The 72,089-nt window shown below is 40.2% G+C and overlaps 2 protein-coding genes across 3 annotated transcripts; one reads left to right on the top strand and one right to left on the bottom strand.

The window, feature by feature from the left end:
* Window positions 1-17,886: 17,886 nt before the first annotated feature.
* Window positions 17,887-19,588, top strand: LOC149841425 (uncharacterized). Its single transcript, XM_090003828.1, has one exon. The coding sequence runs from the start codon at window positions 18,017-18,019 to the stop codon at window positions 19,262-19,264; it is 1,248 nt and encodes a 415-aa protein (XP_089859954.1). The 5' UTR covers window positions 17,887-18,016; the 3' UTR covers window positions 19,265-19,588.
* An 8,035-nt stretch (window positions 19,589-27,623) lies between these two features.
* On the bottom strand, window positions 27,624-64,483 carry EMB2758 (Tetratricopeptide repeat (TPR)-like superfamily protein). Of its 2 annotated transcripts, XM_090003826.1 has the most exons (6): window positions 61,282-64,483; window positions 45,686-45,895; window positions 39,404-39,846; window positions 39,212-39,309; window positions 39,051-39,105; window positions 27,624-27,649 (listed from the first exon to the last, which is right to left on the bottom strand). In XM_090003826.1, the coding sequence occupies exon 1, from the start codon at window positions 64,409-64,411 to the stop codon at window positions 61,970-61,972; it is 2,442 nt and encodes an 813-aa protein (XP_089859952.1). In that variant the 5' UTR covers window positions 64,412-64,483; the 3' UTR covers window positions 27,624-27,649; window positions 39,051-39,105; window positions 39,212-39,309; window positions 39,404-39,846; window positions 45,686-45,895; window positions 61,282-61,969. The 2 variants fall into 2 exon arrangements, with proteins under 2 accessions (XP_089859952.1, XP_089859951.1); XM_090003825.1 differs by lacking the exons at window positions 27,624-27,649; window positions 39,051-39,105; window positions 39,212-39,309; window positions 39,404-39,846 and having other exon boundaries at window positions 45,078-45,895.
* Window positions 64,484-72,089: the final 7,606 nt, after the last annotated feature.

The raw sequence follows: 72,089 nt of genomic DNA, 5'->3' as shown, positions 1-72,089 counted from the left end.
CCTGGACGATTTCAAGATGATTTTGGGTATGGAGTTTCTGCGAAGCCAGAATGTTATGATGTTGCCAAAATTCAACACGCTGACGATCATGGAGTCAGACCTGTCCCACACAGTGCAGTGCCTTACGCAGAAAGGCAAGTCTTTAGTGTTGTCGGCAATGCAACTAAAGAAGGGTGTCAAGCATGGGGAGCAGACATTCTTAGTGGCAGTGCGCGCAGAAGAAGGGAAGGTGGAAGCAGCAGTGCCACCGACCCTAGCCCTACTATTGGAGGAGTTTCGGGGGGTGATGCCCCCGAAATTGCCAAAGCGTCTTCCGTCAAGACGCGAGGTCGACCACAAGATTGAGTTGACCCCGGGAGCGAAACCTCCTGCAATGGTTCCATACCGTATGGGGCCAGCTGAGCTGAAGGAACTGCGCAGGCAGTTAGACGAGATGTTGGACGCAGGCATTGTTCGTCCATCAAAAGCCCCATTTGGTGCCCCGGTCCTTTTCCAGATGAAACAAGATGACTCTAAACGGTTATGTGTGGATTACCGTGCCTTGAATAAGATCACGGTGAAGAACAAATACCCATTGCCATTGATAGCGGACTTGTTCGATCAACTAGGCAGTGCCCGTATCTTTTCCAAGCTAAATCTGCGATCGGGTTACTGGCAAGTGAGGATTGCCGAAGGTGATGAGCCGAAAACAACTTGCGTCACCCGTTATGGTGCTTACGAATTTCTAGTAATGCCATTCGGGTTGACAAATGCTCCAGCCACGTTCACGACTTTAATGAACCAGATCTTCTACCCTTACTTAGACAAGTTTGTGGTAGTCTACTTGGATGATATCGTGATCTACAGCAACAACATGGAGGAACATGCCGAGCACTTGCGAACAATGTTTCAGGTGCTGAAGGAGAATGACCTCTGTGTCAAACGAGAGAAGTGTCTCTTAGGGCAGAAGGAGATCAGCTTCCTTGGCCACGTTGTGGGGCGTGGTGTGCTGCGTATGGATGGGCAGAAGATAAGGGCCATCTAGGAATGGGTTCCGCCAAGCAAAGTGCCAGAATTGCGGTTATTCCTTGGTTTGGTAAACTATTATCGGCGTTTCATTGAAGGTTATTCCCTCATTGTTGCGCCCCTCACAGATTTGTTAAAGAAGAATCGGGTATGGCTCTGGACAAGAGCGTGCCAAGATGCCTTCGATGGCTTGAAGAAAGCCTTAGTGAGGGAGCTAGTGCTGCGACTGCCTGATCATTCGAGACCCTTTGAAGTTCACACTGATGCCTCAGACTTTGCCATTGACGGAGTTATTATGCAAGATGGTTATCCGATCGCATATGAGAGTCACAAGCTGAAGGATGCAGAGAGGCGTTACACAGTGCACGAACGTGAGATGACCGCCATTGTGTATTGCCTCAAGAGCTGGCGGCACTACCTTTTGGGTGCCGAGTTCGTCGTCAAGACGGACAATGTGGCCACGAGCTATTTTCAAACGCAAAAGAAGTTAACGCCCAAGCAAGCTCGATGGCAGATGTTTTTGGCTGAGTTCGACTTTGCCTTAGAGTACAAGGTTGGAAAGACCAATGTTGTGGCGGATGCCCTGAGCCGTAGGGCTGAATTGGCTGCTGCGCGCGCAGAGCCTTCTGAAGTGCATTTGGAGGGCGCATTGCTGAGCCGCATCCGCGAGGGTACACAGCAGGATCCGACCGCACAACACCTTGTTTCTCTGGCGCAGGCAGGGAAGACTCAGCGATTTTGGCTATAGGATGACCTCCTCGTAACAAAAGGGGGACGCATCTTTGTACCACGGTGGGGAAGCCTTCGCCGAGAGCTACTCAAGGAGTGCCATGATACACTATGGGCCGACCATCCTGGTCAGGAGCGGACCTTAGCACTCCTTGAGCTCGGCTACTATTGGCCGCAGATGAGAGACGACGTTGAGGGGTATGTGCGGACATGCCTCATCTGCCAAGCAAGATAATGGGACAAACCAGAAGGCTACCGGTCTCCTTGAGCCTCTACCAATTCCAGAACGTCCTTGGGATAGCATCTCCATGAACTTTATTGTTAGTCTGCCGAAGGTAGAGGGCATCAGTTCTATTTTGGTTGTGGTGGATCATTTCTCAAAGTATGCCACATTCATCCCAGCTTCCAAGAAGTGCCCTGCAAAGAAGACTGCATAGTTGTTCGTAAAGCATGTGGTGAAGCACTGGGGCATACCAAAGAGCATTGTGAGTGATCGCGATGCTCGCTTCACGGGCAAGTTCTGGCGTGAAGTATTTCGGCTACTTGGCTCTGAGTTGCTGTTTTCAACTAGCTTCCATCCGCAGACAGATGGGTAGACAGAGCGTATCAACGGAATACTGGAGCAGTACCTGAGGCATTTTGTTAGTGCCAATCAGAAAAATTGGGTGAAGCTCCTTGATGTGGCACAATTTTGTTATAATCTGCAGAAGAGCGAGTCTTCAGGCCACAGTCCGTTCGAGATAGCCACGGGGCAGCAGCCACTGACCCCGCACACTCTTGTTACACAAGAAAAGGGAAGGCCATCATTCACCTATCAGTTTGTTCGCGACTGGCACGAGCAAAATGAATTGGCGAAGGCATTCTTACACAAAGCGGCAAAGAGAATGAAGAAGTGGGCGGACAAGCACCGTCGGCCCGCAGGGTTCCAAGTTGGGGACCAAGTGTTGGTGAAGTTATATTCTGGTCGCACAGGCATCTTCCGCGGGCGGCACCGCGGACTACTCAGAAAGTATGAGGGACCCTTCACCATCACGAAGAAGGTGGGCAAGCTGACATACAAGCTGGAGTTGCCCCCAGACTTCAAGTTGCACTCAGTGTTCCACGTGTGCAACCTCAAGCAGTTCCATCCAGATGATGGAGACCCGGAACGCAGTGTGCCACAACGCGCTCTCATCATGCAGAGGGCCCCGGCAGCACAGCGGGCCGAGAAGCACCTTAGTTAGATCCTTCGCCACAAGGTCAACTACTTGGGACAAGCGAAGAAATACTTGGTGCAGTGGGAGGAAACAACGGAACCAACGTGGGAGCCTGCATTTCGAATGAACAACCGCTACCCGGTTGAAGTCAGGGCTTACCACAAAACAGATGGCGTCGAGGACGACACATGATTTGAAGGGGGGCATGTTCCCTTGCGACTTACAGTGTATAGTTGCGCTTAGAGTCTGTTTTGCTTTTGTTGAGTCTGATGTAAGCTGACCGGTTCAGGTGAATCAATACCCCGAAGGGGCAGCCCGTATACTTGAACTGTAATAGCCTGCAGGCAAAATTGTGAATGAAGTAAATGCGTTGAGCTTTCTTTTGTTCACCCTCATTGTGATTGCTTCTTGTGATTGCAATTTCTCTCCCTCTATTCTCTCTTGCTCTCTTGCACTCTGATTACAAGCTTTCACGACCGGCAAGCGAGCTGACGAGTAGGCTTGCGGCGGTAAGGAAGGATCGTCGCGCCGCGCTGGCCCATTGAAGGAAATAGGCCCGTGACACTGCATTAGCTTGTGTTAAAGCCATATTTCTTACACCCTGTTGAGTTCAGTGGACATTATTCTGGAGTCGGATGAATTAGGAGGTGATGTTGGACACAAAGTGGGCTTGAATTTTGGGTGCCTAAAAAGAGTTCATGGTGTTACTGAAGCCAAGATGCCGTCTACATGGTTGCCTAAAAAGAGTTGCACAGTTTGGATGACCTTGATTTCATGTGCAAGTTAGTGAATCCATTTAGAGTGTTGCCTCTGAAAAGTCGACTAGGATGGTGTGCGAGATAAATGTCGGTGTTTTCACATGGTTAGTTCATGAACTATCATTAGGTGCGTCTGCAAGCACCCTCTTGAGAATCATTCTTCCCATTTTCTGAGAAAATGTTTCTCAGCACAACCAATTTTAGCCTACTATGGATGAGGCGTCAGATGCACAAAATTGTCTACCTTTAGAAACTTTTTCAAAATGACAGGTTATTGCTGGGTTTAGATGTCTTTTTCAGAAAAATGTAAAAACTTTCTTGGAATGCCCTCTTCATGCACACGAGTGTAAATTGGGAAGCGTCCATAAACTTGAGAGGAAATTTGTTGTCCATAAATTAATAAAACTCCTCAAAGTGGGGGGGTGGAGAGAGAGAGAGTTTAGTCTCTAAGCCCTCCATTGGGAGGGTGATTTTGGCTAGTTAATTAATTTCCAGTTTCAGAGAGAGAGAGAGAGAGAGAGAGAGAGAGAGAGAGAGAGAGAGATTTGATCTCACAAACCAAAATCGTATGAATTTCCTTAAAGTGTTTTTCTTTTTAAATCCAACCACTTGACCATACTGATGCCTTGTGCATGCTCGATTTTTCAAGTATCGGCTCTTGAATCATCCGTTTATGATTTGATACATGAGCAGGTTTTCTAATCACTTGAAAATTAATGGTTTAGCATTGTAATTATTCAAGCTTCAAAAAGTGCATTTATTACTAAAAAATAAACAATCTAAATGTTGATTCTCGTTAAATCGATTATCTACAGTCATATTTGTGGAAAAAGTTGCCGAAAATGTCTAGTTTGTACAAATTCACATAAATCGTAGTTTGTATTTATCATTTGACGAGCTGAAAAATGAATGTTTGCTATTTTTGCAAATAAAAAAAATAAATCACATAATTTCTGATTTTGACTCACATGTACCTTTACAAACATGAGAAAGTTTTGCCCTTGGAAAGACAATCACGTTTCTCAACTTTTCAAGTGATCCATTTTCAAAGCTTGTGAGGTGCTCCAAGCCACTCTTTGTTGTTGTATACTTGCATCAGCGGATCCTTCATTCCCAATGGGACTGGGGAAATCCCCTACTCATTGTGCTCCCTCTTGATGTATCTCTTCCAGCACGCCATGGTGCATGAATCATCATAGCATGTGCTTTTATTTATGGCGCTGGGCTTTGTGAACTAGCAACCATGGTCCATGATTTTGGGCAGATCCTGCCTGGGGGTGCCCTTCATGGCACAAAGTTTGCCCTTTTCGGGGTCAAGCATGCCCTGAGATTTTTGGGATTTGAGAGATTCCCAACACGGGTGGGGTTATTTTTTTGTGCTTCAATCATCAAAACTAGGGGTGGTCCTTTCACTCATTCCAATGCTGGTGTATAAAATAAGGCATCCAAATCTAACAAGGCCACCATCTCTCTCTCTCTCTCCCTCCTGTGTTCGTCCATCAGTGCCTGGGGAATAGGGATTGGGTATTGGCATGATTCTGACACATACCTGATCCTATAGGGTCAGGGTTTGGTTACAAAGAAGGGAGTATGATTAACTATCCGAGTGGGTCCCATGAAGTCCGATCATTAAATGGGTCGATCATGGGTTATGAAATTTTATATCAAACCCAAGTCCGACCAGAGTTGCCATTAACATCTGCAAAATTTCAATGTAAAAAAAATTAAAAAATATTATTTTATCGGGTATGGACTGGGTCGGGTTTATGTAATTCTTATCAGATTTGGGTATGATTTTTTCTTATGAAAAATGTGGTTGAACTCGAATCCGGATTCAATACCCACATCACTCAGTCCAATCTGGGTTTGGTCTCACCCATTTTAACGGGAATCTGACCTGTTGACACCCTTATTGAGGAAGCCCTATAATATCCTATCCGTCTTCCACTACTCAGTTTTCTATTAATTTATGTGATGAATTTATACTGAAAGCCTTTAAGCCTAGTATCTCAACATGACCCTTCTTAAGTCATTTATTCATGTTTTAAAGCACATGGGGGAAAAGCATCCCTCTTGGATAAGCATGATTTAGTTTGGTTTAATCCACTAAATGTTAAACAATGGTGTGGGCAACTCCAAGACTGCTTTTAAAGCAAATTATAATATATTGAGAGGGGATCCAGAGAGAGGCTAAGTGCCATGGCTATTTGACACAGCCAATCGCATGACAGCATTTCATGTGAGGCCTGCACTCCCCAGCTGTGGGGCCCATGCAATGTTATCATGTGATTGGCTAGTGTCACATAGCCATGGCACTTAGCCGCTCCTTTGATCTCAACTCATATTATATTATCTCCCCTTCCCAGCACTTTCCCTTAGCCCTAAGTAACCTTGATCGTGGTGATCGTGTATAATGATGTATGAGTTGCCCAACCAGACCGTTTCATATCAATCAATATGAAGTTTGGCATATCATGCAAATCCATTTGCTAGGAATTTGTTCGTCCTAACCCTCCATAAAGTGTGTGGATAGTAGTGATTTTGAGTATTTCAAGTCATGTTTGATAAATCAGACCTCATAGATGTGTTCAGCATGGTCAATTTGCTAGGAATCAATGGTTGGATCATGCTTTTTTGATGAATAAATATGAACTTATGAGCTTTAAACTTTGTAAAAAAACATAGCCGTTGAGTTTTGAATCCTTGTAAAAACCAGTTTGCATGTTATATTCAGATGTTTCAAAAGCAGTTTTTTTACTAAACAAACCATGTAGATCATATCTGTAAGATCGAATTCTAAAAAAGTTATCAAAAAATGAAAATTTGAGTCTGTCCACTGCCGTTAAGAGAAACCATACTCTCTCTCTCTTGTATATATATATATATATATATATATATATATATATATATATATATATATATATATATATATATATATATATATATATATATACCCTGAGAACGACTTTCCATCTTTAATTGCTTCCAAAAAGCAACTAAAGGAGGTGATGGTTTTCCATTAATAATGCATTACTAAAAACTAAATGAGGTTGGCGTGAATAGCGGTGGGGTTGATTCCAAAGTTAAAAATTAATTGTAGTTGTCTTAATTATATATATGTATTATGGATGATGATCACATAGATGCATGACCATAATTATGTGAGCGAATCCGAGGGAGATGCTTCCATTTTCTCATCCAACGATGCATTCATGTCCATTATTCATTCATCTCTATCATCCATTCATGCATTCATGCACATGCATCCATGTATGAATAAGAAAGTGAGAGACAAGAGGGGGGGCGTTTTATTTTTTTTTGAAATGTAAAAATAAAGGTGAATTGATGGACATGGATGCATGCTATGCATCCATATTCATCATCCATTATGGTTATGTATGAAGGAGAGAGAGAGAGAGCAATTCCTTTTTTCAAATCACGTGCCTCCTCCTCGCTCATTTATTACTTTGGAAATCATTAATAATGGAAAGTTGGAAACCCATCAAAATTTTCAAGTTTTATCTAAACCATTGGATTAGAAATAATCCAATGGTCTAGAGAGAGAAAGAGAGAGAGATGATGGGGGCAACATCTGAACCATTCGATGGTCTGTTTTTCCATGCTTTATGTGTTATTTCCTTTTCATTTCTTATATTGGATAAGCTAGGACCCATGCATTACTTCTGGTGGGCCCTAGCTGTTTCTTTGTAATGCCATTGGCTGGATCTCCAAAAGCAGGAGTACGTAGCATGTGACAATATACCAAAAAGTTGAGCGTTTTAATCACCTCCAAAAGACAGCCCCCTTCATTCATCATCCTCTCATGATATGCCGGTTGGTTCTAACCTCTCTCATTATATTCCAAATTTACAAGTCATTAGGGCATTAAATTTCAGTACCAAGGGAAAACTACAAAACAAGCTCCACTTTCCAGCCTAACACAACGGATACTACCAATTTATCGTGAAATTAAAAGTTGATTGCTAATTTCAATGGATATGACAAAACAGTACTTGCTTGTGGGACTAAGGACAAGGGCCAGATCAGAGACAGTAGGCTACATTCCAATCAGAAGACATTCAAATTAAAAAAAAAAAAATCAAACCAAACTTTCATTTTCAAACAGTGAGCTTGGAATTCTGTGAAAATTTTTGAACTGTGCTCTTTCAGTGCAGTAAATTTGTTCATCTGCGATTCTTGTTGTTGAAGTTAGATCTAGCGCTTGGAGTGTCATCAATGAGAAGTTCGTTCAGTTTCTGACAAGGTCGATACCAACATTTGAAAGAAAGGAGTAAATTGTCTTGTACTAAAAAACTGACACAAACATTTAAATAATAATGAATTTCAAAGGAGTGGTGTAAGTTTTTTTTTCGATGCCCCCGGAAACCGGTGTAAACCGGTGGCGCACCCCTTGCCCCCAGGCAGTCACCTGGCTTCGGCCATTACTCTAGAGGGAAGCCCCTGCCAGAGTCGAACCCTGACTGCCCGTCTCACAGCCGAGGCCCGCTCCAACTATGTTAACCCTTTGGGAGCTAGGAATGGTTTAAGTAGATAGTTTGTGTCAAGACTGGTAGAAGCCTCAAAATCACATTTCTCTGCAAACAAAGCATACAGACCATGCCCATTGTGCAATTTTATATACTTGAACAATGGTATGGGCTGTAAGTACATTATGTATTATATAATATTCCATAAAGATACAAATCCTTACATACAACCATTTCCAAACATTGGCCATATTTTCCATAGTTACTACATACACAAAGGTAGGAGAAACGACATGAAACATGCTCCCCTGTAGTGAGAAGCATTCATGTAATGGGAAGCACAATTTTCACTTGCTTTCCAAATGGATTCCCCCTCGTTTCCTAAACGTTTTCGTCTCGCTTCCTCTCATTTTCCCTTTGCTTTTGACATGTTTCTCTCTTTATTTCATATGTTTTTCATATGAAAATATAATTTTCTCTATAGCAAGCTTGCACATTAATTTTATATTGCTTCCTGCTAGTCTTCGTATCATTTCCTAAACGTATTCGTCTCGCTTCCTCTCATTTTCCCTTTGCTTTTGACATGTTTCTCTCTTTACTTCATATGTTTTTCATATGAAAATATAATTGTCTCTATAACAAGCTTGCATATTAATTTTTTATTGCTTCCTTCTAGTCTTCATATGATTTCCTGCTCGTTTTCAATCTGTTAGCCATTCACTTTCACTTCTATCTTATATCGTTTTCGTATATCTTTGCTTCTTCACTTCCACAATCGCATCTCCCTTCTTACTTGATACTACTTTTAGGGCACCTTTGGAAGCAAGAAGAACTTTCATAAGAAAAAAAAATTGCCTATCAAAAGTTTGGGTATAATAAATTTTTTAAATTAATTGTTTTCACTTGTTTGTGTAGCATGATAAAAATAAAAGAAAAATGAAAAAAGAAGAGGAATTGTGGTGGTGGTGGTAGTGGTTCTTCTTCATCGTCTTCCCTCTTTTGGGCGTCGGCCTCATCCACGGCATCATCTGCATGGCAGCGACACCGGCTAGCTCTTTCAGAAGATCACCATATCCTATGCCCGCTGAGGACATGCCGTCTTTGGTGCCAACCTCCTTGGCCACGGATCGCTGCTACCTCAACTACCTTCCCAAAATCACCTCTTCCTCCCTCCCTCTTATTTCAGTCTGTTCGTGACTCCCCCACCTACCTACACTTCCTCTTCGGCGAGTTCATGGGCATCGCCGCCACCATGCTCATGCACCTGCAGGACCTCAACAGCTGGTCCAACCTCATCTTCTCCGCCACGTCATGCCCGAAGACATGAAGCCCTCTAAGCTTCGCCTCCTTCTCTTCGCCTCCAACCCCCGGCGGTGGTGGTGGTTAGATGGAGAGAGAGATCCTACAAATTTTTCTTGCTCTTTTTTCTGGAGAAATGTTTTTTTATTAAAAACTATACATTTTAGAAAAACTCTCTTAAAAAAAATTCTCTTGTTTAAAACTGTGAGAAAAACCTTACTCTTTTTTTTTTTCCATCTTCACTTTTCCTTCATCTTTCTCACTTTCAAAAGTGCCCTTAAACACTTGTTTCCACTTCTCGTATATATTTGGTATCCTGGTAACACTTATAGGTAAAGCAAAAACTGCTGGTGGGAGGCCGTACAGTTTTTGCTTTACCTATAAGGGGTGGTGGTGTGTGTTCTCCCCCTAAGACGACCGTTAGCCACAATGCGTGTTCGGGGGTCCCAATGAGCGCCACGTATATAAGCTCGTGGGACTCATATTCCCGTGTGTGTCAGCATCATTTAGCATCTGAGTCTGGTGTGATTGCAAAGACTTAAGTACCCTTTCTTGCTATTCTCGCCATGAAACGACGGTTCGAGAAAATAACAAAAATGTCCTCCATTAAAAAAAAAGAAAATGACAGTTCGAGAAAAGGATAAAAATATCTTTCATCCAGAAAACCGAGGATGATGTTAACTCTTCAAAGTCCAAACATTCCATTTTCGCCCTAAGCAATAAACTTTTGCACCATCTGCTGTAACAGGAGCTCCTTTTGACGACACAAACTTTGCCACTGAAGTAGCAACCTTTGTCAACGTCTCAAGTTGAGGTTCCCGCCTTGGTTTTTAGCTTGTGTTATAATACATTGCCGCCTTCTCGTTCCTGCCTTGTGTTACAAAACATTCTCGGGTTTACGATCAACTGGTTCGATCATTGGTGGGCGTCATAGGGCATTTGTCGCCCATCTCTTTTTACAGTCTTCTCTTCTTTTTTGTTGTCGTTAGGGGTTATGTAAGAAAGCAATGACGTACAAATATTTCAACAAGTGCCATTAAGGCATCATGAGTACCTTTCCATGTCATCATGCTATCGTTAAAGAATGTATGTCATTGTGAGTGTCATTGAAGCATTGTTTTGTTATTGCAGGTAGATCTTGTCCTTTCGATGGTTGAAAACTTAACGATATTTGTAAGATGCTGGGACCTATTGACAAGAATGTTTATTTACAGATGCGAGGAAGGACCTTTATCCCATCCGATATCCTCCATTCACTCAGTATATGCAATGTATCACAAATCGCGGTTGTAGTAACTTACTACCGATTTGTGAGATATTGTTTTGTTTGTTAATATCGATTTGTAAGCTATTATGCTGAATTTCCGTATCAATTTGTAATATATTTTATGATATATATATATCGATTTGTAAGATATTATGTGTTTTGTAGTGTCGATTTATAAGCTATTATGCTGAATTGCTGCATCGATTTGTAATATATTATGCGATATGTATATCGATTTGTAAGATATTATATATTTTCTAGTATAGATTTGTAAGATATTTGTAGAAAGACTTTTAAAATGTGTGCATGCAGAAATACATTATTACGCGCTTTCGGTGACAATTTTCGTATTAAAATCATAGCTTATTTAGCGATTTCTATTGAAATCGCTTCACAACATCATAGATATAATTAAATCGCTATCTTCAACACACATATACAACAAATTGTTTCTTTTATTGGCATGGTAAGTAACAACTCAATGCATAGTATAAGCAAATAACAAATTGTTGTTGCTTTTATACTGTGATTCATTCAATCATTTCTTTGACTTGTTTAACCCTATCGGTATCCATTGTCATATGTATCTTGAATAAATCATAGTAAACGTATGCGCTTGCTAACGCAAATTGATATCTTGCTTATAACAATGGTGAGCTTATCATCTGGTTTTAATGAAGATGATCTATCTCAATCATTTGAAAGATATGGAGCAGTGAACATCTATACTAATGACGCACCTTAAGAAGTGAACATGTGCAATAATGATGCACATGATAACAAGGGTGCATGCATTGGATTCACTCTTGACTTGAATGTTCCAACAGAAGAAATGCAATTCGATAATAAGGTAGACAATCGTGATAGTATACTTGATAAATATGCAGGCACTAGGAATGTACATGATAGTACACCTAACTCTGTTCCCGTAGAAGGAATATAGTTTAATAATAAAGATGTTGCACATAAATTTTATAATGATTATGCCTTAAAATTTGGCTTCAGTGTTAGAAGGTATTCTTGGTCAAAAAATGCACAGGGTGTCGTAGTGAGAAAGACATATGTTTGTTCTAAGGAAGGTTGGAAGAAGTGAAGTGAAAATCCAACAAGGAGCATGCCAGAATCAAGATATGGATGTCCAGCGAGAATGGTGTTAAGAAGACTTCCAAATGAGAAATATGTAGTTCATACTTTAATCAGTGATCATAACCATGATTTATCTGCTTCATTTATGGCTCCTATGTTAAAGTCACATTGTAAAGTAATTGAAGCGCATGTTGCAATTGCTGAAATAGCTGATAATGCCAACATTGCACCAAGAAAGACATACAATTTATTCACGCATATAGATGGCGGTCGTGAGAATGTGCCATTCACACCTATGGATCAAAGAAACCACTTGTTCGTTGATTACTTACAGAAGAAATCAAGCATTGACCTTGGTTTCTTTAGTGCAATGCAACTGGATGCTGTGAATATATTTTGGGCAGATTCAAAGTCAAAAGTAGATTATGAATGCTTCAATGATGTGCTTATTTTTTATACGACAATAAAAATTTATACTGAATAGTGGCCATTTACGTAGTTTGTCAGAGTGAACCATCACTCACAGAGTTGTATATTAGGCTGCATTTTTTTGTACGACCAGACCAAGGAAAACTTTGAGTGGTTGTTTAGAGTATTTACATAAGCAATGAATGAGAAGCAACCTAAAGTTGTACTTACAGATGGTGATCACGCAATTGCGGCTGCAGTGTCTCATGTGTGGCCAGATGCACATCATCGTCTATGTTTGTGGCATATCTTTCAAAAATGCAGCAAAGAACATAGGACACATATTTAATCAGAAGACAAAGTTTGACAAAAATTTTACTAGGTATGTACTTGAGAGCGTAGACAAGATCACATTTATGTTTGATTGGGAGGAAATGATTCAGATATACGACCTTAAAGACTGTTTGTGGTTACAAAATTTATATGCAGAAAAAGAGAAGTAGGCATTGGCATATGGAAGACAATACTTTTGTATAGGTATGATAAGCACACAAAGAACGAAATCTATGCATGCCACACTGAAGAAAACTCTGTATTCATGTTTAATAATGTTTTGCTTCATGGAACAATATGAATTATTTATAGACGGTCTTAGACAGAATGAGCTTAAACAAGATGTGAAATGCTTCAATACACGCCCTGTAACTTTGGGCATGAAAATATTGATGCGACCTGCAGATCTGTATACACTAACTATATTTGAATGGATTAAGAAGAAAGTTATACAGGTCATGAATTGCAACATAGAAGGATGCATGCAAACCGGAAATATACACAAATACCATATTGTATGGGAGAGAGAAGAACATAAAAAAAAGTAAAAAGCACATGTCACGTACAATGTTGACAACGAAACAGTTGAATGTACATGCAAAAAATATGAATTCAAAGGTATTTTATGTTATCATGCATTAAAGGCACTTAATGAAGAAAAATACGAGAAATACCTGAGTCATATTTAATGCGAAGATGGAGGAGACAAACAAATATTGAACTGCAGGATACAGATAATGTCAGTCAATCTGGTGTTGATGAGAAGTGCCACACATCCTCCCGTTACCAACAACTGTGTAGGTCATTTATGTATGTTGTATATTTGGTAACGAAAAGTGAAGAAGCCTATGTATGCATAAGAAAAGCATCAAGGGAGTTACTTGAAAAAGTGCAGTTAATTCACCATTAGTCCGTTGCAGCTCATAAAGACTAGTCGAAGAAAATGACAGCCAACAACGAAGGTGAAAATCATGCTTCCCTTGGCATTTCTGAGAAGTTACGCCGAAGCATAAACATCATCTTCAACAAGTCAGGAGTGAACGTTGTAGATTATGATGAAAAGATTCACCTAGCGAAGGATATCAAAAGAAAACCTGTCTCTGATCGCAGTCGTTGGAGGACAAAGGGTGGACTAGAATTGGTTCGCAAGAAAAGGTCTAAAAAACAACCAACCTCTAAGCAAAAGCAGCCAAGCCCTTCGCATGAACATGTATGTAAGACATTATATTGCTTCCCATGTAAATTGCATTATGTGAAGCAATATATAACTTGTGTAATTTTCAACATGCGGCAATACCCTACGAACGTAATTTTCAACATGCAACAATACCCTACAGACAAAATTTTCAACATTGTAACCTTCAATCCTCCCGACCAATTATTCTAGAATGATAGCTTCAGTTTTACAAGTCTTTTGATATGTAATCAATGTTGGAAGGATGTTTGCATTTCTTGTTAAACTTAATGTAGTGTCTTATATTGTTCTGTTTCTTGACAGACTCAAATCAATTCGAAAGCGAGATATGGAACACAAGAATCGCATGTGAATTCTGTTTAAGTCTTACCATAAAGTTAATTTTCATGCATCTTTGCATGACCCAATTTCCATATCGTCAGATTTGTTAATAGTTTAACAAAATAGAAGGTGAATATGCTTATACACTGAATGATCTTATTAAGAAAGAGTTTTTCGATAAAGCCATTTTCATGAATCGTGAGCCATAAAAATAGAATTGTATCTTTCACATGTATTAAAAATAAAACTATGTTTAATAATGTATCTTTTATATGTATAAATCCTTGTAATATGTATCATTCACATGTATAAATCATAGTTAGTAAAAATCATGAAAATTGGGTATGAAAATCAGGAATTGTATGTGAACTTAGTGTTTATATAATCAATGAAAATCATTTTTTCATCTAGCCTTCACATATACAAATCGTTATATATAAATTGTATCATCCATATTGTATGAGAGGGCCTCCACAACATCCGGTATTGTCTGAGAAAAATTCATTCATATACAAAGCCACACGATGTACAAACTTAGTAATGAACAAATCATGAATAATTTGATACAAATTGATGTAACTTTATAAATACAAATCGATTTCGTTCACAAAGACTAACAAATATATATCATTGTCACGGTAACTTCATAAATACAACTCGATTTCTCAGCCCTGGGTAATTAACGAGAATGGCTTACAACCGATGTCATTTACAATCGATAACTTTAAAACTACAAATTGATGTCATTTACAACCACAATCATTTATCAAAAAACAATCTTTTTTACCTGACCACAATAGTTTGGCTTAGATAAAACACATGACCATCATCATCAACAAAACAGATATCATCACGAGTAGGTAATTAACGAGACATCTAATTGTATAAAAAAATAGATATATATTTGTTTGTCTATGTGAATGATATCGATATGTAATATAGCGATTTACTCATAACGTTTTGCAACTGTTAATTGGATTTGTACTTTACCAAGACTACACATCATGATGATGACTGTACACGGGTGTAAAACCAGACAAAATGTAAAACCCTAATATAGATCTATATATAAAATCCGACCTGACCCGTTGTCCAGGTCTTAAACCCTAATCTATTTAACCTCTCTTTCTCTTTCTTTTTTGCGGCAGTGCAACTTCTTCTTCTTCTTCTTTCTCCTTCGCCTTCTTCTTCTTCCTTGTATTTTTCTTTCTTCTTTGTTCTTCTGTGTTCCTTCTACTTGTGCTTGATAGACAGAGGGGTGATGTAGATGCCCATCTATTTGATCTATTTCTACTTTCAGACCCTATATTATTCGCAAACCATACTTCACAGTTGAAAAATTATCTACCTAATCTTCGATATACTTTATGACAAATACATAGGGTGAGAGATCTATCATGTAGCCTCTTAGCTCCTTCAAGGGAATGGTTCCTAACCTTTGAAGCTTATTGTCAAGAGTGCACCAATGCTAGAGTCTCTAAGAATCGGCCTCAGTCTGAGAAAAATGATGCAATGGGCTGCCATTACTAACGAGGTCGTTTGCTTGCAGAGGATGTATCCTCGGCATAGAAGGACGTGATGATGAACGATACAGATGTTTTGGTGATCTCTTCTGTAAAAATTTGAGTCTCTAAAAGATAGATATATGTTCGACGAAATTGTCCTCCCATAGATATTATAACTAAATACTAATATTTTTTCTATATGAATTTGATTGTAAATCATATAAATCATGTGGATTTATAGTTACAATTTTTTTGCTCTTTTCACTTGAATCTAACTGAATGTGATCTAGAACCTGCTCTTGAATCATCTAATTTTGATGCATAAAAGAGATTTTTTTAAGGCTTTAAAATCAATTACTCATAGTCTTCATAAATATTAAAGTATTAAAAAATCACAGATTTTCATTGAAAATGCATGATTCAATGGTTGATTCCTATTGAATTCACCATGCCAAGCACATCCACATGATTGGATTTGCAAAAAAAATGTTGCAAATGTGCATATTTCTAGGTTTCATATTCTAGCGACTCTCTCTCTCTCTCTCTCTCTCTCTCTATATATATATATATATATATATATATATAGTCACTGGAATATGAGAACTAGAAATATGGCCTTTTCATTACTTTCTTTTGCAAATTCAACCATGTGGATGTGCTTGGCATGGTCAATTTGCAAGGAATCAACTATTGACGGTGTATTTTCAATGAAAAAATGTGATTTTTGAATGTTTGAATATTTATGAAGATTATGAGCCATTCATTTTAAAGCCTTAAAAAATAAAAAATAGGATGATTCAAGAGCGGGTTCTTATAAAACCAAGCATGTAGATCACATCCATGTGGTTAGATTCAAGAGAAAAGAACAAAAAATTCATAAAAATCACGGTTCACACATTAGTTCTCATACTTTCAGTTCTCATGTTCTAGTGTGTATATATATATATATATGACCTGAGCTCAAAAGGTCTAGACTTCAAATTCTATCACTTGCAACTTTGGAATAATATATATATATATATATATATATATTTAAAACGAACCAGCTCATGCTCAGTTCATTTAATTCAAGTTTGTGATGAGCTCCAGCTCAAGCAGAGGTCAGTTCACCCCCAAGCAAGAGTCAAGCCTGAACACTTCAAGCTCAATTCATTCAGCTTCTTGCTTGTTTTTTTATAAAAAAAATCAGTTTATTTTGGCCCTAGCTTGTCATAAACTTGATGAAGATCAAGCTCGATTCATTTGGCTTGTTGGATGCAAATGGGTGGGATCCAAGATGAAGGTTTTGCAAATTTTGGCTGTTTCATGTATTTGGCTGTTCGGGATCCGATCTGTTTGGGTCCCCATTTACCAACCCTTGGTGGGCCCAGTAAAGTAACTTCACAACTGACTCCACGAATCACAATTTTATACTACAAACTCGGGGCCCACTAAAAAATACTAAGGGCAATTCCATAAATTCCTACGGAAGCAGCAGAGCAAAATCTCACCCAAGCATCCCCGGGCCCCCACACAATGGATCGGATACAGACCAAATCATGATATGTCCCAACCCTAATTTGAAACTCAATATCGGGCATCAGACCCGAACACAAGTTTGGTTTAGAACTAGATCCAATGTATCAAGCCTGAACAAAAGTTCGGTTTGGAATTAGATCCAATACGTATCAGGCCTGAACAAAAGTTCGGTTTGGAATTAGATCCAATACGTATCAGGCCTGAACAAAAGTTCGTTTTCAAAATAGATCTAATGTAGTGTAGTTGAATCCGGATAATAATATACCATACTGGATCTGATGCATCAAAGTTGTAAACCGAAAACGGGTCAATGGATGTGATGTCCGAATATGATCTCAAGATTCATTTGGGTAATATTTTGAAACAGAATAATTTTATCGTGAAATTTCTAGAATTCTGATGTATTGTCCAAAACATCAATATTATGAAAATATCACCTGTTCTTGAAAATATCACATTTTTATCCTGATATTAACATTATACAAGCGTTTCTTAACGTCTTTTAGGTTATCCAAAATTTTCTTTATATATTTATACAATAATTCTAATATATATATTTTAAATGTTGTCCAAAGATTTTTGCGAGAAAACAGCGTTTCTCCTTTCTCAATGTATCGTATGATTTTCCCTCACGGATATTTTTCCCATAAATAGATTCCTGACACTTGGATCCACAGTCTTAGGCTAATCTATCAAATTCGGGTCCTGAATCCTTCTGAATCCGATCCATTTGCAAGCGGCAGCCCTCCATAAATATCTGGCCTTCCTCACTGCTCTCAGAACTCTCTCTCTCTCTCTCTCTCTCAGAAGAAAGAAAGCAGCAAGAACAATTAGCAAAACCCCTTAACCCTAACTGTAAATTTCTGGCCGTTAAACCCTAAACCTTACGAAGTGCTTTTTTTTCCGGCGATGGTCGACGTGGATCGAAGGACGGCGCTCTCGCACTCGCACGTGGCGGGGCTCCGGCGGCTCTCGGCGAGGGCCAACGGCGCCGGCGGCCCGTCGACGCCCGGACGAACGGGGCTAGCGTCGTTCGCGGATCTGGCAGGGAAGGTGATCGGGCACCTGCGCGGGTCGGGCGGGTCGGGCGTGCCGGTGCAGCCCGGCCTCTCCGGCGACGAGTTCGCCCGGATCGAAGCCGATCTCGGGTTCACCTTCCCGCCGGACCTCCGCGCGCTGCTGCAGTGCGGCCTCCCGGTGGGCCCGGGCTTCCCGGACTGGCGCTCCGGCGGGGCCCACCAGCTCCGGATGGCCCTCAACCTCCCGGTCGCCGGAATCTCCTACCAGGTCGCCGCCGGCGCCTTCTGGCTCAAGTCGTGGGGTCCACGGCCGGTCGACCCCGATCTCGCCATCCGTACCGCCCGGCTAGCCCTCAAGAGGGCCCCCGTCCTCATCCCCCTCTTCGGCCACTGCTACATCCCCTCCGCCCCTTGCCTCGCCGGAAACCCCGTCTTCTTCGTCGACCAGGCCGTCGTCTCCTACTACGGCGTCGACCTCGCCGATTTCTTTGACCGCGAGGCCGTCCACCGCCGCCCCGACGAGCTCCTCCGGCGACATAAGTCCGCCGGCGGTGGGGCGGCAGCGCCGGAGGTGGATGGTTCCGGCGGCGCGCTGTCGCGGCGCAGCCTAGACGGGCGGTACTCCCGGCGGAGGTCGTGGAACCAGCCGGATTTCGGCCACGGGAGGGCGCCCAGGTGGATCGAGTTCTGGGGCGAGCTGGTGGACCCCCGGCGGAACTCCGCCCTCGGGTCGCCGGACCGGCTGTTCTCGTCAACGAAGGTGGACGGCGAGATCGCCCGGCGGCCAGGCGAGCGGCGGGTGCCCAGATGGGTCCGCGTGTACCTCAGGGAGCTTTCCGGCGTTCTCCGGGAAGGCGGGTGGGAGGAGGCGGACATCGACGAGGTGTTCCAGGAGGCGTCGTCTCCGGCGGTGGCGGAGAGGGTGTTCTTCGACAGCCAGACGGTTCTGGAGGGGCTCCTTCTCAAGGCGGACTACCTCTCCGACTCGTTGAGACGGGCCGGGTGGAGCTCTCAGGAGGTTTCCGACGCGTTGGGGTTCGACGTCCGGCTCTCCAAACCGAGGAAACCGGCGAAGAACCTCCCGCCGGAGTTCATCCAGAGAATCGGCAGATTGGCGGAGTGCATCGCATTGTCATGAAGGTGAACCGTATCGGAAAGATGGTGGTGAATCGGATTATTTATTGGCACCAGCATTGAAGGAAACGGGGAAGAAGAGATCAGATATGGAATTTGTTTTTCAATTACCTTGTTTGTGGTGTGGGTGTTGTGGAAAGTTCATCCGTTTCTTGGGGACTCTTCAGGCATCATGTACTGAGGGTGTTCCAGGTCCGAATGCAAAAGAAAGTCAAAAAAAGATTTGGAAAAGCGGTAAGAAAAGAAAGAGAAGATGAAAGAGATATTAAAATTGTGAAAAAATGTATATTTTGAACTTTTATATACGTAGAAAAGGTTTTCCTTGCAACTCACTCTGTTCAGGTTTTTGTTGTTTGGGTGGGTTCAGTATTTATATGATTGGGTAATTTTTTTTTTCTCTCTCCATGAGGATGGAAAAACCACCCGAGGATTAGAGACCTAGTGGCGTTGGGTATGGCTATTAGAGTGGTGTTGAGTTTAGGGGTGCCAATGGGTGGGTTTACCCCTATAGGGTCCGGCTATGGTGATAAATAAGAAGACCCAGGTCCTGACCGGAAGGTCCCATGCATTAATACATGGAGCAGGGTATAGTTTGTGAAATTTTATACCAGACTCGGGCCCGACCTGAGTTCCAATTGGGTATGGTTTCTCTTATGGTAAGTTTGATTAGACCCAGGTTCGTACCTGATACCGTACCAAAAAATTGAGGCCAAGTCTGATTTCACATAGGTCCTAACCAAACCCGACCCATTGACACCCCTAGTTGACTTGCCTTGTTACCTCAAGTTATCCCTCAATATACATACATTATGATCAATCATAACATGACATATGTTAAAACCAATAAATAATATTTAAAAATTTTATTTTTTATATTTATTAAAAAAATAGCTGATCTGGAGTGAAGTGTATCGATTTTCTGTCTATACAGGCCCATAAGCACCGATACTGATAACCTTGATTTTTGGCCAGTCGAAAGGTTCTTTTGTACATGTGTACTTGATTGATGGGCTCATGGAAAAGCTGAGGAAGGAAGTTAACTTAGTGTTGAAGGCTGACATGAAAGCACTAGAGGGGTGCGACAAAGATCCTACTGCCTTTTAGCCTGTCTCCCTGAGACTTTGCCGGTTAAAAAAGATGGGAAAGTTGCCTTTCACAAAAAAAAAAGATGGGAAAATTGGCAACTCCTTGCAAACTTGTTTTTTTCCTTGTGAGAATTGCTAATCATGCTTCTTCAAAGTCGTTTTACTTGGAATAGGATAAGCATACACCAAGTTGGTCACATTTCACATGATAATCAAGAGCAACCTTATTTTTCTAATTTTTTTTTTATTTAGTTGGCTTTTCATGCACAACCATACTTTTACATACGAAAATGTGGATGGTAGCTTTCCAATTGGAAAAAGTTAGGGGGTTATGGCATCTTCATAATTAATACGTGACCTTTTCTTTAATACTTGTGGAAAGCTGCAATCACTGTTACATGGCACCATCACAAAAATAAAACACAGTTAAAGGGGTCGGCAGTGATACTGATGTTGGCCTGTGAAAGATTCCTTTATGCCTAGGGGTGTCAATGGATTGGGTTTCACCCGGTACCAAACTCTACAGGGTCAAGGTTTGGTGATAAATAAGAAGGTTCTATTAGAATCCGAGTCAAACCCGCTGGTAGGGGCCACTTGTGAATGCAACCAAGTTGACTGGATGTTACAAGTTCGAAACTCATGAGTGGTGTTTCTTGCCGCAAGATCGAAGCTAGGTGTGCTCCCAGATGAGCAGGGGAAACCTCAAGGGTTTTACCAACCCGGACCAGCCAATGTGTGGTTCATGATTTTGGGGGGATGGGGGGTGTGGTTTGGTTTCCCTTGGATTATCCAAGATAAGAAAAAACAATTTGAAAGATTCAAAGCTCAATTCATGATCATCCTTAGGGATGAAATCGGATCGGATTCATTTCCAGATGAAGCATTACTGAACAGGACCTAGTGGGACAAATCAGATTTGGTTTAGATGGCAAAAAAACTATTATGGAATTTGGACCTGATTAGGCTAATTAAATAGCCAATGTATTTATATGCAATCAGATTTGGATATTTTTTCTGATACAGATTGGATTCAGATGAAAAAATCTGAACTGAATACAAATCTTTTTTATCAATTGGAAGGAGGCCCCATAATCGGTTCTAGTCATGGCTCAATTCATGATCATCCGAGGGGATGTATTGGGTCCAGTTTGGATTTCGTCATTACTCAGCACAATCTAGGGGGATAAATCCGATTCGGTTTGAGTGAAATAAGCTATTAACCAATCTGGATCTTATTAGCTTAAATATCTAACTCGAAATGCCATTTGCATGAAATTGGATCTGGATATTTCTGATATACAAATTTGGATTTGGGTGTAAAATTTTAAATATAATCCAGATCATATTAACCACAGGCATCCCTAATCGGTATCCAATTGACATGATCCCATTGATTCATATTTAAATCCCTACAGATTTTACCGTGCCATCAGGGTCTCATGTGAACCAGATCCGACCCGTACTTCTCCTCCCAACCACCCATTATCGGATCCACGCGACTCTGTCAGTGCACGAGCAGCTCGGGGATACCTATCCGTACTGCCTTCTCTTTTTGACACGTGTCTCAAAAATGCGAGAAGGAGGAGGCCTCCCAAAATCCAAACAACCGAACCGTTTTCTTTAATTCGGACCCGAACCGTCGTGGATCGCACCGCCCCTGACGTGGGATCTCACGAGACTGTCAAGCCACCGTGTCGCGCAACCGTAAATCCGATGTGGCGCCACGTCAACGACGTGATGGTGGGGGGATCACCTACGGTCCCGCGTCGCCCGTTCCCGTTCCCGAGGGAAAGCTTTTAACCGTTTCTCGCACGTGCGGATGGTTATTTTTTTGCGAGAGTAGTCGCACGTGCCGAGGCGATCCCCGTTCTGGCCGCGGGGTTATCACTCGCCTTCTCGCACGTGGGTTTTCTTCCTTTTGTTTCTGACCTTCGAAACCTTCAGCACGTGCAAGCGCTTGTACGGATTTGAATGAGGGAGAGGGCACCATCGTTGACTGATGATTTTGGCGCGGCTTGCCCAGAAACTACGGAGTTTACCACATAAGAAAATTACGAAATTGCCCTTGAAAGTTGGGTTTGGTTGGTCCTCCGGGCTTCATCTTTTGTAGGACCAAACCGGGTCTACCTTCCTCCTAACTTGATACGGGTCTTGGGTTTAAATCCTACCACATACAGGAACGTAAATGGTTCGGATTCCGATTGGTGTGGCCAATACCATGTTCAACTAATCGGATGTTGGCTATTTGGATTTGGATTTGGATTTAAATCGTGAAAAGCTAACACCAAATCTGATTTTTTTACCTGTAAACAAGTTTGAATCTCCTTTAAATTCCAATATTTGTCAGACTCAGTAGCAGAAAATCAAAATCATATCCTCAAAGTAACAAAAAGTATTTTTTTAAAATTTTAATTTTAAAAGATTAACCCTATTGTAGCATTATACATTTTAATTAACAACACCACTGTTGAGCTTGTTTTAGTCATTTACGATCAGCTGAATGCTGCTAACGTAATGTAAATATTTAAATTTAGTTGTCCCTCTTTGTTTATGATATATATATATATATATATATATATATATATATATATATATAGAGAGAGAGAGAGAGAGAGAGAGAGAGAGAAAACTGTAATATGTTTACCTGCAAAACATGTTTTCTGGTTTGAACTAGGCATTTTTGATGTTTTTTTGTAAATCTAACCCTGCAAATGCATTCGGCATGATCCATTTGCAATGAATCTACCTGAATCATGTATTTTTTATCAAGAAATGCAAATTTTTTATGCTATTTAAAAAATTCTAAGCTGTTGATTTTCAAGCTTTAAAAGAATCTTCTTGTGCATCTTCAAGAGTCTGTTTCTATAAAATCAATTATCTAGATCACATCAGGTGAAATTAAAAAAAAAAAATTTATGAAAATCTCACCAGTAAACATGTTTTACTAGTAAACGTGTTTTACTAGTAAACATATTCGAGTTACCCATATATATATATATATATATAATCACTAGAATGTGAGAACTAATGTGTGGACCACTATTTTCATGGATTTTTGTTCTTTTCAATAGAATCTAACCGTACGTATGTGATCTACATGTTTGGTTTTATAAGAACCTGGTCTTGAATAATCCGGTTTTGATGCATAAACCTAATTTTTTTTAGGTTTTAAAATCAATGTCTCATAATTTTCATAAATATTCAAGTATTCAAAAATCACATTTTTCAACAAAAATACATGATCCAATGGTTGATTCCTAGCAAATTCAACATGCCAAGCACATCCACATGGTTGAATTTGCAAAAAAAGTGTTAGTAATGCCCATGTTTTAAGTTCTCTTATTTCAATTCTCATATTTTAGATACTATATATATATATAAACAAATATATTTAATGGTATGAACCAAGATTTTTATAGGTGTTTTTACTTTTTTATTTTATTTTACCTTACGATGTAAACTAGATGCGTGGTTTTATAGAAACAAACTCTTGGATCATCCAATTACGATGTATAAAAAAGATCTTTTAAGGGTTGAAAATCAATGGCTTAGAATTTTTATAAGTATTCAAGCATAAAAAATCACATTTCTTGATCTGATTAAGATGATCGAACAATCGATTCTAGCAAATGGACCATGTTGAATGCATCCGCAAGGTTAGATTTGCAAAAAAAAAAACTATGAATATATATCTCGATTTATACCAACAAACATATTTGGTTGGTAAACATATTTCAGTTTCTTATATATATATATATATATATATATATATATATATAGAGAGAGAGAGAGAGAGAGAGAGAGAGAGAGAGAGTAGTGCATATGTGCTTGAACATGTTGACCGTCCATCAAAAACAAGTTTTTCTGCCAAATGAGCAATAACGACAACAAAAGTCCTTAGCGGTGACAAAAATCCCTGCTAAAGGTCAATAGCGGCGACTTTGTCACAGCTATTGCTCGTTCTTTTACGTTGGCCATCTATCGAGCGCACAATGGACAACCAACATGTTCAAGTACCTAATGTTTAAGCACCTGCCACACGTATATATATCAATCAAATATGTTTAGTGGTATGAACCAAGATTTTTATATTTTTTTTTTAAATTTTCACAGTACGAATGTGATCTAGACGCTTGGTTTTATAGAAACATACTTTTGGATCATCCAATTATGATGTACAATAAGAATCTTTTAAGGGTTGAAAATCAATGACTTAGAATTTTCATAAATATTCAAACATAAAAAATCATATTTCTTGATCCAATTACATTGATCCAACACTCGATTCCTAGCAAATGGACCACACCAAATGCATTTGCAGGGTTAGATTTACAAAAAAAAAAATTATGAAAATCTAGATTCATATCAGCAAACATATTTGATTGGCACACACACAGATATATATATATATATATATATATATATATATATATATATATATATATATATATATATATATATATATATATATATATAGAGAGAGAGAGAGAGAGAGAGAGAGAGAGAGAGATCATCGTCAAGTCTTACCCCCAACTATATTGGTTCAACCGCTAGTCCCTCCAAAACTCAGTAAAATGAATTACTGATTTTCATTTACTGCGAGTAGAAAACAAGTTCTTTAGAGCACTCCGGGAAACTTTTTACTGGGTTCATAAAGGGGTGTTCGTGCAAGCCAAGTTGACTCATCTACATTATTGTGCCATTGACTAATCAACACAACTAGTCAAGAAAAAAGGACGACCCACCTGCAATTTGCACTCAAAGTGGTCGGCATAGATTGGGAAATCAACACAGCCAAGACCTAATTAACTTGCTGTCACACTTGTCCAAAACTCCACATTGAATTGGGAATCAACAACAACCAAGGGTAAACCAAGTCATACGTCCAGTCCAGTTGTTTCCACTTACCAAGTATTCATTTGCATCATATATCCATTTATTCAAGTTCAGTACAACTAGGGCAGCTTTCCCTAAATACACCAATGTCATATTCCTACATTGGGGTACATACCCTAGCTTGGGGTGGTGGGGTCCACAGGTCAACACCCACACACACGGGGCCCACACCTTCCATGTCCTTAGTTCTCCTAACACTAGGCCCCAACTTCCTTAACGTGCATATTTCGCAACCAAAACCTTCACAAAACCCCATAAAATTATGATCTTTGTAGGTTTTGATCCCTTTTCATGGCAGTGAATTTCCTGGCTTGTTCTTATTAGGGTCTTGTCTTGGAGGAACCCCTCCCACTAGATGGAGCAAATTGGTGCTTGCTTGTCTTCTCACACATGAGCTCCCCCACACACAAACATGTAGAATTAATGCGCTTGTTGGCACTACACTACTGGCATTGTATGGATAGTGACCATATACCCTGATTGGTCATTTTCGATCAGACCCACCATGCATGTACCGTACATATTGAGCCTGCTGGTGCACTAGCATGGTTTGGATCCAGCTCAAGGTTGGCCACTAATGCATCGGCCAGAGCGACCTATCCTATTTAGACATGTCTCAGCTTTATTTTGTTGCATAATCCATCTGCAAATGGTTAGAGCATGCAATGTATGCTCCAAATAATCTTGTAGCCAACCAGTGAAGCATGTGTGAGAACGATTGTAAGTAATTGGATTTTTTTTTTGTTTTATTTTGCTTAATTGATTGTTAAGGGGTTAGTGTATATGTTATGCATTATCCCGATCATGATATTGCCAAAGTCGGGAACTGTACCCACCCTGCACCCGCTTGCACAAGCAAGGCGGTGCAATTAGACACCACTCAAGGAACATAGCACATCCCTTCAATAGCAAGTGCAGTTATCTGTGTCCAATAGTTCCCTTTTGAAGTTCCTTATATCAAAGCAAGTATTCAGTCAGCCTTACGGCAAGAAAGCAGGTATCAAACTCCTGATGCGTGTCTTTTAACTTGAACACCTTAAGCATGCCCACCTAGCCAAGTGTGCATAGCCCACGTTCCCACTCACAACTTGTTCAAAGAAAATGAAACCATGGGAACAGTGTCTCTTCACCCCCTCAAGTCTGTAGTGGAAGACAAGGCCTGAGTGAAGATGAGGAGACTATTGCCTCGAGACTCGGGGTGCACAAGCATGGCATAGCTTGGTATAGGAAATTCATCAGAAGATAGGCCAAGGTTGAATTGCCAAAGTGTTCTGCAGTGTTGATGGGGAGTGCAATGTTTTGGTTCTGCGAAAAGGGGGGGTGTTCTCTTGAAGGTTTTTCCAGTGAAGAATGCTTGTGGGGGTACCATGGCCTTGCATGAACGGTAATCTGTTGACCATGAGTTGGTCAGCGTCCGGGGAAGACCACATTTTTGCTATTTCAGTGTGATGGGGAAGATAATCAAAACTGCTTATTCGGACAAATGTAACCAATCTTCAAAAAGTGCTGGGAAATAGGATGATGGATGGACAAGCCAGTTTTACGTGAAAGAGTTGAAAGAGAACAAAAAAATCCTCTGAATATTCTGCAATTTTGGTTTCTGTGGTTTCTGTATTGACACATTCAGCTCTTTCCATAAAGGAAGGTTCAGATCTTTGCCTAGGATAAGTATTGTACAAAATATTACAGCCCCCCACAGGTTGTAGAAAAGCAAAACAAGCATCCACATGGGGTTGAGTTAAAAATGGATTTGCAGATTTTCTTCTTACTCCAGGATGCTCCAGTTTCGCACTAGCAAGCACAATAATGCATGAATCACGGCATGTAGAATAGCCGGTGGCTTAACAAACCGTCTGCTCTTCACTGGCAGCTTCTCTCATGATGTGCTCAACAACGGTTGGTCTTCATTTTTTCTCTGTTCCTGCAAACCTCGCTGTACTTTTACACAAAAGATGGCTGGCACAGTCGCAGATTGCATTTTGAATATGGTTGTAGTGGTTAAATTGGTGGATCACTATGACTAAGACCTTGGTAGATTTACCAAAGAAGAAAATTTTCTCGGCTCATGAGCCCTGAAAGTCCAGTTATGGTTTGAAAGTACAGACTTATTCTTGACTCAGGTTGCTAGTGACCTCATAGAGTCATCATATGTAGTTATGTTTCAATGATTGTATGTCAGGTCATTGAGGAACCAATGCAGCCACCACCACCACCACCATAAAAACAATGAAACTAGCTGAAACCACCATCAGTGAATGAAGGTTGGGAATAACAGAATATATATCCTATTTATGCAACCGTGATAGTGATATTTTGCTACCTTCTTGTCAGAAGCAAATTGTATAGTATCAGACGGCCGGACCCAAACAGGAAAATTTGGTGGCACCCGGTAACGCCTCCCTTCAACACTGCAAGGGAAAAGGCCTCCAAAAATAAGATATCAAGTGGAAGAAGCAGACTTGATTTTGTTACTTCTATTACTTACTCGATGATCCATGTGTTAAAATATATATATATATATATATATATATATATATATATATATATATATATATATATATATATATATATATATATATATATATATAGTTCTCATTCACTACCCGATAAGGGGTAGTTTTGTAATCTCGCCCAATAGGGGCATTTTAGACTTTTTCCTTTTCTTCTTTTTTCCTTTTTCTTTTTCTATTTTTTTCCTTTTTCTTTTTTGTTTTTTTATTTCTTTTTTGTGCATTTAATGCACAGCCATTGGGGGCCCCAACAAAGAGTCGTTGGGCCCCCAACGGTCACAATTGTGACCGTTGGGAGCCCAACGACTCCTTGTTGGGACTCCCAATGGTCCCTCTCTCTTGCTTTTCTCTATCTCTCCCTCACTCCTCTCTTGCCTATAAATAAGTGGGGTCTCCCCCTTTGTAATGTGTGGCTTCTTCAAGCCCTTTTGTGCATTTATAAGATTTTATGCTTTCTAGCCATTATTGGCTTTTGTGTACGTCCTCTTTTGGACTTGTTCTTTGATTTCTATGTGTGAATGTCCATTGTAGGACATACATTTCTTTTCCGCATATTTCATTACATGGTATCAGAGTCTTGGTTGTGCTCTTGATTCATATTGCTAGTTGTCTTGTTTTATCTCTCTTTGTTTGTCCTCCATTCTTGATTATATAATGGAAGGAGAACAAAAGATTGATCTCTCCTTCAAGCTCAATGGTACTAACTACATGATGTGGGCCGCCGTCATGGAGAACAACCTCAAAGGTAAAAAGCTTTGGGGATACGTTATGGGCACCATTAGGGAACCTCAACTTCAACTTACAAAAATTGATGGTGATCAAGAAAAAGCTCTAGAAGGAAATGCTCGCATGAAAGCTATTGAAGATCACCAATCCAAGGTAGAAGATTGGGAAAGTAAGCATGCAAAAATTCTTGCATGGTTCATGAACAACGTGGAGTTAAAGATTTGCGCCAACATTGCCAAATTCCGCCTAGCAAATGAAGCATGGTTCTTTATGAAAGGTATGTATACCCAAAAAGACCTTGCTCGTCAATTCTTCATCCAAGAAAAAATTCGTACCATTAAGCAAGGTGAAATGAGTGTAAGAGATTACTATAGCACTCTTGGCCCTTTGTGGGATGAGCTATCCCTTCTTGAACCCAAATGGGTATCAAGTGAAGATGTTGAAATGAGGAGAGAACAAATGGAGAAAGAACACTTTTTCCAATTTTTACATGGGCTTAGGCCCGAATATGAACAAGTTAGGTCCTCCCTTCTTCATAGATCCAAACCACTTCCATTGGAAGATGCCATAGCCGAAATATGCCAAGAAGAAACACGTCTTGGCATGATTAAAGGAGGAGATGAAGTTCTTGCCGTGTCTAAACCCGGCAATCATATGAAAGCATATAAGCCTCCACACTTTGGGAGGCAAAATAACTATAATGGCAATTATAGGAAAGCCATTTGCCATCATTGTCAAGAACCGGGTCATATAAGACCTAATTGTCCAAAGATAAATGAACCTCCAAAAGGTAAAGTTGCTATTATTGAAGAAATCCCACAAAAGAAGGAGGAGACAATGAAAGGGAAAGAGTCCTTCTCCCTTGCTCAACTATCCGAAGCACTACAAATTCTACTCAAGTCGCCATCAACTTCGGGAGCCGCCATTGCCTCTTCTTCTCCTCCATGTACGCCTTCTTGGATCCTTGACTCTGGAGCATCTTTTCATATGACCCCTATTGAAAATGGACTATCCAATGTATGTAGCAACTCAAAAAATTCCTTTGTTTCCACCGCCGATGGTACCTCTTTACAAGTTAAAAGTTTTGGAACCTTAGATTTTTCAAAAGATTTTTTTGTGCCAAATGTAAGAGTAGTACCTCAACTTAATTTAAATCTTTTATCGGTCTCCCAAATATGTGATCATGGATGTGAAATCTCCTTCTCAACCAAGGATTGTTCTATACAGGATCTCCAGTCCGGGAAGCGGATTGGGCAAGGCCATAGGAGGGGAGATCTCTACTACATGACCCACTTGAAACTTCCTACTAACTCATTTTGTAATCATGTCCAAGATAAAAATATAGAAACTTGGCATCAAAGACTTGGACATCCAAGCTTCTCAAAAATGTACTCCTTTCCCTTTGGAAAGAAATTTTGTAATGAGAAACATTTTGTTTGCAAGAGTTGTATTTTTGGAAAAATGAAATCCACCCCATTTCCAAAGAGAACATTTGTGTCAAAAAGACCCTTTGAATTAGTTCATTCGGATGTTTGGGGTCCTTCTCCGGTCATATCAAAAGGAGGATACTCATATTATGTTACTTTCATTGATGATTTCACTCGATATGTGTGGATCTATTTTCTCAATCTAAAATCCGAAGTTTTTAACTTCTTTAAAAAATTTCATATGATTGTCAAAAATCAATTTTCAACTAATATCTCCATTCTTCGATCCGACTCCGATGGAGAATATCTATCAAATGAATTTCAAGAATATTTGGAAACCAATGGAATTTGTCATCAAAGGTCATGTCCTAGGACTCCCCAACAAAACGGTCTAGCCGAAAGAAAGCATAGACACATCTTGGAAACCACTAGGACTCTTCTTATTTCCAAAGAAATTCCAAAATGCTATTGGGCCGAAGCCGCCTTAACCTCCACTTATTTGATAAATAGAATGATATCCTCATCCCTACAAAATATATCTCCATATGAAAAACTTTTTGAAAGAACACCCGATTTTAATAGATTAAGAATTTTTTGGTGTAAGTGCTTTGTCCTTACACATAAAAGAGATAAGTTATCTCCCAAGGCTATCGAATGTGTGTTCTTAGGATACGGAGAGAATCAAAAGGGTTTTAGGTGCTTCGATCCCAAAAGCAACAAACTATATGTATCCAAAGATGTTACATTTTTAGAAAATGAGAACGGTTTTGAGAAAAATAAAGATATTGATGAAAGCGAATATGCTTTCTTATTTGATCTTCTCTCTCAAGAAGATGTGACTCCTCACGAAGAGGATGTTCCTAATGATTTAGAGGATACTCCTCTTAGTAATGTTGAAAATGCAAATAATGATGCTGAAAATAGGTCCATTCGAACCTATGCTAGGCGTGGTCAAGAAACTCCCATTAGCGCTTTAGAAAAATATTCTCAAAATTCCAACATAGAAGAAACCTCTTTAAGGAGATCTAGCCGGATCTTCAATCCTCCTAATAGGTTTGTTTCCTATGAGTCCCTAACACCTAAATATAGGGCATGCCTAATTGCATTACACTCTTATCATGAACCGTCACACTATAATGAAGCCAAAAACATTCCTCAATGGGTTGAAGCCATGAAACTTGAACTTAGTGCCCTTGAAAATGTTAAAATATGTTGATCCTTAAATGTACATATATGTATTTATATATATATATATAAAGATACGTATACATATATATATGTATACATATCTCTATTTATATATATATAAATATATATATTTTATCTTCCTAAAATACCCTCAAGGGTATTCTTGTAAATTAGCATTTTACGCATATTCCAATTGGAATATGCATTGTAATTTTTGTTTTATTTTTATTTTTTGTTTTTTATATTTTTGGATTTCGTACCACATTGGGGGCCTCCCAAAAGTGACGTTGGGAGCCCCCAACGGTCACAAATGTGACCGTTGGGGGCTCTCCAACGTCCCCTTTGGGAGCCCCCAAGGTGGTCCCTTTTCATGCTTATAAATAGGGGATTTCCCCTTGGTATTTGGTATTCTTGAGGGAGCTTATGCTCCATTGTAATGGGGTTTTCACCCCTTCTCCATTATTCTTCAATGATATGTAACTTATGACTTTAAGTCATATTTTTTCCTTTTTATGGGTTTTATGTATTGGCACATTATGTGCGTGTGTTGTTTCCCTTTAATGGGTATATTTGCACTTTACGTGCATAAGTATGGGTTCATTATTGAACCCAAGGTATTCCAAGTCACTTTCTAACATGGTATCAGAGCCAGGTTACGATGGGGTTGTCTCTTGGTGCAACGGAAAGCGTGTCGCTCAAGAAATGGTGAAGTATTCATTGCTCTTCCTAAAGTATTATGCTTTTGAAGTTATTCGGTATGTATCCCTTTTCTCAAAAAGTATTATGCATTTGAAAGTATGTTTCTTGCATATAGTTTGTTCGTTTTGATGGTCATGATAGTTGAATTATTTCTTTTCACATTTCGTGTGCTCATATATTTTGAAAATATCTCCTTCTAAATTTGGTGAAATCGTTTATTGTCCAAATATAAAATTCGTGTCTATTTATCGAACTACTCATAGCATATAATAGTAATTTATGTTTTTAAAAATTACCTTCAATTATGTGAGATTTATAGTTCTTAAATAAGTATTTCATGATTGACCTATAAGTTAACTTTTAAAATTATATATGATCTCTTGCTAAAATAATGATCTTTGCTTAAAATTTCTTAATTCTCATATGAACCCTAATTTGATTTGAGTTCCTCTCTTGATTATGGATTTTAGTGCATTTTTTGAAAAATTTGATATAATCATTATATGAGAATCTCTCACATCTAAAATCTTTGTTGAATCCTAAAGTAGTTCTTGTTAATGATAACTTATAAGAACTCCTAAAAAGTTTTTCAATGTTTCTTTTTTGAAAAATTATTTATGATAAACCATTAGGAAAGATTGTTTTTAAAAAAAGGAATTTCCCACATAGAATGCATAGTTCATCTATTGCATCCTTTTTTTGGTATAAATGATTTCATTTTTCATCCTTATAAACTTGTTGGTTTGCATTTTTCATAAGGTTTCAAAATCTCTTAATAATATCTTTAAAAATGCCTACATTGGCCATAATATAGTCTTAGTTGTCCTCAATTGCACTTGTCAAGCATGTAATTACATAATTAAAACTTGAGAATTTCAAGCATTGCTCTTTTTATAAAGTGCATACTTGCTCACTTGTGTGTATTTTTGTATTTTGTGCACATTTGCTTCTCAAAATATTTGCGCTTGTATGCATTCCCTCTTTTTTATGATATACATGCCTTAGTGCATGTTTGTTTACACCTTGGAGTGTATTTGTTCAAGTATTGTATGAATGCTTTCGTGCACATCTTTTATAAAGCCTTGTGTGCTTACATGTGTATTGTCTCTTCGTAGACATTTTTGCATTATGGAGCCTTTATGCACATTTCTTATTGTGAAAAACATAATGAATTTAGATATTGAGTCCTTTTTAAATCATTGTAAGTGCTTATAGCACTTTGTACGTTTCCGCATATCTCATCTCAATCAAAGAATATTTAAAACTTGTATGGGATTTAATCCCAAATCTATAAATTTTCAAGTACTTTTTCCTTGAGTATTGTGTTAAAGCCTTCTTTGTGAACCGTTACGGTTCTTATGATTTCTTTGATTAAAAGCTTGATTGTCTTGATGAATTCTTTATGTTGTGGTCTTTTTGATACAAGACTTCTTTTAAAGATTAGGCATAATTCGTGTTTATGCAAAATTGTTTTTGATGGATTATATTGGACCTTTGATTCAATTTGTTAATCGGTCCTCTTTGTAAAAACTTTTTGGAAAATGATTCCTTATGTGTTTATTGCCCTTTTGTGGCATTTATATTTGTCCATCACATGTTATTTAATGCATCATTTATTTGGCCTTATTATTGTCATATTAGAGATATTTGTCGAGGTGAGTTATGGGCACCTCGTGTTGTATCATTTTAGATTGTCCACCTTCCATATTATAGATGGTTGTTGAGGTGAGTTATGGGCACCTTGGGACTCTAAAATGAGTTGTTATTTGATCTCTAATTATGAGTGTGTCACTCATTTTTTCTCTTGTGGCCATTGATATTATGGATGCTTCTATGTAAATGTGATGGACATATGGTGTTTGAAACCTTAAATGCTTTAAGGTATATTTAAAATCAAGGTGTTTTGGGATTATAGCCCAACCTTTTATTTATGAATCTTATGAGTGCATTTGCACATTTGTGATTCCGAATGTTGTGCTTATTGTGCACATGTGTTCTTGTGTTTTTTCACAAGTGTTCTTGGTGTGTGTGTGTTCACACATTTGCTCTAAAGAATATTATTTTATCATCTTGTTGAAGATACTTTTACATGCATTTATTCCAAAATGTTATTGTTATGAGTATTCATGTTTTAAAAGGAATATTGTTTCATTCGAGGTTTATTTTCATTACAAGTTTATTGTCTCAAAAGTCTTTTCCTTTTATGCCCATTATCTAAGTGTCATCATATGTAGACAAGAATTTTATTACACCTTCGTGTGTTTTTAGCCCTTTGTTGGCTTTTTGCTCTCTTGGTCTAGTAGCTGAACACACTTGTCTTGAATGTTTTTATATGTAGACAAGGCACGTTGATTCACACCATGGTGTGTGATTTTTAGCCTATGTTGGCGTTTGTGTCCTTGTTCTAGTCGCTTAAGATGTATGCCCATGGTTGGCTTATTTCACTCATTTCAAGTGCTATCATATGTAGACAAGAGATGTATTATGTTTTAGCCCATGGTTGGCTTATTACTCTTGTTCTAGTAGCTGAACATACTTGGTTTTAAGTGTATTTTTTACGTAGACAAGAGATACTTTTTAGTCCATGTTGGCATGTATTATCTTGTTCTTGTCGTAGATGCACTTATTTCAAGTATTATTATATGTAGACAAGAGGTTCTTTTACACACCTTTGTGTGTGTTTTTGGCCTTTAATGGCTTTATATTCTTGATCTAGTAGATTATACACTTGATTTATGGGTTTTGGAGGACTAATGAGGAAGATGTTTGTAATAGATAAACTATTGTTGAAATTTGCAAAATTTCATTCATGACTTGTGTTTTTCAAGCAAATCATATTTTTGATATGCATATCAAGTTGATTTCTTAGCATTTAATCTATATATTAAGTGCTTATAGTTTTTGCCACCCTTATATGCAAAATGAGTATTATGCATGTCTTTCATAAATGATTTTAAAACCTTGTGAACTCTTGGATTTATTTTGCCTAAAGTATGCTTGGAGACTTTGTTTCTCTTGTTTGTCACTTCATTACATGTTTGAAGCATGTTCATTAATGAGTTCTTGGAGTATTAATTCATTTCAATGATAAGTATATGCATATGCTCTTTATGGCCTTTTTGGGCCTTCATTCAATAATGTTTATGTATATCATGCCTCTTCGTAGGCTTATTGTGGTGTCCCTTAGTGGACCATTTTGTTATTCCCCATTATGGGGTTATATTTGTCCAACGATGGACCTTATGAATGCATTATGCATTCTTGCAATTTATTTCATCATTCTTTTCCTTCAATTTCTCCTTGATTTCCGGTTATTTTCCAGCATGTTCTTCATATTTCTGACTTTTTCCTAGATAATCTCGTAGTTGGTTAGATTTTCTCTTGGTTAAACTCTTAGTTGTGGAGCAAGTATGGTCTCTAGGGCATAAGGGAGATTCCAAGATGGAGTTGGAGAAAAAAATTCCCAATCTTTCTTTCAATGTTTTGTGTATAACACAAATTCAGATAGATAATAATCTCATAAAAGTAAGCAACTTAATGAGGTGTTATGATCCCAAAATCCTGTAACCAAAGGGATTGTTATGGTTTTAAAACATTCGAATTTAAATTTTGGATAACAGGTTATAGCATGTGAATGATAACAACCTCATTTTGTTTTAAACATGATATATGATTTTGAAACTTTGGTGTCATTTTTGCATAATGTGCATCTCTTCTAACCTGTGCTAGTTAGAAATGTTCCATTTGAATAAAAGTACAAAGATTTGTTTTACTTGTTTCTTTGTTGTTATTTCACAGGATCTTGGAGATAGGACAAAGAGAAGTACCCTGGATAGTTCGGGAAATTTGAAGACAATAGGAGGAAGGCCTTTTCAAGTTCCATTGCATCCTTGCCGGAGCCTCTTGGAGTCTTGCCCTTTGTTCAATCTTGTCGTTTCCCCGCAAAGATTGAGGGGGGTGTTAAAATATGTTGATCCTTAAATGTACATATATATATTTATATATATAAAGATACGTATACATATATATATGTATACATATCTCTATTTATATATATATATAAATATATATATTTTATCTTCCTAAAATACCCTCAAGGGTATTCTTGTAAATTAGCATTTTACGCATATTCCAATTGGAATATGCATTGTAATTTTTGTTTTATTTTTATTTTTTGTTTTTTATATTTTTGGATTTCGTACCACATTGGGGGCCTCCCAAAAGTGACGTTGGGAGCCCCCAACGGTCACAAATGTGACCGTTGGGGGCTCTCCAACGTCCCCTTTGGGAGCCCCCAAGGTGGTCCCTTTTCATGCTTATAAATAGGGGATTTCCCCTTGGTATTTGGTATTCTTGAGGGAGCTTATGCTCCATTGTAATGGGGTTTTCACCCCTTCTCCATTATTCTTCAATGATATGTAACTTATGACTTTAAGTCATATTTTTTCCTTTTTATGGGTTTTATGTATTGGCACATTATGTGCGTGTGTTGTTTCCCTTTAATGGGTATATTTGCACTTTACGTGCATAAGTATGGGTTCATTATTGAACCCAAGGTATTCCAAGTCACTTTCTAACAGAAAAGGCTAAAACTTGGGAAATAACCTCATTACCCACTGGAAAGAAGTCTATTGGATGTAGATGGGTCTTCAAAATTAAAACTAAAAGTGATGGGTCATTAGAACGTTATAAAGCTAGGTTGGTAGCCAAAGGATATGCTCAAGAGTACGGAATAGACTATGAAGAAACCTTTGCTCCCGTAGCTAGAATGACTAGTGTTAGGACTCTTATTGCGGTTGCATCCGTTAAAAAATGGCATATCTATCAATTGGATGTTAAGAACGCATTTCTTAATAGCGAACTAAGTGAAGAGGTCTATATGGATCCTCCACCAGGAATATCTATTGGTGAAAATAAAATTCTTAAACTAAAAAAGGCACTATATGGGTTAAAACAAGCTCCGAAAGCTTGGCATGACAGATTTAGTACTGTAATGACTAGCTTAAATTTTCGTTCATGTTATACTGACACTGCGTTATTTGTGAAAAGTGCAGGGTCCTCTGTAGTTATTCTACTACTATATGTTGATGATATGATCATCACTGGGAATGATGAGCAAGGAATCCATGATATTAAGAAAATTTTAAAAGAAAATTTTGACATGTCTGACCTTGGTTTCTTAAGATATTTTCTAGGTATTGAAGTTGCATATTCACCTCGAGGGTACATCCTCTCTCAGATGAAACTTGCTGCTGACATCTGTGCCAAGTCTGGAATTTCGGATGATAAGAAGACAGAAACCCCTGAGGTTATCAATGCAAAGCTGATACTGAAAGATGGGACACTTCTTGAGAATCCTACTCCCTACCGTCAACTCGTTGGGTCTCTGACATACTTATCCATCACTCGGCCAGACATAGCTCATGCAGTTCACTCCGTCAGTCAGTTTCAACATGCACCTACAACTGTGCACATGAGTGCAGTCTTAAGAATTGTTAGATATATTAAAAACACCATAACTAAGGGAGTTTTTCTTTCCTCTTCATCATCCCTTGATTTAATTGCTTATACAGATGCTGATTGGGGAGAAAATCCCAATGATAGAGTCTCAACCACCGGTTTTTGTGTTTTCCTAGGTGACTCTATGATTTCTTGGAGATGCAAGAAGCAACATAAAATATCATTGTCCTCAACTGAAGCCGAATATCGTGCAATGGCCACTACAACCATGGAGCTTGTGTGGCTTAGAAGTCTCCTCTGTGATATGGGCATCGTCATCTCAATTCTTTCGAAGATGTGTTGCGATAACAAGAGTGCTATCTATATTGCAAGCAACCACACCTTCCATGAGCGTACTAAACACATTGAGATGGATTGCCACTATGTTTGAGATGAATACCTAAAAAGAACCATAGCACTGCCCTATGTCACATCCGAGTACCAGTTGGCGGACTTTTTCACTAAAGCTCTTGCTGCTCCTCGTTTCATGTTTCTTCTCAACAAGCTTTCCGTTGTATCCCCGTAAAGCTTGAGGGAGGGTGTTAAAATATATGTAATACCTATATATATATATATATATATATATATATATATATATATATATATATATATATATATATATATATATATATATATAGTTCTCATTCACTACCCGATAAGGGGTAGTTTTGTAATCTCGCCCAATAAGGGCATTTTAGACTTTTTCCTTTTCTTCTTTTTTCCTTTTTCTTTTTCTATTTTTTTCCTTTTTCTTTTTTGTTTTTTTATTTCTTTTTTGTGCATTTAATGCACAGCCATTGGGGGCCCCAACAAAGAGTCGTTGGGCCCCCAACGGTCACAATTGTGACCGTTGGGAGCCCAACGACTCCTTGTTGGGACTCCCAATGGTCCCTCTCTCTTGCTTTTCTCTATCTCTCCCTCACTCCTCTCTTGCCTATAAATAAGTGGGGTCTCCCCCTTTGTAATGTGTGGCTTCTTCAAGCCCTTTTGTGCATTTATAAGATTTTATGCTTTCTAGCCATTATTGGCTTTTGTGTACGTCCTCTTTTGGACTTGTTCTTTGATTTCTATGTGTGAATGTCCATTGTAGGACATACATTTCTTTTCCGCATATTTCATTACACCATGACTCCATGTACCACGTTCACTGCACAAATCAGTCAAGTAGAGAGCATTATCTTTGCATGTGATGCGTGCATGCTTTTCAGAGACCTGAAAAACAGGGAAAGTTAAATGAGCCGGCCAAGATTTTATTTGAATTGAAGTTGGATAACATGTAACTGCTGATAAAGTCATAGTGAGGTAATAGTATGTCCTTCATAAGCAAAATTTGCAATAGATGATAGAAAAGGAATTCAATGTTGCCTTCATAAGCACTAGCATGTTTTGGTCTTTGCACATTGAGCATGCTCATCGCATTTTGATCTGCAGTGGAATGGGCATTCTTAGTGCTTATCTGCCCCCTAAATTATTGAATCATATAACAGCATTTTGATTGCACATGCAATTTTTCAGCAAAATTTATTAACATACAGTAGTGGCACAGATTGTCCCTATCTTTCATTTAGTCATCTACATTCTACACACACATTTATCACATAGCTTGAGATGAGTCAAACTAGTTTCTAGAACAATATCAAGTTTCCAAATAGAAAGGAATTGGAATAGATGAATGCTTCATCAAACACTTCAATTAGAGTTCATCTTCAGGAGTTGGTTCAACTTGACATTTCGGGGAAATAATGAAAGAGAAAACTGACCTGTGGGGACTGTATGGTTACTGAAAGTACAGATTGATCAGCATGCAAAGTACTCCTGCAATGAAATTAAATCTCAATCTCCAATGTACAAATACACAGTGGAAACAAAATATTTCCAATCCACTTGAAAACTTCCATGCAGATGATTCAAGGAAACATACCCAATAATGCAAGGTTTATGCTCATTTCTACTAAGATGTATAGCCGTATAGGTTGCAGAGAAATATTAGGTTCACTGCCACAAGGTAAGAGATACCACCTGTGCATTCAAGTATAATGATATCAGGAAAAAAAGGCCCAATCTGAAACAAATGAAATTTGCAGGAATAGGACCACATAAACAGATATCATACTCTCCATTAAGGGCACACTCTAGGGTATCATCATCTTCAAACCACCTTCTTAGATGTTCACTTGCCTACCTGGTCCTCATCAACCACGTGTTATAGAAGGATTTAGATAATAAGAATCCCATAGTTAATCATAATTGAAAGGATTAAAGGCTATATAACCAACATACCTTATCAGAGATTCTACAACTCTTAAGTTAGAGACAAGAAACAGGTTAAGAAGAGAAGCTGACAAAAATTTTAGGAATGAGTAATGTAATCTAAAGCATGGATATGACGTTGTCAGAAGTCATGCTATTATGAACAATTTATTCAATCACAAGCATGATTCTTCACTCAGGTCAATATTTTGAAGGTGAAAATGTAACCTTTTTAAGGAAGATGTAATGTCAACTGGTTGATTGGATTCAATGCTTTGCTTGCAAGCGTTTTGAAGTTTTAAATCCCTGCAAGAATTAAAAAAATCTACGGTAGGATATGTTAAAATGTAATCCTTAATGTACGTATATATACATAGAGATACATATACATATATACTATGTATATATGCATACATATCTCTCTCTCTCTCTCTCTCTATATATATATATATATCCTTTTCTCTTAATTACCCAAAAGGGTATTTCTGTAATTTTCTATTTTACGCATATTCCACTTGGAATATGATTGTATTTCTTTATTCTTTTATTTTTTTTCTTTTCTTTTCTTTTTCTTTTTCGTAGGTTGTGCCACCTAGGGAAGGCTCCCCAAAGAGTCGTTGGGGAGCCTCCAACGGTCACAAATGTGACCCTTGGGGGCTCCCAACGACTCCTTTGGGAGACCCCTAGATGGCTCTTCTTGTGGTATATAAATAGGGGACTTTCCCTTGTATTTCTTCAAGCTTGTGAGCTCAAGCTTTTCCTATTTTCTAATATATTGTGGCATTTCATGTCTTTGTGCGTGTTCGTGTTGTTTTATGCCTTTTTGCATATTGGTTTAAGTGTTCGTTGAGTGCCGTTGTGCACATCTCTTGTGAGGTTTTAGTGCTTGTATGTGTATTGTCTCATTGAAAACAATTTTACATGGTATCAGAGCTTGGTTAAAGATCGGAGATCGTGTGATTCTTTGTTTTTCGGGTGCCTCAAAAAACGTGCTTTTGGCTTCTTGGAGATTGGTGTGGGGGTTTATCTTCCTTCAATATTTTAGAAGGGTTTTTCTACAAGAGTTAAATATCTTATTGTGGTACGTATTTCTTCTTTCATCTTTTCTCTCAAATGGGTGAAAAAGAGACTCACTTCTCTCTTGGATTTAAACTCAATGGCTCCAACTATCACGTTTGGGCCAGAAACATGGAGGCTCACATAAAAGGGAAAGGTCTTTGGGGTTATGTGCAAGGCACAATCTCGAAACCGGAACCCAAAATCACTGTGATGGAGAAAGGTGAAATTAAGATCCTTGAAGGAGAAGAAAAAACCAAAACTCTTGAAAAATATTCAAAGAAGCATGATGAATGGGAAATGAAGAATTTCAAAATATTGTCTTGGATTTTTTCTTTCGTTAAGACAAAAATCAACGCGAATATTATCAAATTCAAAAGGGTTTCTCAAGCATGGGAGTATCTTGAGAAAATGTATACCTCAAGGGACTTGTCTCATAAATATTACCTTCAAAAGAAGGCTCTAACACTTCTTCAAGGCGAAATGACTATTAGAGAATATTTCGCCGAACTTTCTTCCATTTGGTTCGAGCTTGCTATGCTCGAACCAAAATAGAGTGGAGAGGCGATTGAACTTCGTTACAAACAATTGGAAGAAGATCGATTCTTCAATTTTTTGAATAGGCTAAGGCCCGAATTTGAGCAAATAAGGTCTTCTCTTTTGTCCTCTTTCACTCCCCCCTCTCTTGAGGATGTTCTCACCAAGTTAAGTGGGGAAGAAACTCGTATGAGTATAAGTAAGCAAGGGTCAAATGTTCTTGCGGTTCCTTCCAATTCCGAAGAGAATGATGGGGTCAATGCGGTGTCTAGGCTCGGAAACAATTTAAGAGTCTATCGTCCCCCTCATTTTAAAAATCAAAATCAAGGAGGTGGACAAGGTGAAAAAAAAGATTATAGAAAAATTGTTTGTCATTTTTGTAAAGAACCAGGACATATCAAACCCGTTTGTCCCAAGTGGAAGAAGTTGTTAGCCATGGCCACCACTTCTTAGCCACAAAAAGAAGAGACTTCTTCAAGTGGACCCCTTTCGCTAAACCAAATTGTGGAGGCACTTCAACCCCTTCTCAAGGGAGTCATCTCGGGAGCCGTCGTATCTACGTCCTCTCCTCCAAGTAAAATCTCGCTTTTGGATTTGGATGAGTCTTTTCATATGTCCCCAAACATGTATTCTCTTTCCTAATATTCAAAAAATATTTCTCCATCTTTTGTTTCTACTGCGGATGGGACTTCTCTTGAAATTAAAGGCGTTGGGAATTTTGAAACTCAAGACTTTTTCATTCTCAAAATTAGATTTATACCAAAATTGAATTTGAGTCACGTCTCTGTTTCTCAACTCTCAGACCATGGATGTGATATTAAGTTTTCCTCTGATAAATGTTTAATACAGGATCGTCAGTCCGGGAAGTTGATTGAGGAAGGCTCTAGAAAAGGAGACTTATACTATATGGATTCTCTTCAAATTCCTAAAAAATCTTTCTGTAATATTGGCCAACAAAAGGATATAAATGTTTGGCACAAAAGACTTGGTCATCCCAATATCACCAAGTTATCTTATTTACATTTTGCTAAAAAACTTTATAAAAATACTTTTTCTTGTAATGACTGTATATTCTTGTGAAAATGAGAAGTATGCCTTTTGATCAAAGATTCATGTTCACTTTTAAACCTTTTGAAACTGTTCATTCGAACGTTTGAGGACCGGTACCTGTTATTTCAAAGGGAGGATTTGCTTATTATGTGATCTTTGTAGATGACTTTTCGAGGTATTCTTGGATATATTTTCTTAGACATAAGCATGAAGTTTTTTCACATTTTAAATCATACCATGTGATGATTAAGAATCAATTTAATAGCAACATAAAGATATTTAGAACCGATTTCGGAGGAGAGTATCTCTCCAATGAATTCAAAAAATATCTTAAAGATAATGTGATTGCTCATCAAAGGTCATGTCGTAAACCCCTCCAACAAAATGGGTTGGCCGAAAGAAAACATAGGCATATCATTGAAACCACTCGAACTCTTCTCATATCTCAAAATATTCTAAAAAAAAATTGGGCCGAGGCGGCTCTTGCATCTGTTTATCTTATCAATCGTCTGCCATCTATAAATTTGGATAAAATCTCTCCCTTTGAAATATTATATAAAAAGAAACCTGATTATAACAGACTGCGTATTTTTTGTTGCAAATGCTTTGTCCTTACGAATAAGAATGATAAACTTTCACCTAAAGCTATTCCTTGTGCCTTTTTTGGTTATTCCGAGACTCAAAAAGGCTTTCGCTGTTATGATTCTAAAAATGATAAGTTATATGTTTCAAGAAATGTGACGTTTTTGAAAAATGAAAGTGGCTTTAAAAAAAATGACTCTCATTTCGAAAATATGGACTACTATTTCTTATTTGACCTATTATCTAGTAATGATTGATATGTCTAGTGATGATGAAATAGCATCAAACCACGATAGTGATAATGAAATAGACATTAATAACTTCAACTCATCTAGTGGTCAAGAAGACAAGGCATCAAATGATCCTATAACATATTCACGTAGAGATAGAAGTACTTTTAGGTGTGCAATTGAGCAATATAGTGATTCCATTCCCACACCTGATCCCAGACGATCTGAAAGAAATAGGAAACCTCCAACAAGATTTGTCTCTTTTGACTCATTTTCACCTAAGTATATAGCTTGTCTTAGTGTCATTCATTCTTACTTTGAACCAAAGAATTTTGAGAAAGCTAAAAAATGCGTAGAATAGCAAGAAGCTATAAAAAATGAACTCAAAGCTCTTAAAAAAGCTAACACATGAGAATTTCAAACTCTACCATTTGCAAAGAAAATTATAGGTTGTCGTTGGGTGTTTAAAGTTAAGACTAGGAGCGATGGATCTCTTGAGAAATATAAAGTTCGCTTAGTTGCAAAAGAGTATGGTCAAGAATATGGGATTGACTATGAAGAGACATTTGCACCTGTAGCACGAATGGTTACAGTCAGATGTCTTATCACTATTGCGTTTATTAAAAAATAGAATATTTTTCAAATGGATGTTAAAAATGCCTTTTTAAATGGTGACCTTAATGAAGAAGTTTATATGGATGCTCCACCAGGTATGAAAATTCCTAAAGATAAAGTTTTTCGTCTTCGAAAAGCTCTTTATGGATTAAAACAGGCTCCCAAAGCCTGGCATGACAGATTTAACAATGTAATGTTAGAAAATGGTTTTTCTTAATGTTATACAGATACTGCATTATTTACCAGAAAATCCGATGCAGGTATTGTCATATTATTATTATATGTTGATGATATGTTAATAACAGATGATGATGTCAAAGGAGTCAAGAACATTAAATCCGTCTTGACTTAAAAATTTAAAATGTCAGACTTAGGTTTTCTGACATATTTCTTGGGAATTGAGGTTGCTTATTCTCAACGTGGTTATTTTTTATCTCAAACTAAACTTGCTTGTGAGATTATTGACAGATCAGGAATTTCAGACGACAAAATTTGTGAAACTCCTAAAATAGTAGGTTCAAAAATAAAGATTGATGACGGGATTCCTCTGACAGATCCCACTCCTTATAGGCAACTGGTAGGTTCACTAATGTATCTTAGCATCACCAGGCCTGATATATCGCATGTGATCCACATTGCCAGTCAGTTCTAACATGCTCCTACATCCGTTCACATGAGTGCAGTTCTTCGCATCATCAGATACTCAAAGGAAACTGCAAATAAGAGAGTATTTTTGTCCTCGTCTTCAGAATTAAATTTAATTGCTTATACTGACTCTGATTGAAGAGGTGACCCAAATAACCGTCACTCCACCACTGGTTTCTGTGTTTTCTTAAGAGAATTGTTGTTTTCTTGGAGGTGCAAGAAGCAACAAAAGGTCTCTTTGTCCTCCACCGAAGTCGAATATTGAGCCATGGCATCCACAACCATGAAAATTGTATGGATTCGGCGACTTCTAGAAGACATGGGAGTTTATATTAAAGAGCCAACAAAGTTATGCTGCAACAACAAAATTGCAATATATATTGCCAAGAATCATACCTTTCATGAACGCACGAAGCATATAGAGATGGATTGTCACTATGTCCGGGAAGAATACTTAAAGGTCATTGATCTCCCGTATGTGACATCTGAGTACCAATTGGCTGATTTCTTCACTAAGGCTCTTTGTTCGCCTAGATTTAATTTTCTTCTTGGCAAACTTGCGGTTATCGCACCGTAAGTTTGAGGGGGGGGGGGGGTTAAAATGTAATCCTTAATGTACGTATATATATTCGTATATATACATAGAGATACATATACATATATACTATGTATACATCTCTCTCTCTCTATATATATATATATATATCTTAATTACCCAAAAAGGATATTTCTGTAATTTTTTATTTTACGCATATTCCACTTGGAATATGATTGTATTTTTTTATTCTTTTATTTTTTATTTTTTTCTTTTCTTTTCTTTTTCGTAGGTTGTGCCACCTAGGGAAGGCTCCCCAAAGAGTCGTTGGGGAGCCTCCAACGGTCACAAATGTGACCATTGGGGGATCCCAACGACTCCTTTGGGAGCCCCCCTAGGTGGCACTTCTTGTGGTATATAAATAGGGGACTTTCCCTTGTATTTCTTCAAGCTTGTGAGCTCAAGCTTTTCCTATTTTCTAATATATTGTGGCTTTTCATGCCTTTGTGCATATTGGTTTAAGTGTTCGTTGAGTGCCTTTGTGCACATCTCTTGTGAGGTTTTAGTGCTTGTATGTGTATTGTTTCATTGAAGACAATTTTACATGATATCCATGCCCAATCTTTTGCAGAAAACAATTAACAGCAAGGCAGACAGTAGAACAATGACAATTAGAAGTCAATCAGGTATGACCATCTAAAGCTTAGCTAGGAAAACTCAAGACAAGGTGTGGAGGACTGAGGTCCAAATGGGATTTATGCTTACATGTTCCATACACTATGCATTCATTAATCTTAATTATGGCAGCAAAATTCCAAATTATTAAGTTTTTTAGAAAAATAAAGAAACAAAAGCACTAATGCAAACATAATAAATGTATAAAAATATATCATACCTCAATAGCCATGCATCCACCCTGTCCCATATTTGGCTGCATAGCATGAATAGAATCCCCAAGCAAGGCCACACAACCCTTAGTCCAAGTAAGAACTGGAAATCCATCATATTATCACAACGAAGGTCATGCCCTCATCTGTTGCAAGGATCAAGTCCACAACCTTGTCATAACAATTCCTGAATATCTCAAGCAACTTTTTCTTTTTACCTGCAACCGAAAAAAGAGAAAAACAGAAAACTGTTCAACTTTGTTAAGAATGACATCAACTATAAACGAAATAAAAGCAAAATCAACTTGGCAATATTACTTTGTTGTCCAATAGCAAAAAGTGTGCAAGAGTCCAAGCATATACATATTATCCTTTTGTGGGCTGCAAGCTCTAAAAGTTTTACAAAGCGTAGTCATTTGGAAAAACCTAAAAAAGTTGGGATACATCCAATACTTTTGCATGATATTCACTTTTAGCAATCTGATGTCAACCCCATAATAAGGATAATATTAGCCTTCTGGTCCCCCTACATTTGGTTGGTCTTACATAACAGATCTTCATACATGCAAAGCAAAATAATACATGAAAAAAGCATATGTATAACTGTTATAATGTATATATCATATATATATATATATGTGTGTGTGTGTGTGTAGAAATATGTATATATAGGAAAATTGGTAGCTGCAAAATGCTTAGGTACTAAATCGGTGGTCAAACGCGCTGGCCATCCCGTGGCGGGTTTTTCCACCAAAGAGGCATTAGCGGTGACAATAGCGACGATTTTTGTCACCGCTAATGCTTATTTTTCTGCCCAGAGCATTAGCAGTGACAATTTTGTCACCGCTAATGCCCCTTTGGTGGAAAAACTCATCAAAAATGCGATTTTATGTTTTTTTTTTCACTGTCCGTCCATCAACGCGCGCGATGGATGGTCATCGTGTTTGACCAAGGATTTAGTACCTATGGATTTTGCATCTACCAATCACTCTGTATATACACATATATATTATGTATATATATATATTGTAAATAACCTTTTTCTTCTTTTTTGGTCTAGTCAACTTAGGTTGACTAGAAGGCTTAGAGCCATCGGAGTCCAACGGTTCTATGAGCCTCCCTTGTTGTATATAAAAGAGGATGACTCCACTATTCGTTTCTATGCATTCTTGAATTCCCTTATCAATAAAATATTATTATTTTTTATCTCGTGTGACCTTTGTGTGGGTTTTGTAAGAATCCCCTTTGTGGGTTTGATGTGTGACTCCATTGTGAGTTTTCCTTTGTTGATTGTTCTATGTGTATTCATTTGGTGGTGATATTTTAATATCACCATTTCATTACATGGTATCAGAGCTTGGAAGTGTTGAAGCTCATTTGAAACTCTTATTCAAAGTGTTCGTGATTATGCAAGTGCTCATGTGATCGTGATTGTATATTCAAAGATTCAAGTGATCGTGTGAACCATTGATGGTGCTTGCTTGGTGGTAGAGTGCTCGTGTTCTTCACCTTGTTTTTTTTTCTTTTTCATTTTCTCTTCTCTCTCTATCCTTCTATTCTCTTTCTATCTCTCTTAGCTCTGGTAAAAAATGGATGGCAATGAAAATGTCACAATTAAACCCATAAAGCTCAATGATTTCAATTATGTAACATGGGCTTCAATTATGAAGCACCTCATATGGGGAAAAGGGTTATGGGGTCTAGTTGATGGGTCAAATCCGGAACCTAAGCCAGTTCTTACCAAAGTAGAGTGTGAAAAAGTACCTCTTACAGAAGTTAAATAGACTAAGGCTATGACTACCTATGAGAAGAAATGGAGGATGGGACATGCTAAGATCATGTCTTAGCTTACTAGTAGTGTTGATATTTGATGCAGGGCAGGATTCGATTGGGCCCATCGTGCCACCCGATCCGCCACAAAGGGCAGATGAGCGACCTCGCGTGTATGACTCACTTGCAGGGACGGAGCCACGACGCAGGGAGGTACCCCTGCGCACCTACTCCAGGCGTGGTGGAGTTCGCACGCCCCAGAACCAGCTGCAGATAGAAGTTGACCCGGATCGCGGTTCGGATCCAAGTCTGGACCCGCGACCCGGGTCCAGTAAATAGCCTTTAAAAGGCCCACTCCTAGGGTTGCGTGGGGGACAGTTTCTGAAAGCTTCAGCCGTCATTCCCTTTCTGCATTTTTGCTTATTCCTCATTACTTGCATCCTTGTTTTTCCTTAATTTCTTTACTGTTAGTTGTTTCCCATTGTTTATTGAAATTTATTGAGATTAATAAAAAAGTTCAGCTACACCGATTCACGGTGGGCCTTTGTTTTCACTCCTCCTCCGACGTGGGTTGCATCAAAGTGGTATCAGAGTCTGCACCCATCTTCATCAGCGAGATGGCTCTTGAAGTAGGGACCGATCTGGTGCGAGGCGAGGACCGTGAGAAAGCTGGCAGCGAAGACCCCTTACTGCGCGTAATGGACGTGTTGACGAAAATCCAAGAGAACATGCTGCGAATGAGCAGGGATCTCGCCGGCCTGTCAAAGAGGATGGATGGGTTTGAAGAGCGCGTAACAACACTCGAATCACCCAAAGAGCCGTGCGCAATACCGAGCGCAGACCTCGTCGAGGGCGCAACCGCAGGTTTGATTCCCAGCGCTACCGCACCCCTGCAGCCGACACAACTCCAGCAGGGTTGCGTCACTACGTTCCTGCCGGCGACAGTCATCGCCCCTGATCTGGGCAACTTGCAGCAACACCAGGGAGCCCCGATGAGCAACAACTCCCTGGTAACGGCTCCTCAACCCAAACAGTGTCCTCCTGTGTTGGGCTCGCAGGTGGGACCGAGCCTGCAGGACCCCAGCAGTGCGCTGGGGCCACCTGCAGGTCCAGGCTCGTGGTCACGTGTACCTGTGGCCACGCCGCAGGTCGACCCGAGCCTGCAGGGCCCCAGCCTTGCGCTGGGCCCACCTGCAAGCCCTGGCTCATGGCAGGGCACCACGCAAGGGGCGCTGCAGATGGAGCTGGGTCGGCAGGGCCCCAGCGTCACGCTGGGCCCTATTGTAGACCCGGGTTCGTCTGCCCGAACCAGGAGAGATTCATCTCTCCCTCCCGATCCCGCGCGGGGAGGCTCCGAGATTGCACCTCTACGAGCAGGAGCAGGCCAAACCCATTGGGGTGGACCTGACCCAAGAGGGTCCAGCCTAGTGTTCGTTACAGCAGGGCACAAGCCCGTTTCGTTGGGACCAACCGTTGGGTCTCAGGGATCGGGTTTGGGTCTAGACAACCCTTACCCAACCTACCTAGTTGGTTCAGGTTCGCAGGCAGCCCCGAACCAGAACCAACCCAATAATTTTGACCCTCAAATTAGACCACATGCCGACCCTAACCCATATCGGACCCGGACGGAGCTCCAGTTTGGATTTGAGCCGGGTCAAAACCAGACTCATAATCTTATGGATCGGGGATCGAGTTCAAACCAAGCCTATTATCCCCACAACTCGAACCTCGATCCAGCCCATCCATATCTGGGTCCGACGAGTAGTGTAGGAATGGGCCCGATCCATATCCCATCGGGCGAGTCAACCCATCAATATACCCACCAGGCCCCATACCCAAACCCAAACCCACATGTCTACCCAACCCTGGCCCAAAACCCAATACAACATCCGACCCAACACCATACTCCTAACCCACAACCATATTATACCAACTCTACCCGCCAGGAACCCGAGCCCCACCCGCACCCTCCACCCTACCTTGGACTTCCCGTCATACCAGTACCACAATACCGGCTGCAGATGGTGCCCGCCCACGGGCAAATCAGACCGAGGCAATGTCAGCAGGAACCGGCGCGCCCTGACCGCCGACCCCCCATCGGGAGAGTTCGACAGCACCAGCATCCCGACGAGCAATACCGCACTACGGACAATGAAGCAGTATGGGACGACGATATTTCCTGGAACGAGCATCTTGCAGGAATGGTGGAGCCGCGACAACAGAGAGCACCAGACCACTCCTCCACTTATGGGGTGAAACTGGATCTTCCGGAGTTTACGGGGCGATTTGACGCGGAGCAGTTCTTCGACTGGTCTTATGCCGTGCAATTCTTCTTCGACTATCACACCGTCGTTGAACATCGTCGTGTCTCTCTAGCATCTTCTCGATTGAGAGGCCTAGCACAGACATGGTGGGTGGAGCTACAAAGATCGAGGGAGCGGCATGGATTAGAGCGCGTACAGTCGTGGGAGGAAATGCAAAGATTGATGCAGTCAAAATTCGTGCCTTCGGATCACGCCGAGCGAGCCTACAAGGAATACCTGACCCTGCGCGAAGGCTCCCGAACTGTAGCAGAGTACACCGCGGAGTTCCATCGACTTTCCCTGCGTGTGCAGATCGAGGAAACAGCTCGTCAGCAGGTCACGAGGTACATTTCGGGTCTCCGTCCTGCTATCTCTTATGATTTTAGTTGTGTCACAGTTGAGACATTGGATCAAGCCAGCAGTTACGCCATGAACATCGAGGACAAGCTGAAGCGGAGGCAAGAATATAGGACGACCCATAGTGAACCCACCAGTCGACCTAAGTCGGGTTTCCCAACCAGGGGAGCAAGCTCCCCTAGTGATTCCAAGCCTAGAACAGACCTTAGCAAACCTGACCAGTCAGGCCCAGCTTCCCACACCCGGTCCAAAGCCAAACCTAGTGAGTCGACCCTTCGTTGTTTTAGATGTCAAGAGTTAGGGCATGTCACGTCCAAGTGTCCCACCGTGAGCCGGAACACCCATCTTGTTGAAGGAATTATAGAGTCTGCATCCACAAGTGATAGTGATAGTGATGACAAGTCATTAGTTGAAGACGAGGATGAGAGGGGAGTTATAGAGTTCGACGGCAACGTCAAAAGTTTGTTGTCCATCCGTCATGTGTTGACCACACCCCGAAAATCGGCCCCATCGAAATGGTTAAGGAATAACATTTTTAGGACTTGGTGCAACTGTGAGGGACACACTTGTGATGTCATCATTGACACCGGAGCATGCGAGAACATGGTGTCTGAGAGTGTGGTTTCTACCTTGAAACTCAACACCGAGAAGTTGTCCTAACCCTATAAGATGGCCTGGTTCAAGAAAAGAAACGAGGTTCCCATCACTCAGCGATGCCTAGTCCGGTTTTCCATGGGGGAACACTACCACGATGAGGTGTGGTGTGATGTAGCCCCTATGCACGCGTGTCACATTCTTTTGGGACGTCCCTAGCAGTTTGATCGCCAGACAACTCACGATGGCCACAAGAACACATACTCGTTTATCTTTAATGGCCATAAGATAGTCCTTCTACCTATCAAGGAGACTGGCTTTCCCACTGTGGACAAACCTGAGCGAGTCCCCCGACTGGCAGGCCTCTCGTACCGGCTTTTCCTGAACCATTGTCAGGAAGATGGCTATTGTTATGCCCTGGTGGCAAAGCCAGTGATGAGTTCGTCAGTATCCATTCCCGCTGGCGTTGCCCCTCTTCTAGAGGAGTTCCGCGACATTATGCCGGATGACCTACCTGATGGATTACCTTCGACAAGGGTAGTTCAACATGCCATTGACTTTGTGCCAGGGTCGAGTCTACCCAACCTTCCTACATATCGCATGAACCCCTCCGAGCACACCGAGTTATTAAGACAGGTTCAGGAATTACTGAAAAAGGGTTTCATTCGCGAGAGTGTTAGCCCTTGTGCAGTACCCGCCTTACTCACTCCTAAGAAAGATGGGTCCATGCGCATGTGTGTCGATAACCGCGCGATCAATCGCATCACAGTCAAATACTGTTTTCCCATTCCTCGTTTGGATGATATGTTTGATATGTTATCTGGTGCCTCCATTTTCTCTAAAATAGATCTAAAAAGCGGGTATCACCAGATTCGTATATGCGAAGGAGATGAGTGGAAAACGGCATTCAAGACACGTGATGGATTGTACGAGTGATGGCATCAAGGCCAACCCCGCAAAAGTCCGCACGATTGTCGATTGGCCTACCCCAAAGACTATAGGAGAGATCCGTAGCTTCCACGGGTTAGCCACTTTTTACCGACGTTTCGTGAGAAATTTTAGTACCCTCATGGCCCCCATCACGGAGTGCCTAAAAGGTACTAGTTTTCATTGGACGCCCGCGGCTGGAAAAGCCTTTACGATCATCAAAGAAAAAAATGACCAGTGCTCATGTTTTAGCTCTCCCTGATTTTAGTGCAGTCTTTGAGGTTGAGTGTGATGCATCCAAAGTAGGGATTGGCGCTGTCTTGAGTCAGAATCGTAGACCCGTTGCCTTCTTTAGTGAGAAGCCGACTGAGGTCAGGTGCCAATACTCCACTTACGATGTTGAGTTCTATGCTGTGGTACAAGCCTTTCGTTATTGGAGACATTATCTCATTTATAAAGAATTTGTATTGTACACGGACCATGAGGCTTTGAAGTATCTGAATAGTCAAAAGAAGTTGAGTGCTCGTCATGCCAAGTGGGTCTTCTTGCAAGAGTACACCTTTTCGCTTCGCCATCAATCTGGTACCCTGAACAAGGTGGCTGACGCTCTTAGTAGGAAGAACAACCTTCTGATGACTATGTCAGTGCAGGTCATTGGCTTCGAACAATGCAAGGAATTATACCCCACGGACCCTGATTTTCACAAAGTCTGGGAAGGGTGCATCTCTTCAGATCGCACCCTCGACCCCCGTTTTTGTATTCATAATGGTTACCTCTTCCGTGGGAACAAATTATGTGTGCCCGATTTCTCCCTTAGGCTTCAGTTGATTTCTGAATTACATGAAGGAGGGTTAGCAGGGCATTTCGGGCATGATAAGACGTTCGCTCTCTTAGATGAACGATACTTTTGGCCCAAAATGCGCAAAGATGTTGTCAAGTTCATCCAAGGGTGTCATGTGTGTCAAGTGTCCAAGGGTCATCGTCAGAATAGTGGTCTGTATACTCCGTTACCCATTCCTGAACGGCCGTGGGAGCACGTATCCATGGATTTTATCGTGGGTCTTCCCCGCACACCACGTCGTTTTGATTCAATTTTAGTAGTTGTTGACCAGTTCTCCAAAATGGCTATCTTTGTCCCGTGTAAGCGAACCACCGATGCCTCTTTAGTCGCCTCATATTATTTCAAGGACGTTGCCCGTTTCCATGATCTACCTCACACAATCACTTCTGATCGTGACACGCGTTTTATGAGTCACTTTTGGAAATCGTTATGGGCCCTGTTGAAGACTAAGCTTCAGTTCAATAGTGCGTATCACCCCCAGACTGATGGCCAAACCGAAGTTGTGAACCGCACCTTAGGAAATTTGTTACGGAGCCTAGTGGGGGAAAATGTCAAAACTTGGGATCTCGTATTACCCCAAGCAGAGTTCGCATATAACAACTCCATTAACCGTTCTACTGGTAAATCTTCGTTCCAAATAGTGTATGGTCGGTCACCTACCCATGTCGTTGACCTAGCCCCTGTGTCAGATCTCTCAGCCCCAGCTCCGGATGCCTTTGATGCCGTCGAATATATGCGTGACATTCACAGACAAGTCTGGGCCAAACTTGTTGAAAGCTACGAGACCTACAAAGCTTTCGTAGATCAGGGTCGTTGTGATGTCCATTTCCAGGTCGGTCAACTCGTCTGGGTGTATCTGCGTCCAGAGCGTTTTCCTGTAGGCACCTATAGCAAATTAAGTCCTAAGAAGTATGGCCCTTTTAGGATCCTTCAGCGATTGGGTTCGAATGCCTACCTCCTTGAGCTACCCGATGATTGACATATTTCCCCTATTTCCAACGTGGCTGATCTATATGCTTACTGTGGCAACAACAAGTCGTCAGAGCCGACTTCTTCCCAACCAGGGGAGAATGATGCAGGGCAGGATTCGATTGGGCCCATCGTGCCACCCGATCCGCCACAAAGGGCATATGAGCGACCTCGCGTGTATGACTCACTTGCAGGGACGGAGCCACGACGCAGGGAGGTACCCCTGCGCACCTACTCCAGGCGTGGTGGAGTTCGCACGCCCCAGAACCAGCTGCAAATAGAAGTTGACCCGGATCACGGTTCGGATCCAAGTCTGGACCCGCGACCCAGGTCCAGTAAATAGCCTTTAAAAGGCCCACTCCTAGGGTTGTGTGGGGGACAGTTTCTGAAAGCTTCAGCCGTCATTCCCTTTCTGCATTTTTGCTTATTCCTCATTACTTGCATCCTTGTTTTTCCTTAATTTCTTTATTGTTAGTTGTTTCCCATTGTTTATTGAAATTTATTGAGATTAATAAAGAAGTTCAGCCACACCGATTCACGGTGGGCCTTTGTTTTCACTCCTCCTCCGACGTGGGCTGCATCAATATTAAAAGATGTTCTAGCCTTGCCAAATTTGAACATGCAAACAAGGCATGGGATTACCTCAAGAAGATTTATTCTCTTAAGGATATTGCACATGTGTGCAATTTGCAAGACAAAATCTGAAATATGACTCAATGGAAAAAAAGTATTAGAAAATACTACAACGAAATGTTCGAGCTTTAGGAAGAGGTGGCTCTTCTAGAACCAAAATGACATTGTCTTGAAGATATAGAACTCTGTCAAAAATATATAGATACGGAGCATTCCCTATCAATTCATCAATGGATTGAGGTCAGAATTTGAATCAACCAAATCGGTTCTTTTTCATAGAGGAAAAGTTTCCTTTATTGAAGACACTATAAAAGAGTTAAGGAGAAAAAATAGGTTACAAAAAAGTTTCACCAAAAATGAGGATGACTCGGTTCTTAGCGTATCTAGACTGAGAAATTACATACGTACTTACAAACCACCATATTATGGAAGACAAAAAAATGAGCTTGACAAGAAAATGTAATTTGTCACTATTGCCATGAACCGGGACACATAAAGCTCCAATGTCCAAAACTTAGGACTTATGAGAAGAAAGTTGTTTCGGTTAGCTATCCACAAGAGCCAAATGATATTGCCCCAACTCAAGAATCATTCATTGAAAACATGACCCTAACTCAACTTATAGAAGATCTTTAACCTCTTTCAAAGGAGCATTTTCATCCACTGGAACCGTTGTCTCGTCTTTCTCGGATCCTGGTAAAAATCCTTCGTTTCTTGACTCCAAGTGCCTCGTTTCATATGACACCCAATGGTGATATTTTATCTGAATGTCACGATAACTCAAATGTGTCTAATCTAATGTGTTTACTATTGATGGTACATCTCTTGAGATAAAAGGAATATGAAATTTTGAACTTTTTTTCAAAATTCAAAAAAAAAAATCTTCCAAAAGTTAGATTTATTCCTAAACTAAACTTAAATCTTTTTCACAAATATTTGACCATGGATATAATGTCTCATTCTCCTATGATGGTTGTTGGGTACAGGATCGCCAATCAGTGAAGTTGATTGGGAAAGGCTATAGGGAATGAGGCCTATATTACATGAACTTTTTAGAAATTTCTAAGAATACCTTGTGTTGTAATGTTCAGAAAATAGATTTGGATTTATGGCATAAAAAACTTAGCCACTCTAATGTATCTAAAATTTAGTACTTTCCAAATTTGAAAAAAAAATTATAATTCTAAAATTATCACATAGATGCAGGTGCGAATACCGTTGCATATGCGATGATGCAGGAATTTAAAAAAACTTGGGTGCGAGGGTGCGGGGAGGGTATATATATAATTTTTAACAGTTTTAAGTTAACACTACATGTATGTGTGTGCATTTATGTATTTGTATATATAATATAGATAAAACTAGACTTGGTTAGGGTTAACTGAATCTACTTTTGGACAGAAATGGACCTCAGTGTGGTTGACTTCACCAGACACAAAGGAAGTTGTGTCCATGGCATCACATTATTTGTTAAGTTGTCTGATGCATGCATTATTATTATTATTCTCTATGTGGACGATATGATTATCACTGGAGGAGACAAACATAGAGTCGAAAACATTAAAAAGCTTCGAAAAAATCATTTTGAAATGACTGATTTAGGATTTTAAAAATATTTTCTAGGGATTGAAGTTGCTTACTCTCCTAGAGGTTATCTATTGTCTTAGTCTAAGTTTGCTTTTGATGTTGTTTACAGGTCTTGTATCATAAATGACAAGAAAGTTGATACTCCAGAGATTGTCAATGCAAAAATGAGAATTGAAGATGAAGAACCACTTGCAGATCCTATGCCCTATAAATAGTTAATCGGAGCACTTTCTTGTCTCTCAATCACTAGACCTGATATAACACTTATTGTACACACATCCAGTCAATTTCAACACGCTCCCACTTTTGTTTATATGAGAGTTGTTTTATTTATTATTAGATATATTAAGCATTCTATTTATCAAGTTTTTTCTTGTTTACTTCATCTATCTTGGATTTAACTGCCTATACTGATGTTGACTGAGGAGGAGATCCTAATAAAAAACACTCAACCATAGGTTTTTGTTTTCTTAGGTGAATCTCTAATTTCACGGTGATGCAAGAAGAAACATAAGGTTTCTCTTTCCTCAATTGAAGTTGAATACCGAGTCATGGCTACAACAACGATAGAGATAGTATAGCTTAGAAGATTGCTAGTCGACATGTGAGTTCAGATATCAAGAGTTTCACAACTGTGTTGTGATAATATAAGTTCTATCTACATTGCCAACAATCGGACCTTTCATGAGCGCACCAAACACATCGAGATGTACTGTCATTATATTCGAGAGGAGTATTTAAATGATACTATTGATCTACCATATGTTACATCTGAGTACCAGTTGGCAGACTTCTTCACCAAACCTCTCGTAGCTCCTTGTTTTCACTTTCTCTTAGGCAAACTTTCGGTTATCAAACCGTAAGTTTAAGGAAGAGTGTTAAAATGTATATATTACATATATACTATGTCACACGGACTCGGCTAAGGAGGTGCCGCACCCGAGTCGACACGCCCCGACACGGGTGCGGACTCGGGTGCGGCTTCGGACTCGGCCCGGACTTGGTCAACGCCGAGTCAGACTCGGTCAACGAGTCGAGGCCGAGTCTGTCCACATTTTGGACTCGGTCAACTTTGACCGAGTCCAAAAATGTCCATTTCGATTTTTAAATTACATTTTGGATCTAGGTCGGGTCGGGTCCGGACCCGACCCAGATCCAAATTTCTTTTGCAGCCGAACCCTAAAAGGGGTTTATCGACAGGGGGAGGGGCTTACCCTCTCGATTTTGCCTCTCCCCCTCAGCCCCTGCAGCTTTCTCCTACACCCATGCCGGCGATCCAGACTCCGACGACGGTACGCACAGGCAGCCACTGTCTCCCCCTCCGTCAACAGTCAATAGGTATGTCGATCGACCCTCCCTCTGCTCGCAGCCTCCCTCCTTGCACCCTCTGCTTGCAGAAGAGGGGCTCGCCCCCTCTCTGTACCTCCTATTCACAGAGGAGGGGCTTGGCCCCTCCTCGTTTCGCTTATGTCAGGCAGGCCCCTCCCCCCCCCCCCGTACCCTCTACTCGCAGAAGAAGGGCTCGCCCCCCCTCCCTGCACCCTCTGCTCGCAGAAGAGGGGCTCGGCCCCTCCCTGTGACTCTGATTCATAGAGGAGGGGCTCAACCCCTCCTCGTTTCCCTTTTATCGTAGGGGTAAGAAGTAGGAGTGGGGGAAGGAGGGGGATCGGCTGACAAGCCGATCCTTGCCCCGCCAAACAATAGGGGAAACGAGGAGGGGCTCGGCCCCTCCTCGTTTCCCCTGCTGCCTTTGGCTTTTTGGCAAGGGCGAAGCCCCTGGCACGGATAAGGTTCAGCAGGGGCTTGCCCTGCCCCTCCTTTTTGCGTTAGATAGAGGGTAGGCCCCCTATCTCGAACCTGGTTTGCAGAGGAGGGCTTGGTTTGAACCTGATTTGCACAAGGGGAACGAACCTGGAGCTCCTATTACTATTATTTTGAAGTGTTTATTAATTTTATTTTATTTATTTATTTTCTTTTCAGTTTTCACTTTTCAGATATAATGGCGAGTTCTAGCGGTAGTGTCAATACATTTGGTTCAAGTTCTAACCCTGAATTAGAAGTTTCTCAACCACTTTGGAGGCTTGTGACAAAAGGGGTAAAAGCTAGTAGTGGTGGTGGTGGGAATGTGCAGTTTCATTATAATCTATGTAAGACTGTTTTCACAGGTTCTTATACACGTGTGAAAGCACATCTTTTGCATATTCGTGGTCAAGGAATTAGGGCATGTTCTGGGGTTGACAAAGACATGTTAAAGCAATTAAAAAAAGAACAAGAGGAAGCTGAAAAGAAGAAAATTGCAGAGATGAGAAGCGATTCGATTAATTTGTCTTTTCCTACTGCTAGTAATATACAAGAAGAGCTTTTAAAGAAAAGAAAGATGGAAAGCAATAAAACAATACAAGTGTCATTCAAAAACATGGCAAGAGCAGAAATTGATAAAAAGATTGGTCGATTCTTTTACTCAAGCTCAATTCCTTTTAATGTAGCTAGAAGTCCATACTGGAAAGATATGATTACATTTTTGGCTAATTGCAATTTGAGTGGTTATGTGCCTCCTAGTTCAGAAAAACTAATAACAGTCATTCTTGTAGAGGAAAAAAATAGAATTGAAGACTTGTTAGAGACCCGAAAATTTGCATGGAAACGACATGGAGTGTCGATTGTTTCTGATGGGTGGACTGATATACAAAGGCGACCACTGATAAACTTTATCGCTTACTCACTTAATGGGTCAATCTTTTTGAAGATTGTTGATGCATCTGGAGAGTATAAAGATGCTGAATATTTAAAGAGATTATTTGTCGAAGTGATAAAAGAAGTGGGTGAAGAAAGTGTGGTGCAAATCATTACTGACAATGCTCCAGTTTGTAGTCGTGTAGGAATGAATTTGGCAAGTGAAGATACATATTCACATATTTTTTGGACTCCTTGTGCAGCACACAGTTTAAATTTGGCACTTAAGAGTATACGCAATCCATCAAAAGATGATGCACATACACATGAAATGTGCTTATGGATTGAGGAAATAGAGCATGATGTTCGAAATATTAGAAATTTTGATGTAAACCATCATCATGCCCTTTCTATATTTAATAGGCATTCTGATCTCAAGTTACTGAAAGTTGCTGAAACTCGTTTTGTTTCTCTCATTGTTATGATAAAAAGAATTAAGCAACTCAAGAATGCATTGATGATGATGGTGGCTGATCAAGATTGAGATTTTTATCGTACTGAAGATGATGTCAAGGCTCAAGCTATCAAAAAATGCATCTGTGATGATTTTTGGTGGGATAAAATTACATATTTTGTTGAATTTACAGAGCCTATTTGGGAAATGTTGAGAGAAGTTGACAGAGATGTACCCATGCTTCATAGAATTTATGAAATGTGGGACAATATGATTGAAAAAGTTCAAAGTATCATTTTTAAACATGAGAAGAAAGATATTGCACTTGATCATTCAGAATTTTACAATCATGTACATTCAGTTTTAGTGAGAAGATGAGATAAAAGCAATACATCTTTGCATTGCATGACACACTCTCTCAATCCAAAATACTACGCAAAAAAATAGTTGACAGCAGGTGTTGGTCGTGTTTCTCCAAATGAAGATCCTGAGATATCAAGAAATAGAATGATATATTTGGGAAGACTTTTTAATGATCCTCATATGTTTAAGGTTGTAAATAGTGAGTTTGGTAAGTTTTCTACTGGGAGATTTGATTCTTTAGCAGCACTTATGGCAAGGGACGAGGAAGATCCCCTTAATTGGTGGGCAACATATGGATCAGAGACACCAAATCTGCAACGTCTTGCAATGAAGTTGTTATCCCAACCTGCTACATCATCTTGTTGTAAAAGAAATTGGAGTACATATGCTCAAATTCACAACATTAAAAGAAACAAACTCACTAGTAAAAGAGCAGAGGATTTGGTTTATGTTCACTCAAATCTACGATTAATTTCTCGCCGCACCAAAGAAGAGTATAGGTACTTTTTTTTCTTTATATTCAAAGTTTGTATTTAAATATTTGTATTCAAAGTTTTAAGTTAGATACTAATATAGTCATTTTTTGATGCAGTTGTGGACCATCCAAGAATTGGGATGTAAATCCAGAAGATTTTGACTTAGAGGGAGAACATAATTTACATACTCTCAACATGGACTACCTTGATCATGTTCTTCCCTCTAATTCAGACGATGAGGCAGATTTATGATAAGTTTTGTTGTTTATCACACTCACAAGCTTCTTTATGTGTTATATTTTGGTAAGTTTGTGTTGTTAAGAATTGTTTTTTTATTTTTGCTTTAAAATTTACAATCTTTATGTGTTAATTTATTGTTATATATATAATTATATATATTTAAAATATATATATTTATAATATATATATATAGCCGAGTCCCCGTGTCCAAATTTTTTGGATTTGCGCCGCACCCGTGTCGCACCCGCACCCGCACCCATGTGACATAGCATATATATATGTATATGTAGGAATACATATATACATATATATATATATATTATGTAAATAAACTTTTTCTTTTATTTTATTTTTCTTCTTTTTTGGTCTAGTCAACTTAAGTTGACTAGAAGGCTTAGAGCCATTGGAGCTAGTCCAACGGATCTATGAGCCTCCCTTATTGTATATAAAAGGGGATGACTCCCTTATTTGTTTCTATGCATTCTCTTATAAATGAAATATTATTATTTTTATCTCGTGTGACCCTTGTGTGGGTTTTGTGCATAGACTCCATTGTGAGTTTTCCTTTGTTGATTGTCCACGTGTGTGTTTATTTGGTGGACTTTGGTGGTGATATTTGAATATCACCATTTCATTACAAGAACTAGATTATATTTCAAAGACAAATTACAGCAGAAATGCACTTTTCTGAAATGTGTAATGTACAAGAAACATCGTCTACTGACTTATCATAACAAGTCCCTTATTAAGGGATCACTTCAAGACTACTGCTTAAAATATCCAAGTTATTTACTTGAATGAAAGAGTCGCATATCATCTCAAGCAAAAAGCTAGTCCTTGCCAGAAAAAATGATTCCAAAGAAATGTATATTATAGAAACAGTAATTCTCTTTCTCAAACAACATATCCATTTTATGTCATCATACAACCCATACAAACTTTGTGTATTTAACATGTTTCTGGGTCTTGTAGTGTGGTTGTTGTCGGCAGTCGCTGTAGAGGAGGCACAGATTTCATGTGTTCGGTCTGGTTCAATCCCTGAGCCTATCAGGCTCTTTGGGTGGAGAAAAATGGCAGTATGATGAGATTTGGTAGATGCTTTTTTAGGGACATATCTTAAACCTTTGATATTATTTTAATGGTGCACCTACTGGAAGCATCAAATTAGTTGTATATTATTGCAGGCTATTGCATCAACTTAGAGGAGGCTATTTCACCTAAATAGATATATATTATGTCAGGGCTTGCAACTAGAAATACTATTCATGGTTGTGCTAAATAATGCACCCAAGTAGATATATATCATATTAGAAAATTCGAAACCGCAAAGCCACAAGTTATGCACAAATTTGAACCCCTATTTGACCATTGTCAGAAAAATCTTGAACTGTACCAGGAATTTCAGAAAAGGTGGTACCTGCCATAGACCTTCAGTTAAAAGTTCGGTCTGCACTCTGCATCAGGAAATTACCCTAAATACTTCAAAAAAAAAAACATCCGTTGCTCTCTCTCTCTCCACCCTTCACCATTTCAGTTACCTCTTTCAGTTGACACACACAAATAAACTATAAGATACAAATACCAACAAACTCTTCCATTTCTCTGCACTCCAAAAAGAGCAATTAAACATAAAGAATGGGATCTCACTTCCTCTTTCTTTTTTGGATAATCCAAGGAAAAAAAACCATCACCAACTGCACATTGACTGACCTCTGGTTGGTAAAACCCTTGAGGTCCCCCGCTGCCCACCAGGGAGTACACCCAGTTTCAACCATGTGGCAAGGGACACCACCAGTGGGTTTTGAACTTGTGATGTCCCATCATCAACTTGGTGACATTTACAAGTCTCTCCTACCAAATGAGTGGAGACCTTGTGGGCGATCTCACTTCCTCTTTCGGTTAATACACACAAATTATATAAGAGCTACCAACCTTTCTCCTTACCACTTTTCTGCATCCCCATGAAACCAAAAGAATGGGGTTCCCACAAACCACTGTGCTTCATCATATTATCACATAAACAATAATCCCAAAAATTATAGGGAAAGTCAATGATAAGGACCCACACAGGCAAACACGTTCAGCAGAAGGCACTCCTTTGAAAACTACCAGTAATCACCACAGGAGCACATCCCATTTCTGAAATGATGGAAACGATTTGAATCTCTCACGATGACCTCCCTCTCTGTCACCTTCGAAATGAACTTGGTGGCGTTATGGCAATCTCCACACACCCTCAAGTTCTTGAATATATGAATTGGAGTTCCAGTCTTTGTCTGAATGAGCCCAAAAACAATCGCCAATCTCTCACTGTGACTCGACAGTATATGCTCCTTCTCATCTTCCTCTACATCCTGCAAGACGCAGCTGAAATCTGGGGTATAGCCGATGCTCTTAATCTTTCCTTGCAACAATGCCATCTCTGCATAGATCTCTTCAATTTGCGGATGAGTTTGGTTTCCTGTGAAGAAAACATGAACATTGTTGTTCACCTCAATGGAGCTCCAACCAGGTGTCTTCCTCAGTCCTTTGTCTAATGCTAGAGACCTAACAATGTCTACACCTTCCCATCTCCCAACTGTTGCATACATGTTTGACATCAGAACATAATAACCAATATTTTCCGGGTCGAGCTCAAATACATGAACCGAAGCCAATTTTCCCAGTTCCACATTTCCATGGATTCTACAGGCCCCCAGCAAAGCACCCCAAACACTAGCATCAGGTTTTATTGGCATTCTCGTTATGAAATCATACGCAAGATCCAAATTCCCTGATCTTCCAAGAAGATCAACCATACAGGCATAATGCTTCAAATTAGGCACAATACCATATTTGCTATGCATTAGCTCGAAGCACTTTTGGCCTTGATCAACCAAACCAGCATGGCTGCAGGCAGATAAAAGTGAAACAAAAGTGACTTGATCTGGTTTCACTTGCTGTTTCTGCATTTCATCAAAGAGGTTAAGAGTTTCCTCCCCATAGCCATGAATCCCAAGGCCAGCTATGATTGCATTCCACGGAACCAAGCTTCTCTTGGGGACTTCCTCAAACAAGTGCAGGGATTCATCCAGCTTACCACATTTTCCATACATATCAATTAAGCACGTTGTCACAAAGAGATCAGAGTGCAGACCCATTTGGATTATGTGGGAATGGATTCGACTTCCTTCTCTGACTGCACCCAACTGGGAGCAAGCCGGAAGAACACTAACCAATGTCCCTTGATCAAATTGTATTCCCTCCTCTTGCATTCGATGATACACAGCAATTGCCTCATTTGCCAGCCCATTCTGAGTGTTGCCTGTGATCAAGGTGTTCCATGATATTACATCCATCGTGCTCATATTATCAAAAACACGATATGCATCATCCACCATCCCCAACTTTGCATACATATCAACTATAGCATTGTTCACAAAAATCGTATCACCAAATTCTTTTCTCACAACATGATTATGCACTGATTTTCCAAGTCGACTGTCCCCAATTTGTGCACAAATGGATGCTAAGCTCACCACTGTCAACATGTCAGGAGAAAAACTGGCTTCTTTCATTTCGTAATAGAGTTGCATAGCTGCAACAGGATTGCCATCCTGCTCATAAGCTGCAATTATTGCATTCCACGACACCAAATCTCTTGCCGGCATCTCGTCAAACACTCGCCGTGCATCCTGGATGCAGCCCGACTTTGCATACATATCAACCAATGCATTCGATACAAAAGTATCAGAATTTAACCCGTGCTTGACGACATAAACATGTATCAACCTTCCCCTGACAAGATCTCCAAGTGGTGCAATCGTTGGAAGAACGCTAGCTACTGTGATCGGATCCAGACGCTCTTTCATCACCATCATCTCCTCAAAAATAACCAAAGCTTCAGAAGCACAACCATTCTGACAAAACCCAGAAATCATCGCGTTCCAAGATCCAACATCTCTGTCAGACATTTCGTCGAACACTTGCTGCGCATCCCAAACATCCCCACATTTCCCGTACAGATTCATAAGAGAAGACGCCACATAAACATCCCATTGAAAACCCAACTTAACAACCCAGCAATGAATCCTCCCTCCCTCTTTGAGGAGCATCAGAGCAGCAGAGGCCTTCAGGACGACCGGAAACGTGAACCGATCAGGACGAACTCTCTGCACCAACATCTCGGAGAAGACCTCCATGGCTTCACGAAAGAACCCATTCTTCACGTAACCAGATATCATAGAATTCCACGAGAATACGTTCCTCTTGTGCACGTTCCGAAACGCGAGGAAAGAGAGGGAGGCGTCCCCGCTGTTGGCGTAGAGATTGATGAGTTTGGTTGAGAAGAGGACGTTGCGGGAGCGGTCGGAGACGATGAGGAAAGCGTGGAGTTGCTTGACGAGTCGGGTGGTGTTGCATAAGAGAAAGAGACGTCCGAAATCTTGGTGATCTGCATTGCTGTTGCAGGCGTCCGGGAGAATGGTGCATGATGGCTGGGCCTGTAGGCGTCGAGGAAGAAGAAGCCTGTGTGGAACGACGTGCTTGGCTATGCGAATAGGAAACATGCAAGCTCTTGAGTTCAAGAACTCAAGTGCTTACTATCAATACCAGGAGAATTTGGTATATGTATGATCATTTGGGACGCTGCCCTTCAGAGTTGGAGGCAGTTTAAACCTTGTTGGTCCCTGTAAGAATTGTGTCCCCAATAAAGAGCCAAAGCACGTGCTTACATCATTACACCATTTATGAGGTGTCCCTAGGATGAGATAATCCAGGATATTATACACTCAAAACATTTAGATGGAGCAAGTGATACCTTGGATTATCCTGTTTTTCAGTCTGGAGCCAAAGATTCATGCCCAAGGTTTCACAACCATTTGTGTGGCTGTCCAAGCCAAAATTATCCCACTTTTTAGGATTATCCTGGATGTTTCCATTCAGTAACCAACTCAACTTAAGCATTACCAAGGTCTCATGTCCCCCACAATTTTCTATTGCAAGTGTGAAGTTGTCCATCTTTTTTAACAGACCCATGTGATCATGAAATCAAAATCTTTGTTTGCTCGAAGTTCACACATTGAACTTCATCAATCTTCTATGTGGGGGATGGACATGTGTCATGCTCAGGTTGGACCCCCGACGACCAGTTCAGCCTGTATGGAAGACTAGGCCTGGGCCAGTTCTTATAAAGTTTTGGTTGGCCTAAGTTTGATTCATATTTGGGACCGGACCCAAGGCAGGATCCGTTCATATGTTGGATCTAGGGATGCAAACAGATTCAGGCCGGATCCTGAAAGATTTGAATCTGAATCCCAATTGCAAATATTAGATCTGGATTGAATTAGATCCGATGAGGCAACGTTGAATCTGAATCTGAATCTGAAATACAAGTGATAATATTAGATCTATAAAAAAATATATAAGAAAAACAAGCTATTTACATGTAAAAAATGCGAACAGATTCTGACCAGAATGCACATTCTGATTTTACTTAAAGGATCCAAATCCAGAAATAATATCGGCATATCCGATCCATTTGCAGCCCTAGATGGTTCAGGTAATGCCAGGCCAATGCATAGTCCCATTTACATGCAGGCGAAGACCTTGGTCAATTAGTAGGGATGGCAGTGGACGGGAGCGGGGGACAAGGTCTCCACCCCTGCCCCGTCTCAAAATCCGGACCTCCATCCTCGCATGGGTTTGGATTTTAACCTCCATCCCTGTTTTATGTCCTCCATCCCCAGTCCAAACAGGCGAGGGCGGTTTCAGCTTAAATCGAGCCTGAACATAGGGTGTTCTACTCAGCTCCGCTTGGGTGAACTCGTATATATAAAATATGTATATATTTAGTGTATATATAAAGAGAATAATTCATAGAATTTAAATATTAAGAGAAAGATGCATGGAAAATATATGTAAAATATGAACTATTATATGTAATATATAAACATTATATATATTCTATGTAACAATTAACATAGATTGTTTTACATGAGCAAGCTCGTCTCGTTCAGACACGAGCAGAGATTGAGCTTGGTTCGGCTAAACACGAACATGACCCTAGTCATAAGCTCGGTCAACTGGTAAACGAGCTGAGCCCGAACGTGCCCTGTTTTGTTCTCTTAGCTCGTTTTCAGTCCCTATGTGCAAGTCCAAGGAAAGGAAAAATGCATGCATCTTTTTGTGGAGTTGGCCTTCCTTGGAGTTGAAGAAAACCGATAGAGATCTTATGTACAGATCTTTGAAATGTCTGAGTTTGTCTTCATGTAAAACTCGAGTTTTTTCTTTGGTAATGCTTCATTCAAACTCATTCACGGCACAACAGAAAGCCCTTTTTGCTCCTTGAATGTATTCTCTAACCGGAGAAGATCCAATCACTGCATAAACCAACACTTTAGGCACTTCTCCTTCAAAGAAAAAAAATGAAAGGATGAACACTAATGACTGTAAATTGCACAAGTACTTGTTCCCACACAACTTTCTTTTTCGCGCTTTGGTTTGGATGTCCCATTATGGGCCAAGAGAAGTCACGTTGACCATGGTCTTGTTTTGGTGTCCGCAATGTAAAACTCCATGAGTACTAACCCCCTCCCCCAATGATAGTTTTCACTTGCTTTGGCCTTATGGCAAGGGATGAGGTTAACCAACTCTTGATGTCTTTTAACTTAATAACACCTTAAGCCGACCCACCTAGCCAAGTGTGCGTAGCCCTTGTGGGGCATTCCCACTCACAACTTGTTCAAAGAAAATGAAACCATGGGAACAGTGTCTCTTCACCCCTCAAGTCTATAGTGGGAGACAGGGCCTAACAGGAGTGAAGATGAGGGGACTATTGCCTTGAGTGTCGGGGTGCACAGGCATGGGATAGCTTGGTATAGGAAATTCATCAGAAGATAGACCCAAGGTTGAATTACCAAAGTGTTCTGCAATGTTGATGGGGAAGGCCATGTTTTGGTTCTGCGAAAAGGGTGCGTGTTCTCTTGAAGGTTTTTCCAGTGAAGAATGCTTGTTTGTGGGAGTGCCTTGGTAATCTGCAGACCATGACTTCAAAAAGTGCTGGGAAATAGGATGATGGATGGACAAGGGAGTTTTACATGGAAGAGTTAAAAGAGAACAACAAACAATTCTCTTTGAATATTCTGTAATTTTGGTTTCTGTATTGACACATTCAGCTCTTTCCATAAAGGAAGGTTGACATCTTTGCCTAGGATAAGTACTGCACAAAATTATTACAGGCTCCCCCAGGTTGTAGAAAAGCAAAACATGCATCCACTCAATAACCAATATACAAATCATGGGGTTTGAGTTAAAAATGGATTTGCAGATATTCCCCCGACTCCTGAATGCTCCAGTTTCGTGCTAGCAAGCCCAATAATGCATGAATTATGGCATGTGCAATAGCCGGTTTCTTAACAAACCGGCAGCTCTTCTTCCCTTGCCAGCTTCTCATGCTGTGCTCAACACCAGTTGGTCTTTCCTCTGTTCCTGCAAACATTTCTGTACTTTTAAATGAAAGACGGCCTGCACAGTCGAAGATTGCATTTCGAAAATGGTTGAAGTAGTTAAATAGGAGGATCACTATGTCTAAGACCTTGCCAGATTTACCAAAGAAAAATTTTCTCGGCTCACGACTCCTGAGAGCCAAAATTTTCTCAGCTTATGACTCCTGACTCCTGAGAGTCCACTTACTGTTTGCTTATAACCTCAGTAGGATTTAATTTGTAATATGAATCCAAGCCAACTGGTTTTAAAACCTGAGCCTGGAGTTGTCACTTGAGTCAGTACAGACCTCTTCTTGACTCAGGTTGCTAGTGATCTCATAGGGTCATTCATCATTCGTAGTTATTTTTCAATGATTGTGTATCAGGTTGTTGAGCAACCAACGCAGCCACCACCACCATAAAAACAATGACTCTAGCTGAAATCACCATCACTGAATGAAGATTGGGAATAAGAACAGAATAATATCCTATTTATGCAACCAAGTGATGGTGATATTTCGCTACCTTCTTGTCAGACCCGAATTGTATGGTATCAGATGGCCGGACCCAAATAGGAAAATTTGGCCCAGTAACGCCTCTCTTCAACACTGCAAGGGAAAAGACCTCCTTATATAAGATATCAAGTGGAAGAAGCGGACTTGATTTTATTACTTCTATTACTTACTCGATGATCCATGTACCCATGTTCACTGCGTAAATCAGTCAAGTAGAAAGCATTATCTTTGCATGTGATACGTGCATGCTTTTCAGAGACCTAAAAAACAGGGAAAGTTAAATGATAAAGTCATAGTGAGGTAATGGTATGTCCTTTCATAAGCAAAATTTGCAATAGATGATAGAAAGGAAATTTAATGTTCCTTTCATAAGCACTAAGATGTTTTGGTCTTTGCACGTTGAACATGCTCATCGCATTTTGATCTGCAGTGGAATGGCCATTCTTAGTGCATATCTACACTCTAAATTGTTGAATCATATAACAGCATTGTGATTGCACATGCAATTTTGCAGCAAAAATTTATTAACATCCAGTAGTAGTACTGCTTGTCCCTATCTTTCATTTAGTCATCTACGTTCTACACATTCACATTTATCACATTAGTTCAAAAATCATGGATCCTCCATATTAACAGATAGTTACTATAAGTGATGCCCCAGATCTCTTCAATCTAAGGATGAGTTTGGTTCCCTGTGAAGAAAACATGAACATTGTTCACCTCAATGGAGCTCCAACCAGGCATCTTCCTTAGTCCTCTATCTAATGCTAGAGACTGAACCTTGTCTACACCTTCCCATCTCCCAACTGTTGCATACATGGTTGATATCAGAACATAATAACTGACATTTTCTGGGTCGTGCTCAAATACATGAACCGAGGCCAATTTTCCCAGTTCCACATTTCCATGGATTCTACATGTCCCGAGCAAAGCATCCCACACAATAGCATCAGGTTTTATCGGCATTCTAGTTATGAAATCATATGGAGATCCAAATTCCTTGATCTTCCAAGAAGATAAACCATACAGGCATAATGCTTCAAATTAGGCACATTACCATATTCCCTATACATTAGCTCGAAGCACTTTTGGCCTTGATCAACCAAACCAGCATGGCTGCAGGCAGATAAAAGTGAAACAAAAGCGTTGATCTGGTTCACTTCCTGTTTCTGCATTTCATCAGGGAGCTCAAGAGTTTTCTCCCTATAGCCATGAATCCCAAGGCCAGCTATGATTGCATTCCATGGAACCGAGCTTCTCTTCGGGACTTCCTCAAACAAGTGTAGAGATTCATCCAGCTTACCACATTTTGCATAGATATCAATTAAGCATGTAGTCACAAATAGATCAGAGTGCAGACCCATTTGGGGGATGGGCTCCGCTTGTCTGGTAGGAACAGTTAGTGCACGTCACCTTGTGTTGGAACGTTGCAAGTTCAAATCCCTATTGTATGGTTGTATAATTGGTAGGGGTCTAACCCCAGCTTTCTCTGTCGAAAAAAAAAAGTAGTAAATTCCAAGAGAAAAAATCCCTATCATCAACCGCACATTGGCTGGTTTACAATTGGTAAAACCATTGAGGTCCCCCGTGCCCACCGGAGAATACACCCAGCTTCGACCTTGCCGGTTGTACCTTTTTTTTAATCATTCGTCACAGATTTTCTTTAGCGACGTATTTTATATGTTATAGGGTGATTTCCTGTTTCCTATCCTCTGTAAACCTATTGCTTCATATTTTGAATGAAATATTCTCTTTAAAAAAAAAAACTGTTGTAGGGTGTTCAATATTAATCACAGTAAGCTTTTTAACTACAAACAGTTCTGACCATAGCTAGCAAAAGCTTCGGGCACATGAAATTATACATGTTTTTTTTTTGGAAAATGATCTGTACGAGTAATTTGATGTGATTCTCTATGAACCAGCAATTTTTGATATTTTCTCGATGTTCAAAATCGCAAATATTCGACGTCGTTAAGACACTTTTACCCTTTACAACTACGAATTCAGGTATTTTGTGATAAAATTATACCCCCATCTATGATGTTCAACACCCACTTGAATCTAGAATCACTGATTTCTTATGCGAATTTAGACCTCATGAACTCGCATAAATTTATTTATGAAATCTTGGTGAAACTGAAACCACCAAAATCGCAAATAACCAACTTTCACTACAAGAAAAACGTTAATTTGCGATAAAAATTTGCGACAGAAAAATCCGCCGCAAATTTGTGACGGATTAGCTAGAGAAAACTAGCCGTCTCTAAAATTGGAATTAGTTACGGAATTAACGACAAAAAAAAAATTGTCTCAAAATCCGTCACTAATTAGCGACAAAAACATTCTGTCGCAACTTAGTGACGGATTTTGAGACAAAATTTTTTGTCGCTATGCCATTGCTAATTGGCGACGAAGTTTGAAACAGAATGTTTTTGTCGCTACGTTTTCTATAAAACCCTAATGTGAGCCCCTTTCTTTCCCTTTCTGTTTCATCCCTTGCACGCAGTCGTCGCCCGCCGCTCGAGTTCTCTCCTTCTTCCCTCACTCCATCTCTCTCGCCGTTGTGTGCCACCGCCGACCACTGACCCTGAACCCTCACTCACCTTTTGACATTGTCGAACCCTCTCCCTCGCTCAACTCTCATAGTCGAACCTAGGGGTGGCAATTGGGTCGTGTTGGTGGGTCAACATACAATAACACGAACCCGACCCGTTTATTAAACGGGTCGGCTATGGCAAACACGAACACGACCCATTTATTAAACGGGTAACTCGACACAACACGGTTAACTCGTTTAATAAACGGGTCGGGTCGGGTAAACGGGTTGGCGGGTCGGGTTGGGTAAATGGGTTGGCGGGCGGGTAGCTACATCTGCTTAAGAAAACCGTAAGTTCGATCGAGCTACAAAAAACCGTAAGTTTGAACGACTTCGGGCGGGCCGCCGACATTCTCTCCACAACCCTCGGCTTCAGAAACCACCGGCCGAAATCCCCTGCCTCCAGCCAGAAAGCTCCTACCTCTGATCGAAACCGGTCGATCACTGACCTCAACTTCGGCAACGAGTGCGGAGCGAGCGAGAAGCAGTTCTTCGCCCTAATTTCTGAAAGCAGAGAAGCCATCGCATCGAGCATCCGGCTCTCCCGCCGGAGCACAAGCTCCCGCTCGAGCGCGATCTTCTTGCGAACCTCCTCCTCGATCTGATGCCTTCTCTCGATGTCCGCCTCGATCAACTCCATGTGGAATCTGTGGATCTCCTGTTTCTTGATCTTCCAGACTCCCACCGTAGAGCATCCCTCGAATAGTCGAACTTAGGGTTTTCTCGAGCAGATGTCTGGGTTTAATAAATGGGTTGGTGGGTGGGTTGGAGGGTTTGGTTCGGATAAACGGGTTGGCAGGCGGGTCGGGGTCAGGTAAACGGGCTGGTTGGCGGGTCGGGTTTGGGTAAACGGGTTGACTCGCCCGCCTAACCCGTTTATTAAACGGGTCAGACGAGTTGGCGGGTTGGCATACCCCTAACAAGAACCCGACCCGTTTAATAAACGGGTTAGGCGGGTCGACCCGTTTATGACACGAACCCATTTAAGCCAAACCTGAACCCGCCTAAGAAGCGGGTTGGCGGGTCGTGTCAGGTTTTGCCACCCCTAGTCGAACCCTCACTCACCTCGCCTGTCCCCTGCATCTGACGTCGGTGGTCTCCCTCTCGTCAACTCCTTTTTAGGTAACCTCTCACCCCCCTCTCTCTTTCTTCCGTGTCTTCTACTTCTTCTACTTCTCTTTCTTTTTTGTCGACCGGCAGGGGGTCTGTCGTTCTTCCCTTCTGACAAACCATGGCCGGCCGGTAGGGGCTAAAGCCCCTGCCAGTTTTTCTGACAGGAGAGACACCCCCTTGTCGTCTGTGACAAAGTTTTCAACAGAGGCTTTGGGCTCCTGCCTCGTTCCTTTCGGTCGGCAGGGGCTTTGCCCCTACTGCCTGGGTGTTTCCGACAAGCGGGGGCAAGGCCATTACCCCACCCGTTCCTTCTTTTTTGTGAGAGAGGGGTTGAGTTCCCTCACTGTCTTCTTTTTCTTGGTTTTGAGGGATGGTCTCAGCCCCCTCCCGTTTCTCCTTCTTCGTAAAGGAGGGGTCGATACCCCCTCCTTGTTCTCCATGTCTTTATTTTCTTCTGTTTTGAGGGAGGGGCTCAATCCCCTCTCATTTGTTCTTTTTCGTAAGGGAGGGGTCAAGACCCCCTCCTTGTTGCTTGGGT

The sequence above is a fragment of the Nuphar pumila genome, chromosome 4 (genome assembly GCF_984573655.1).
Source record: "Nuphar pumila chromosome 4, dmNupPumi1.hap1.1, whole genome shotgun sequence".
Classification (NCBI taxonomy): domain Eukaryota; kingdom Viridiplantae; phylum Streptophyta; class Magnoliopsida; order Nymphaeales; family Nymphaeaceae; genus Nuphar; species Nuphar pumila.
The sequence above is the reverse complement of the archived record's forward strand: the minus strand, read 5'-3'. Positions and strand labels throughout refer to the sequence as shown.

Coding starts and splice junctions, on each gene's coding strand:
- LOC149841425 (XM_090003828.1), top strand. CDS start 18,017: ATGGTCGACGTGGATCGAAGGACGGCGCTCTCGCACTCGCACGTGGCG.
- EMB2758 (XM_090003826.1), bottom strand. CDS start 64,411: ATGTTTCCTATTCGCATAGCCAAGCACGTCGTTCCACACAGGCTTCTT.